Here is a 72,089-nt window from a genome sequence, read left to right as displayed (position 1 = left end):
ACAAGCACTGAAATTGAAACTGTGATTAAAAATCTTCCAACACACAAAAGCCCAGGACCAGATGGCTTCACAGGCGAATTCTATCAAACATTTAGAGAAGAGCTAACACCTATCCTTCTCAAACTCTTCCAAAATATTGCAGAGGGAGGAACACTCCCTAACTCATTCTACGAGGCCACCATCACCCTGATACCAAAACCAGACAAAGATGTCACAAAGAAAGAAAACTACAGGCCAATATCACTGATGAACATAGATGCAAAAATCCTCAACAAAATACTAGCAAACAGAATCCAACAGCACATTAAAAGGATCATACACCATGATCAAGTGGGGTTTATTCCAGGAATGCAAGGATTCTTCAATATACGCAAATCAATCAACGTGATACATCATATTAACAAATTGAAGGAGAAAAACCATATGATCATCTCAATAGATGCAGAGAAAGCTTTCGACAAAATTCAACACCCATTTATGATAAAAGTCCTGCAGAAAGTAGGCATAGAGGGAACTTTCCTCAACATAATAAAGGCCGTATATGACAAACCCACAGCCAACATTGTCCTCAATGGTGAAAAACTGAAACCATTTCCACTAAAATCAGGAACAAGACAAGGTTGCCCACTCTCACCACTATTATTCAACATAGTTTTGGAAGTGTTAGCCACAGCAATCAGAGACGAAAAAGAAATAAAAGGAATCCAAATCGGAAAAGAAGAAGTAAAGCTGTCACTGTTTGCAGATGACATGATACTATACATAGAGAATCCAAAAGATGCTACCAGAAAACTACTAGAGCTAATCAATGAATTTGATAAAGTAGCAGAATACAAAATTAATGCACAGAAATCTCTTGCATTCCTGTATACTAATGATGAAAAATCTGAAAGTGAAATTAAGAAAACACTCTTGTTTACCATTGCAACAAAAAGAATAAAATACCTAGGAATAAACCTACCTAAGGAGACAAAAGACCTGTATGCAGAAAATTATAGGACACTGATGAAAGAAATTAAAGATGATACAAATAGATGGAGAGATATACCATGTTCTTGGATTGGAAGAATAAACATTGTGAAAATGACTCTGCTACCCAAAGCAATCTACAGATTCAATGCAATCCCTATCAAACTACCACTTGGCATTTTTCACAGAACTAGAACAAAAAATTTCACAATTTGTATGGAAACACAAAAGACCCCGAATAGCCAAAGCAATCTTGAGAACGAAAAATGGAGCTGGAGGAATCAGGCTCCCTGACTTCAGACTATATTACAAAGCTACAGTAATCAAGACAGTTTGGTACTGGCACAAAAACAGAAATATAGATCAATGGAACAGGATAGAAAGCCCAGAGATAAGCCCATGCACATATGGTCACCTTATCTTTGATAAAGGAGGCAAGCATATACAGTGGAGAAAAGACAGCCTCTTCAATAAGTGGTGCTGGGAAAATTGGACAGGTACATGTAAAAGTATGAAATTAGAACACTCCCTAACACCATACACAAAAATAAACTCAAAATGGATTAAAGACCTAAGTGTAAGGCCAGACACTATCAAACTCTTAGAGGAAAACATAGGCAGAACACTGTATGACATAAGTCACAGCAAGATCCTTTTTGACCCTGATCCTAGAGAAATGGAAATAAAAACACAAATAAACAAATGGGACCTAATGAAACTTAAAAGCTTTTGCACAGCAAAGGAAACCATAAACAAGACCAAAAGACAACCCTCAGAATGGGAGAAAATATTTGCAAATGAAGCAACGGACAAAGGATTAATCTCCAAGATTTACAAGCAGCTCATGCAGCTCAATAACAAAAAAACAAACAACCCAATCCAAAAATGGGCAGAAGACCTAAATAGACATTTCTCCAAAGAAGAGATACAGATTGCCAACAGACACATGAAAGAATGCTCAACATCATTAATCATTAGAGAAATGCAAATCAAAACTACAATGAGGTATCGTCTGACACCGGTCAGAATGGCCATCATCAAAAAATCTAGAAACAATAAATGCTGGAGAGGGTGTGGAGAAAAGGGAACACTCTTGCACTGTTGGTGGGAATGTAAATTGATACAGCCACTATGGAGAACAGTATGGAGGTTCCTTAAAAAACTAAAAATAGAACTACCATATGACCCAGCAATCCCACTACTGGGCATATACCCTGAGAAAACCATAATTCAGAAAGAGTCATGTACCAAAATATTCATTGCAGCTCTGTTTACAATAACCAGGACATGGAAGCAACCTAGGTGTCCATCATCGGATGAATGGATAAAGAAGATGTGGCACATATATACAATGGAATATTACTCAGCCATAAAAAGAAATGAAATGGAGGTGTTTGTAATGAGGTGGATGGAGTTAGAGTCTGTCATACAGAATGAAGTAAGTCAGAAAGAGAAAAACAAATACAGTATGCTAACACATATATATGGAATCTAAGGGAAAAAAAAAAAAAAAAAAAAAAAGAGGTCATGAAGAACCTAGTGGCAAGATGGGAATAAAGACACAGACCTACTAGAGAATGGACTTGAGGATATGGGGAGGGGGAGGGGTGAGATGTGACAGGGTGAGAGAGTGTCATGGACATATATACACTACCAAATGTAAAATAGATAACTAGTGGGAAGCAGCCGCATAGCACAGGGAGGTCAACTCGGTGCTTTGTGACCACCTAGAGGGGTGGGATAGGGAGGGTGGGAGGGAGGGAGATGCAAGAGGGAAGAGATATGGGAACATATGTATATGTGTAACTGATTCACTTTGTTGTAAAGCAGAAGCTAGCACACCATTGTAAAGCAATTATACTTCAATAAAGATGTTTAAAAAAAAAAAAAAAAGACACCATTAAAAAAGTGAAAAAGCAAAAAAAAAAAAAAAATAGTGGACTTCTGTGGTGGTGCAGTGGTTAAAAATCCACCTGCCAATGCAGGGAACACAGGTTCGAGCCCTGGTCCGGGAAGATACCACATGCCGCGGAGCAACTAAGTCCGTGCCCCACAACTACTGAGCCTGTGCTCTAGAGCCCACGAGGCACAACTACTGAGCCTGTGTGCCACAACTACTGAAGCACATGAGCCAAGAGCCCGTGCTCTGCAGCAAGAGAAGCCACTGCAATGAGAAGCCAGTGCACCACAATGAAGAGTAACCCCCGCTTACCGCAACTAGAGAAAGCCCGCATGCAGCAACGAAGACCCAACGCAGCCAAAAATAAATATAAATAAATAAATAAATTTTAAAAAATGGCAACAAAACTCAGGCACTTAGGTGTAAATCTAACAAAAGATGTGGTAAATAATATTAAAAAATTAGGGAAAATTACAAATAATTTTGAAGAACATAGAGCAAGGTTTATATAACTAGAGATATATGAAAATTTCATAAATATATGCTGATTTAACTAAAGTTTCATATAAATTCAATACAATTACAAATAAAATCAAAGAACTTGACCCACAGAACATTTGAAAGGTTAAAATACAAGGAATACTCCAGAAGAAAAGGAAAGGAAGAGGTGGATTAAGGATTTGTCACATTATTTACCAGATTTATTAAAACACTTTGTAATCCTGGAGCAATGCAGATGTATTACACCAATGAAACAGAATGAAAAACCCAAATTAGATCCACTTATGTGTGAAAACTCGATGGGTGACAAAAGTGGTATTAAAAACCAATGGGAGACATTGTTACAAATATTGTTTGAAAAATAGCTGCTAACAGGGAAAATAAACATAGACCTCTAAATAATAAAGGAGAAAATCATTTTAGATGAAAAAGAGTCTATATGTAAAAAGATGAACTTAGGAAATTGTATAAATAAAATTACTTAAAAATACGCAAAAATATTCAAAATTATTTCTGTGGAGAAATAGACAAATAATAAAGCTATAATAACATGTGTGGAAATGACACACACCAAATTCAGAATAATGATTATATCTAGGCAAGGAGAAAGGGAAAGGACTGCAAGGTGAGGACTTAGTTCTTTTAGTCATGTTTCCTTGCATTAAAAGGAGAGAGAGAAATCTGAAACAAATACAGCAAAAGATTTCCATGTTTTAGTACCAGTTGTTCATTCAAGGAGGTAGGTTATATTACTTTTTGGTCATATTTCTGTTTGATTGAAATATTGCCCAATTCAAACTCTTATAAATAATAAAACACAATTAGCAATATTGGCATCATCAAAATTATCTTTAAAAATAATATCGACTAAAAAACCTACATAAAAAAATCACTTGTATGGTATAACTCCTGTTGTATAAAGTTGTTAAATACAGCACAATTCTATATGCTGCATGTGGATATAAGCATAAGTAATAAAAGAATAATAATACAAATATGAAGGTACTCATCAGATTAAAGAATACTGATTACCCTGGGGGAGGGAAAGAGCAAAATGGCTTAGGGAGCAGTAAAGGTCATTTCAATTAAATTTGCAACATTAGAGTCCTCAGAACAATTTCACTTCTGATAAATCTGGATAATAGAACACAGTTCTTCATGTTTTAAAATTTTCATGATACATAATAAAAAAAAATCATAAATCTATAGAGTATAAAAGAATGACCCTACTTCTCAAGTCAAAAACAGCAACACAAAAAGAAGACTCCCATCATGCATGGGAATTTGCTGGCACATTCCAAGAACTCTTTTTCCTAATAGCCTATGATATTACCTTAGATCACAGATTATTGATGATTATGATTATACTCATTGATTACATAAGATAATCCTTCTCTGCTTTGTGACCACTATATAATATATATCTTACATTGTCTTCCCAAATCATAAAGTTTAGAGTTCTTACTGTTTCTAGATACAGCCCTCTAATCAAACTGAGGGTCTACCTGAGTCATTCAGAACAGTTTTCAATCTGTCTTCTTTTGTTAAGGAGCTGAGATCACAAAGAACATCTAAGAAACTCCCTGGGGAAGCTGCATGTTGGAAACGACTCTTTAAGTTAGCCTCTTGTTTAAGAAAAGATCAAAAGCAGAAGATTTAAGGTGGCTGTAATTAAACTATTTCAGGTCCTTACCTGACTTTACCAGCTAAGAATGTCAACAGTGAAGTTGGGCTCCAGAGTGAGGTGAGCAATGAAGGAGATTCTGGAACCGTGTTAGGGTACCTGCTACCAGAAACTAGAGAAATACAAAGGGGCCCTGAACTAGTTATGAGAGAAGAGTGCCTAAAAGTCAGATTTCTATTTCTTTAAGATGGGGAAAATGGGGTAAGACTCCCCTCAATGTGGCCAAATGTTCAGTGGCTGAACTCAGGGCAACTGGGTACAGAGATATGAGAAAAAAGAGCCATCAAGGGACCATCAAAGGAGATGCCTACTCATTTCCTCTCTTTCTTTCCCTTCCACAATATATAATTTTTTCCTGGTGAAGGAGCACATTCGCAGCCATGACAAAGCCCGAATCCAAAACCATCTATCAATCTGAAGTGGTTTCTACTTTACAATCTCAAGCCACCCCACTTCTATCTCTTTAGAGGAAAAATACAATGGAAATGCAAAATACTAATAACATATACATCCTCAACCCTTTCACATGGGTATTTTAAAGACTAATGAGTTATTGTTTGAAAAGACCTTAGTGGCTTCTTAATGAAAGGTAGAATATACATAGTTTTGAAGGTTTTATTTTGTTGTAGTTGTTATAATTACAATAGTTATATAGTCTGTGAAGCATATAGCCAGCCAAGCATCTCCTCCTTTCTTCTTCCTTGTTTATACTTGAAAAGTAAGCCTGTCTTGGTTGTGTTAATCACTTTTTACTCTGTTGTCAGATACCATGGACCAAACTCTGGATTATTTAGTTAGATGAAAAGCCAAACACAACATTTCAGAAAATTCCCAGACCTTCATAACATTCCTTTTTCTCCTTTCCCACCCCTAAAAGGTATCCCCTCAAGACTGCTAGACTTTCTATTCTGATAGTTTGTCTAATCTGCTAATTTGGTTAGAGAGATCTGGGAAACAATATTAAGCAACAGAGGAAGGTTTATTCTGTCCCCTTACAAAATGGAAGCTAGTCTTCTTTGCACATCTCTAATAATGAATATATGAGCTCAAAAACATCACTGAAGGATAACTGTGCATAGGTCTTTGTTTATCTGCAAGCTGATTGCTCTAGGTCTTCTCTGACCCTGGGTTCTGAGGTCTCTTTTGCATTTGCTGAACAGTATACCTTTTCCCTGCTGCCCACCCCTCTCTTGTTATGTATGGGCTGTCTCTGTCTAAAATTGCTTATGCTGATTTTCCAGACACATTTATTTATGTTCACTCACTAATTGAAAATCTCATATTTGAAGTTATTATTCTGATTGATGTCTGTCATTTTGATCAAGCAGTAGCTCACAGATGCTTTGTTAGAACAATTTTACAGGTGAGTTTATCATTATGCCTTTCTCTCCTGACCTTCTCTATGGCTGGTAGCAAAAAAACTCAGTGGAGGCTCAGAAAGAGGAGATGTTTGGCAAGCCTTCCAAATTCATGTTTCGTTGTGTCTTCACTACTAAAAACAACTCTCTTTCAGACATTGTTGCTGGTAATGGAAGAGAAGCATAGCAAGCAGTCAGACTCAGTGCAGGGGAAGAAAAACAAATGGAAATGGGACCTCTCCCCACTGGCTGGAACTAACTCTCTGTCCCCAAGCCAAGCCCACCTTCTCACTCTCCTACACAGATAATCTTGTGGGGTGGGGTTGGGGGGGGGCAGTTTCAGCAGTATCATGTTTTCCATGATATGTGAAGCTCAGAGAAGCTTGTAAATCTGAGTTACTGTAGATGGAAGGGAATTGAAATGTGGAAAGGGACTCAGAAAAGAGAGGTCGGACAGAAAAAGCAAAGTTCCAAGCAGTTTACACATTTGCTAAGTCCTACTAACTTACTTGTTTTGTTAAAAAAAAAAAAAAGTGTTTCCTAAAGTATATAAGTTGCTCTGTAACCAAATATATTCACATTCAAATTAATCTGCTTAATACTGCAATGGATATTCCTGTTTTGAAGGTTAACAATGCCCATTCACATAGTTAAGTTCATTCTATTAAGAAGCTTATTTCAAATTATTTATTTCAAATTTCTCAAGTGTATTTGAATCACAACTTTTTATTTATCACAAAGGTTTAGACCAATAAATTATTACTTTTTGAAATAGTTTTTAAAACCCTGTATTCGATCATAGGCCTCCTGTGATTAGGTACTTTTGTCTATAGAATCATGAACCATTAGTGTTGGAAGAACATGGAGCACATTTAATCCAGTCTTGTGTCTAAGGCAAGGAATTTTTCTACAGGAGGAATTCCTCTTAACACATGAGCACTTAGGGTTTGCTTGAATATCTTTAAAAACCCTACCTTATGAGGCCAGAAGGCTAATGGAGGAAAGCTTCAATTTTTGGAAATAGATTCAGACTGAGTGAAAATTTCGGTTTCTGATCATTTTTAGACAATGACTACACTTTCCCTTAGGACTCCTCCCCATTCCTTTACTTATTTATTTAAAAAAAAATATATTTAAGGTCTTTTTTTTGACAGGCACTGTTGTAGACATTGGGGATATTTCAGGGAGCAAGAATGACAAAGTCCATGCCCTCACTGAACTTACATTCTTTGGTGAAATCAAACAGGAGGTAAGCAAGTATAGTAAGTCCCCTCTGTACGAACCTTCAATTTGCAAACTTTCAAAGATGCGAACATGCGTTCCCATGTCCAATCACATAAGTTAGTTCACATGTCTGGTGTACATTGTCACGTGTGCATCCTCTACAAGTGGTTGTGCTCTTGTGTATTGATACTTTACAGTACTGTATAGAGTACAGTAGTACAGTATCTTTATTTCAAGCTAGGTCTGCAAGAGGACAACATCACTGAACTCCTTGCTGTGCAACACAAGGAGCTAACTAATGAAGATGTGATGGAATTGGAGGCCCAGAGAAAGGACAAAGAGAGACAAGAGGAAGAAGAAGTAACTGCAGAACCGAAGGGATCCACGATGCAGGAAATGACAAGGGGATTTTCTTTATTTGAGGAGTCACTGTTAGTTTTTGAGGCACAGGAATGGTACACGAAGGTTGCAGCAGCTATTCAGAATGTGTTACCATGTCATCTATGATGAGAAAAAAAGAGCTACTACCCAGACCTCACTGTATAGTTTATTCAAGAGGTTGATAGAATTGAATCTAGCAAGGAACCAGAACCCGTGCCATCAACGTCAGGCATAAGTGAAATTGCAGCTTGCCCTCTGTCTCCTACTGCTGGTGATCCTTCAGCTCTACCATCTCCCACCTCCTCTCCCTCCTCCAGTCAGTAACTCTTCTTGCTTGTTCACTCAATGCCAGCCCCTCTATGCCAGCTGTTGTACCATACTACTGTACTTTTCAAGGTACTGTACTGTAAGATTAAAAATGTTTTCTTCATTTTTTGTATTTGTTTTTTATGTATTATTTGTGTGAAAAGTATTATAAACCTATTACAGTACAGTACCATATAGCCAATTGTGTTAATTGGGTACCTAGGCTAACTTTGTTGGACTTACGAACAAATTGGCCTTACGAATGTGCTCTCAGAACAGAGCTTGTTTGTATGTGGGAGACTTACTGTAAGTTACTAAGTAATATAACATCAGGAGATAGTAAATGATATGAAAATGTAATAAAACAATTTTAGAGATAGAGAAAGAAGAGAGGAAAGAAGGAGTCTGCCTTTAGTAGTCTGGTTAGGAAAGTCCTCTCTGAGCAGGAGACGTTTGAAGACGCTAAAAGGAACTAAGAGGAGAGGGGGTTTAACAGCAGGAATGAAGAGCAAGTTCCAAGGGTGTGAATGAGCTGGGTGAGGAAGAGAAGTAGCAGAAAGGCCCGGAGTGGAAAAGAGAGGAGATGGAGATGAGGCTGGACAGTTGTCAGAGGCCAGACTGCAGGCCTGTGGATAGGATACCAGGTAAGGCCTGTGGATTGTGTTCAAAATGGGATGGAAGCCACTGCAGGATCTGGAGACAATGAATGGTATTATTAGCCTTAAGTTTCCAAAGGGATCACCCTGTTTGGAGACTAGACCATAAGGGCAAGCAGGGAGCGAAGCACAGAGACCATTGCCACGGGTGGATACTCTCTCCAGACCCCTTGTCCTTTGTGGTCTGTTGCCCATGTTCTAGACCCATGTTCCTCTGCATGTCCTTGGACTATAGGTCCAGCAATTTTCAGTGGACTTGGTTGCTTACAAGCTCATCTCCACCACTGCTGATAAACCATCAACTCTGTAGAGGCAAGGACAATTAATTCTTCCTGTACCTAGAACCAAGTCCAGTGTTGGGCATATGGACACAAGTAAAGCCAGGCAGAATTTCGCTACTCCTTACAAGTGTCAGCACTTAAAGATCTGCATTTAAAGGCAATCATGTCAATGTCTTTACCTAAAAAGTCACTTTGAGTTCTGCCCCACCTGTCACATTTCCACATACAGGTAGAGCGTACCCTATCTTATGAGGCTATCCATAACTTTACCTGTATTACCTGTGTTAACAAAGATTTCCCTACTTTGCTTACAGTTTCTTGTGTCAGTAATCAGACTTTTTTCATTGTTCTTTTCCGGAGTTTGTGGCCATAGAAAATGTATATATGCATTGCTTTATCCCCAGACCCTCATGACTAACCCAAAAAGTGATTAAGCAATGCTTACCAAGAAAAGGAATTTGAGAAATTGAGCAGTATGTACAATATCATATTATTAGGATACTTTAATATAATAAAGAATTCTTCTATTTTTAGGAGTGGGAGTTAAATGATATTACACTGTTTTACAGTAGCTAAAAGGATTTGTATTATGAAAAAAATATGGGGGAGAATGGTCAATCTACCTAGATGAGAAGGCAAAAGTATAACATGAGTTTCTTAAAATAACTAAGGTTTCCTGAGGGAAATGAAGAGAGAAAACACATTAGAAAATATTTAATAAATCTGATATAGATTTGAAAATGCTCCTTCAAAATATAGTCATGTAGTCATATTGGACTGACTTAGTGGAGAGTAGTTCCAGAATCAGAGAATTATTTGACACAGATAAATGGAAGTGTGACAAGTGAGGTCCAAAGTAAATAAGAGGTTACAAATAGTATTTCACATTTTGAGAATTCTAAAGATTAGTAAAGATTAGTAAAAAAAAAAAAAAAAAGAAGAAAGAAAAAACCCAAAACTTCTAAAACATGGGTTCAAACATCACCACGATTTTTCATTCAGTAACTTAGCTTCATGAAATTCTTGACATTTAGCTCAAAAGCTAGAAGTTTTTGACAGGAAATTGATCATGTAAGGTAAAAAATAATATGGAATAATGTATCTATTAATAATATTTGTGGCTGCATTTAACTAGATTCCAAATCCACTGGCCGATTAACTCCAACCGTTTTTTTGATTTCTCAGGGTAGAAACCAGCTGAGCTTTTAAACCAGTCAAGGGAAAGTATATTATTTCCATCCTCTTTTTAAACACTCTACAAAGAACTCTTCCGTTCATAATAGCTTTGTTTACTGCATAGTACAGCATGTTCTAATTATCACCCCTGCCTCACTAACCACATGGCTTATGTTCCCACACTCATCAGTTATTTTTATGCCTTCTGCAGAAATGAAGAGAACATTAATAAGAATAATACGTAGGGGATAATATTTTTGATAAAACTGGAAAAAAATGTGCCTGATAGTACAGGAAATCAGAGCATTTCAGTTAAACTGAAAAGACCCATTACCAACAGCTTACTTTCTTTTCTGTTTTCATTTGTGATTTGCCTCAGTCCCTAATCTGATTCTTTCCCTCTTTTCTCTAAAAATTTATTTGGTTATTATTTGATTTTGCCATTTATTTTTCCCTGTCAGAGTGTGCTTCACTCTTTTCTCGTCTTTAACTTGAGTAGGTCTTCTATCTTTCCTGTACTTTCTGTATTTGGGAATTTTCTCTTACTTCCATTTTCTTTTACTTTATATTCTTCTCATTTTCTCCATTGCTCTTTTTATCTCCCTCTTTTCCCCCTCACCTTCTATCTTCTACTTATAATAACTTCTCTAAAATATGCACAAGAAGTATCTTTTTATACCCTTGACTGGCAAAAATGTATATATGTATATATTGATATGGGAATTAATACATTTTCAGCACAAGAAATGGGACCAGCGGGAATGTCAAATGGAACACTAAAACATTTTAAAATCACCACATAAGCTGAGTAAGGCTTAAATAATATTTGCATGACAAAGAGTCTAAATAAAGGAGCAGGAACAACTAAGTAATAGAAGGGAAAATGGATATAAAAAAGATTCTTTCAAAAAATAATAGATTCACACAGAATCGAAAAAATCTTTCCAATCTGTAAAATGTGGAGTCAATATGCTTTTTTCACACAATCTTTCCTAAAATATCTATGTGCTCAAATATTTCATACGAGACTGAAGGGGCAACAGGTTTCACCTCATTAAGAACCACATTTGCTGTGCTGTTGATTTCACCATTCAAATAGCGGTTACTGTTTGTAGGAATCTTTTCTAGGATAGAAACTTTAAATGGATGGAAAAGAAAACATACACACACATACACACACACACGCACAAGCGGAGAAGATTGCTAATTAAAAGGGAAAGGAACAGCAAGGCGAGAATCAGTCTGTAGATATAAACATTTTCAGTGATGACTCAGGAACACTTTTGGATAGATTACGTCAACTCTTCCCTCAATAGTTGAATATAATCATCCCTGTGAATTGATTGAAGTTTGAAAAAATAGCAACTAAGATGTCTTTCACATGCCTATAATCAGCCTTCGGAAATGTTCCATTTTAGATAAAATGGTTACCAGGAGAACATTGGTATGATGCAGAAATATCCCAGTTGACTACATATGGATTAATAATATTTAGGGCTGAACACCCCGAGAAGCCACTTATCCCTGTCCTTAAAGGGGGAACCAGTTTGCTAGGGTGGAAATCATAGCTTTGTATTGCCTCTGTCCTCTCCATCCACTGTCAGACACAGCACAAATTTTAGCCCTGTTTCCCAAGGCTCACAGTATTTCTAGCCATTTGTTTCTCCATCTTAAGTGAACCTCCTTTAAAAGGTTAGTGTGATACAAATAAAAGAAGGGAGCAGCATCTCCCTTGTTCCTGGTATCTCCCTGACTTAAGACAGCCATCATCCTTCTTTGCTTCCAGAGCACATGTCCCAGAGGAGATCTCCTGTGGAGCTGAAGGAGGTACAATGTAGATGGACAGAGCACAGACGGACAGTAGTCTCCCATCTCAATGCAAACAGTAGGTATGTTTAACGGATTTGGGACACAAAACTAACCAAAAACAATTTTGTGCTTTGTTTTACTTTCTGTGTTCTCTTAGGACAGGTGCATTATGGTGTCTCAGCCATGATGATGTAAAGAAATAAGAGGGAGCTGAGGTTATCAGAAAGCCCACTCACCATGTCACTAACCAGAGTTGACTTCCAGGAGAGGGCAGCTGCACCCACAGGACCCATGGAAAGTAAAACTCTCAGACCTTGCTCCCAATCACTCCATACACAGCAAAGCCCACACACAGCAAAGCCATGCAACAGTCAAGATTATCACCCTCTAGCTGCATTTATGCCTTGTCAGACATCTTTCAGTGGGGAGAGATGGAGAATCTGCCAGTGCTAGAGAGGGTCATGCTCAATTCTTAGTCAGGAGGGGTAGTTTGAGAAACTGGGGTGGGGATAGGAGAGTACGGACTAGAGCTAAACCAGCCCTATAGCTGAGGACAAAATTGAGTGAGGGGTTAATGACTGAGGTTATTATAAGTGTTCAGGGTTCCCGTGGAATCAGGACCTAATTGTCAGAAAGGAGAATTGGGATATGTTTGCTTGGGGAGAGGGACATTACAGAGATGGAGAGTGTGAAGGGGGAAGGGGCTGAGAATAGCAGCTCTGTCTGGGAACTTAGCTTTTGTACCTGTGAGTGTCATTCCAGTTCCAACAGATTTAAGTCAGTGTAGAAACATGGGGGGCCAGTGGATGGCAAAGACAAGGAGAAAAAATGCAGAAGTTGTCCAAGGTCCACCCTTCTAACATGTGGTACGAAAAGGACAAATTACATACCATAGCCATAGCTTCCCCTTCCCTTCCCATCTTGAAACAGGAGTTCCTATCAGGTCCCATGCTATTTTTCCTGCCCTCCCCCAAATTAAGACACTAGAGAAGAAGCTTGTTGTTGCCATGGTTATGTAAAAGCTAGTGCATCCACACAGTCACATGCCTTTGAAAACATCCTCAGCTGCAACGCATCAGATTGGTTTGCAGAGGAATCTATAGCACCTCAAAGACATTTATGGAGAAGAAAATGCCTGTGTGTTAAACTTGGTGATGAAGTGTTGCTTTGCTCTGCTTTGTTTTGGCAAAGAAAGTCATTTCCTTGTTGTATACATAGAAATGGAAGGTTTCTCTCGTTATAAAATCCAAGCATTTGTGCAGCAGAGCTCAGCACACGTCCCTTTGGCCAGTAGATGGCATATTGAAGGAAGTACATGATATCTAAACAAAATCTGCTTGTTCCTGCCCACCCCCAATGGTTGAGACCATTAATGACATCATTACTCTCTCTCCCTTATTTTCTACCCAATCAAAATCAATTTTTGACCTATAAGAGAGAATCTCTCACTCCACAGGAATGTTCTGGCAGGCAGTTCTCATGCTAAAAAGTCAAAGGATAATACATTCTGGTATTTTAAATTAAAGGGTTTATCAGGAAACATTTTCAGGGTTTATTTTTCAAAAGGAAATAAATGTATCCTCTGTAATTTCACATAATTTAAAAAATATAAAGAAAAACCTTCAGTTCACTCCATCCATATGCAAGAACAGTCATTTGTAAGAAAATGTTTTTTCTCCTCTATTAAATACAGTTCAGGTGCTTTAGGTATTTTTTCCCTTTCTGTCCTCAGGTTTTGCTGTCAGCTGTTACTATCAGCAATGATTAAACATAGCAAGCATTGCGATTCATCAAGAACTGATAGATTCATCACTGATATAAACATTCTTTAGTCCCAAGGTCAGATCAGGTAGGAAGCCAGGACAACTTCACACACAGATCTATGAAGCTGACTTTATATAAATTCATTTATTGCCATATCATCACTGAACAACGTGCAGGCACACACACACTTACATTGAAGCCATCATTTGATGAAATACAGAGTCTTGGAAAGGAATTATTCACTTAGGTATAAAATTGTTTGTATTCTAACCTCTTGAAACTTCAAACAAAGACACCAAGAAACTAACAGTTTACCGGAGTAATTCAGCCTTCTCTCTTACCAGCTTTCTGAAGCAGATACAGAAATCTTCCAGTGAGAGCACAACTATGTTATATACTGCCTCCAAATATGCATATGTAAAGCTTAAAGCCCAGCAAGATACATAGGAAAATATTTTCTCTTAAACGTCAGAGAACAGAAGAGAGCTGACCTCGGGACTATATATTGAAAACTTCTCTTTGGATCTGAGTAATGAATCCAAATCAGTTTAAAAATCCTTAGAGTTGACTCCCTTCACCCTTCTGCATCTTGAAATTGCAATCTGAGATGTAAAGAATTTCTGTCTAGTTTTCAATCCTGGACATTCTTTTGAAACTCCCTCCTCCCTTAATTTCTATGACTCAACACTTCGGATTCTTCTTACTCCTTCTCAATCTTGCCTTTCTTCTCCTTCTACCATAATATTTTATATGCCCTGTGTACTAGGTTCCTATTGCTGCTCTAAAATCTTACCACAAATTTAGTGGTTTAAAACAACAGGAATGAGGAGGAGTCAAGACGGTGGTGTGGGAAGATGTGGAGTTAGCCTCTCCCCACAACTAGGGTGCCTGCTGGCCACTGGTGGGGGACTCTGACTCCCAAGGAGATGGGAGGAACCCCAGAGTGAACCGGTAGGACGTAGGGGGACCAAGGGGGTTAGAGAAGTGGAGGCCAGACAAGATCGGCACCACTGACACTGGGAAGATCAGGAGAGGCAGGTGGGAGGGACTCTCCAGGAAGAGTGGGAGAGCAGCAGAGGGCGAGCGCCTGGCCCACTCAGGGTGGGGAGCGTGTTGAGCTCCCAAGCCGGTCCCCCCCCTCCCAAGCCTTATTCAGGCCACGTGGGTCCTGGAGGCATAGGAGGGAGACTGGGGAGATCAAGAGAGGAAGGAGGGAGGGGCCCTCCAGGAGGAGTGGAAGAGGAACAGAGGGTGATTGCCCTGCCCACTCAGGCCTGGAGAGCCTGCTGAGCTCTCAGGCCAATCCCCTGCCCTCCAAAGCCCCCTCCAGGTCGCAGGTCCTTGGGGGCATAGGAAGAAGGCCAAGGGGAGAACAGGACAGGCAGGTGGGAGGTGTCCTCTGGGAAGAGTGGGAGAGGAGCGGAAGACAACTGCCTCACCCACCTGGGCCCGGGGAGCCTGCTGAGCTCCCAGGCCGGTCTCCTGCCCTCCAAAGTTCCTCATTCCCCCAGGCTGCATTGGTCCTGAGGGCATAGGAGGGAAGCTGGGGAGATTAGGAGAGGCAGGTGGGAAGGACCCTCCCAGACCTCAGACCGGAGGCACAGGAGAGGAGACGAGGGCATTTGCCCTGCCCACTAGAGACAGGGAAGCCTGCTGGGCTCCCAGGTGAGGGCCCCTGCCCTCTGAGACCAGGCGTGGGGGGCACACCTGGGCCCCTTCTGTTCCTTGAGCCTAAGGCCCACCTCCCACAGCCCCCAGGACCTTTTCCAAACCTGTGAGTCCTGAACATTGGCCCCACCCACTGCCCAAACCTCGCCCTTTCTTAGGCCCCTCTCTCCACAGCCAGGGCTCCCCCCAACCTTTTTTGTTTTTTTTTCTTTTCCCTCCTCCTCTTTTTTACTATTGTGGTACTGATGTACCTTCCAGTTGTTGATTCATCTATATTTTTATTTTTACATTCTTTCTAAAATATCTGTTGGTTTCCTAGTCTAATTTTATTGTTTACTTTGTTATTGTCCTCTCTTTATTTATTTATTTATTTTTGCCACCCCATGCAGCCTGCGGGATCTTGATTTGCGAGCCCAGCGTTGGGCAGAAGCTCCTGCAGTGGGAGCTCTGAGTACAAACCACAGGACTAACAGGGAACCTCAGACCCCAGGGAATATTCATTAGAGTGAGGTCTCACAGAGTTCCTCATTTCAGCACCAAAACCCAGCTCTACCCAATAGTCTACAAACTACAGTGCTGGAAGCCTCAGGCCAAACCACCAGTAAAACAGGAATACAATCCCACTCATAAAAGAAAAAAAAAAAATTGAGATGGCAAAAAAATAAGTCACAGATGAAGGAGCAAGGTAGAAACCTACAAGACCAAATAAATGAAGAGGAAATAGGCAATCTACCTAAAAAAGAATTCAGAGTAATGATAGTAAAGATAATCCAGAATCTTGGAAATAGAATGGAAGCACTGATTGAGAAAATACAAGAAATGTTTAACAACGATCTAGAAGAACTAAAGAACAAACAAACAGAGATGAACAACACAATAACTGAAATGAAAAATACAGTAGAAGGACTCAATAACAGAATAATGGAGGCAGAAGAACGAATAAGTGAGCTGGAAGACAAAATGGTGGAAATAACTGCCAAGAGCAGAATAAAGAAAAAAGAATGAAAAGAATTGAAGACAATCTCAGAGACCTCTGGGATAACACTAAATGCACTAACATTCGAATTATAGGGGTCCCAGAAGAAGAGAAAAAGAAAGGGTTTGAGAAAATTTTTATAGAGATTTAAGAGATTACAGTGGAAAACTTCACTAACATGGGAAAGGAAATATAACCCAAGTCCAGGAAGCACAGAGAGTCCCATACAGGATAAACTCTAGGGAAAACACACCAAGACACATATTAATCAAACTAACAAAAATTAAATTCAAAGAAAAAATATTAAAAGCAGCAAGGGAAAAATAAAAAATAACATACAAAGAAATCCCCATAAGGTTATCAGCTGATTTTTCAGTGGAAACTCTGCAGGCCAGAAGGGAACGTCAGGATACACTTAAAGTGATGAAAGAGGAAAACCTACAACCAAGATTACTCTACCCAGCAAGGATCTCATTCAGATATGATGAAGTCAAAAGTTTCTCAGACAAACAAAAGCTAAGAGAATTCAGCACCACCAAACCAGCTTTACAACAAATGCTAAAGAAACTTCTCTAAGAGAGAAACACAAGAGAAGAAAAAGACCCACAAAAACAAACCCAAAACAATCAAGAAAATGGTAAAAGGAACAAACATATAGATAATAACCTTGAATGTAAATGGATTAAATGCCCCAACCAAAAGACACAGACTGCTGAATGAATACGAAAACAAGACCCATATATATGCTGTCTACAAGAGACCCACTTCAAACCTAAGGACACATATAGACTGAAAGTTAAGGGATGGAAATAGATATTCCATGCAAATGGAAGTCAAAGGAAAGCTGGGGTAACAATACTCATATCAGACAAAATAGACTTTAAAATAAAAACTGTTAGAAGAGACAGGAAATGACACTACATAATAATCAAGGGATCAATCCAAGAAGAAGAATAACAATTATAAATGTTTATGCACCCGACATAGAAGCACCTCAATACATAAGGCAAATGCTAACAACCATGAAAGGAGAAATTGACAATAACACAATAATAGTAGGGGAATTTAACAATCCATTTACATCAATGAACAGTTCATCCAAACAGAAAATAAATAAGGAAACACAAGCTTTAAATGACACAATAGACCAGATACATCTAATTGATATTTATAGAACATTCCATCCAAAAGTGGCAGAATACACTTTCTTCTCAAGTGCACATGGAACATTCTCCAGGATAGATCACATTTTGGGTCACAAATCAAGCCTCAGTAAATTTAAGAAAATTGAAATCATATCAAGCATCTTTTCTGACCACAACATTATGGGATTGGAAATCAACTACAGGAAAAAAAAAACTGTAAAAAACACAAATACATGGAGGTTAAACAGTGCGCTACTAAATAACCAAGAGATCATTGAAGAAATCAAAGAAGAAATTTAAAAATACATAGAAACAAAGACAACAAAAACACGATGACCCAAAACCTATGGGATGCAGCAAAAGCAGTTCTAAGAGGGAAGTTTATAGCAATAAAATCTCACCTCAAGAAACAAGAAAAATCTCAGATAAACAACCTAACCCTACACTTAAAACAACTAGAGGAAAAACAAAGAAAACCCAAAGTCAGTAGAAGGAAAGAAATCATAAAGATCAGAGCAGAAATAAATGAAATAGAAATGAAGAAAATAGTAGCAAAGATCAATCAAACTAAAAGCTGGCTCTTTGAGAAGATAAACAAAATTGATAAACCCTTAGACAGACTCATCAAGAAAAAAGGAAGAGGATACAAATCAATAAAATTAGAAATGAAAAAGGAGAAATCACAACTGACACCACAGAAATGCAAAGGTTTATAAGAGACTACTAAAAACAACTATATGTCAATAAAATGGACAACCACAAAGAAATGGACAAATCTTGGAATGGTACAATTTTCCAAGACTGAACCAGGAAGAACTAGAAAATATAAACAGACCTATCACATGTAATGAAATTGAAACCATAATTAAAAATCTTCCAACAAACAGAAGTCCAGGCCCAGATGGCTTCACAGGTGAATTCTATCAAACATTTAGAGAAGAGCTAACATCCATCCTTCTCAAATTCTTCCAAAATATTGCAGAGGGAGAAGCACTCCCAAATTCATTGTACAAAGCCACCATCACCCTGACACCAAAACCAGAAAAAGCTAACACATAAAAAGAAAATTATAGACCAATATCACTGATGAACATAGATGCAAAAATCCTCAACAAAATACTAGCAAACAGAATCCAACAGCACATTAAAATGATCATACACCATGATCAAGTGGGATTTATCCCAGGGATGAAAGGATTCTTCAATATATGCAAATCAATCAGTGTGATACACCACATTAACAAAGGAATAAAAACCATATGATCATCTCAATAGATGCAGAAAAAGCTTTTGACAAAATTCAACACTCATTTATGATAAAAACTCTCTAGAAATTGGGCATAGAGGGAACCTACCTCAACATAATAAAGGCCATATATGACAAAACCACAGCCAACGTTGTTATCAATGGTGAAAAACTGAAAGCATTTTGACTAGGATCAGGAACAAGACAAGGATGTCCACTCTCACCACTATTATTCAACACAGTTTTGGAAGTCCTAGCCACAGCAATCAGAGAAGAAAAAGAAATAAAAGGAATACAAATTGGAAAAGAAGAAGAAAAACTGTCACTATTTGCCAATGACATGATACTCTACATAGAAAATCTTAAAATGTCACCAGAAAACTAATAGAACTAATCAATGAATTTGATAAAGTTTAAGGATACAAAATTAATGCACGGACATCTCTGGCATTCCTATACAACAACAATGAAAAATCAGAGAGAGAGTTAAGGAAACACTCCCGTTTACCATTGCAACAAAAAGAATAAAACACCTAGGAATAAACCTGCATAAGGAGGCAAAAGACTTGTACTCAAAAAACTATAAAACACTGATGAAAGAAATCAAAGATGATGTAAACAGATGGAGAAATATACCATGTTCTTGGATTGGAAGAATCAATATTGTGAAAAGGACTATACTACCCAAAGCAATCTACAGATTCAATGCAATCCCTATCAAACTATCAATGGCATTCTTCACAGAATTAGAACAAAAAAGTCTTATAATTCATATGGAAACACAAAAGACCCCAAATAGCCAAAGCAATCTTTAGAAAGAAAAACGGAGTTGGAGGAATCAGGCTCTCCGACATCAAACTATACCACAAAGCTACAATAATCAAGACAGTATTGTACTGGTACAAAAACAGAAATATAGGTCAATGGCACAAGATAGAAAGCCCAGAGATAAACCCACGCACATATGGTCACCTTATCTTTGATAAAGGAGGCAAGCATATACAGTGGAGAAAAGACAGCCTCTTCAATAAGTGGTGCTGGGAAAACTGGACAGCTACATGTAAAAGAATGAAATTAGAACACTACCTAACATCATACACAAAAATAAACTCCAAATGGATTAAAGACTTTAATGTTAGACCAGACACTATAAAACTTTTAGAGTAAAACATAGGAAAAATACTCTTTGACATAAACCACAGCAAGATCTTTTTTAACCCACCTCCTAGAGTAACAAAAATAAAAACAAAAATAAACAAGTGAGACTTAAACTTAAAAGCTTTTTCACAGCAAAGGAAACCATAAACAAGGCAAAAAGACAACCCTCAGAATAGGAGAAAATATTTGCAAATGAAAAAACAGACAAAGGATTCATCTCCAAAATATACAAACAGCTTATGGAGCTCAATATCAAAAAAACATACAATCCAGTTAAAAAATGGGCAGAAGACCTAAATAGACATTTCACCAAGGAAGACATGCAGATAGCCAAGAGGCACATGAAAAGATGCTCAACATCACTAATTATTAGAGAAATGCAAATCAAAACTACAATGAGGGATCACCTCATGCAGGTCAGAATGGCCATTATCAAAAAAGCTAGATCCAATAAATGCTGGAAAGGATGTGGTAAAAGGGAACCCTCCTACACTGTTGGTGAGAATGTAAATTGATACGACCACTATGGAAAACAATATGGAGGTTCCTTAAAAAACTAAAAGTAGAACTACCATATGACCTGGCAATTCCACTACTGGGCATATACACTGAGAAAACCATAATTCAAAAAGAGACATGCACCACATTGTTCATTGCAGCACTATTTACAATAACCAAGACATAGAACCAATTTAAATATCCATTGGCAGATGAATGGATAAAGAAGATGTAGCACATATATAAAATGGAATATTACTCAGCCATAAAAAGAAACAAAATTGAGGGCTTCCCTGGTGGCGCAGTGGTTGAGAATCTGCCTGCTAATGCAGGGGACACGGGTTCAAGCCCTGCTCTGGGAAGATCCCACATGCCGCGGAGCAACTGGGCCCGTGAGCCACAACTGCTGAGCTTGCGCGTCTGGAGCCTGTGCCCCGCAATGGGAGGGGCCGTGATAGTGAGAGGCCCGCGCACCGCGATGAAGAGTGGCCCCCCGCACCACAATGAAGAGTGGCCCCCGCTTGCCGCAACTAAAGAAAGCCCTCGCACGAAACGAAGACCCAACACAGCTAAAAATAAATAAATAAATAAGGTAGCTATTAATTAAAAAAAAAAAAAGAAACAAAATTGAGTTATTTGTAGTGAAGTGGAAGGACCTAGAGTCTGTCATACAGAGTGAAGTATGTCAGAATGAAAAAAACAAGTACCATATGTTAACGCATATACATGGAATCTAAAAAAAAAAAAAAAAGTGGTACTGATGAACCTAGTTGCAAGGCAGGAATAAAGAGGTAGACATAGAGAATGGACTTGATGACATGGGGTGTGAGGGTGAAGCTGGGGCGAAGTAAGAGTAGTATCGACATATATACACTACTGAATGTAAAATAGTTGGCTGGTGGGAAGAAGCAGCATAGCACAGGGAGATCGACTTGGTGCTTTGTGAAGACCTAGAGGGGTGGGATAGGGAGGATGAGAGGGAGGCTCAAGAGGTAGGGGATATGGGGGCATGTGTATGCATATGGTTGATTCCTTTGTTGTGCAACAGAAACTAACATGGTATTGTGAAGCAATTATACTCCAATAAAATTCTATTAAAAAAAATAATAAAACAAGAGGAATTTACTGTCCTGTAGATCTGGAGGCCAGAATTTGGAAATCAGTTACCACTGGTTTAAATTCAAGGTGTCAGCAGGACTGATTCTTTCCAGAGGTTTTGGGAAATATTTTGTTCTTTGATTCTTCCATGTTCTAGAGGCTGTGGGCATTCCCCAGCTTGTGGCTGCATCACTCCAATCTTTGCTTTCATTGTTACACTGCCATCTCTTCTGTAGCCAAATCTTCTTCTGCCTCTCTCTGAGAAGAACAGTCATGATTACATTTACAGTACACCAAGATAATCTCCCATTTGCAAGAACCTTAACTTAATCAAATTTGCAAAGGCTTTTTGCCATAGAAAGTAACATTTGTGGGTTCCAAGCATCAGAATATGGATATCACTGGGGGCCTTTATTCAGCCTACTACACCCTGCTTTCTCTGCTTTTTTGTTTCCTACCTTCTTGTGGTAATATTTGCTCTACCTGATTGCCTTCTTTATTCAGGGAACTTCTATTCTAAATGTGTGGTGGAGAGCTTTGTTTTACCACCCAAACTTGACACTCCAAGTAGCTGTTATACATTTCCAAGCAGAGGTGTGCTTAAAACAAACAGAAAATACCTAGAATTTAACTCAGAGTCCTTCCTCTCTTCTCCACAGAGATAAATAAGTATCTATCATTGTCATTATTAACTATATTTGAATGTAGAATAATATTGACTTAGACCTTTCTTTTCTCCCCGTATAACTTCTCTCTCCTATAGTCTAGTCTTCCTTTGATGTACTCTTATGTTCTCTGTCTTGTCTTTCCAATGTCTATCACGCTTGAAAGCTCTCTTGTGTTAAAACTTACATTATTTTAACAATATTTTAATGAATTTTCCTGCCCCAGTCTCTCCCCATTCCGGTTTATCAATGCATTTTGCTTCCAAGAGTTGTCCTTCCAAACTACTTTGATTGGTGTCATTCTCTTCCTCAAAGTATTCAGTGGGCTTTTCAATGACCTGAGTCCAAATTGTTAAGTCTTCATCCAGCTAAAGTGGACCCAACCATTTTCAGATGCACATGAGTTTCTCCTAATGATCATCTCTATGTATGAGAATCAAGTCTCCTAGTTTCCTATTTTGTGGATTTACTGATGTCATTCTTTCACCTTGACATGCCCTCTTACAGCCCCTTCCTTTGGAGAGCACCTCAAATGCCTCCTCATCCATTATGCCATGCTTGATCACTCAAGTCAGTTACCTCTTTCTTAAAGTCAAAATTATTTTATGACACACTCTCCTATGCCCATTTATATGAATGTTAGGTATTCAGAACATACTTGTTATGTAGATTAACCAGCTTTTCATAGAGAAGGAAAATACATAAGATATGATTCACAAAACCTTTACTATTGCAAAAGTGTGTAATGTGTATTTTTTGAAGAAGTCAGGTATAATTTTCTTACAGGAATATTTAAAAATTCTCTCACATGACTTTTTAAAATTATATCTTAACTTTCTTGGGCAACGGTTTCTCAACTTACCTTCATCCTGCATTTCAGAAGCAGGACAGAAACTTCAAAAAAAATTAAACTTCTTTCTTTTCTTTTGCACATTATTTGAGTTTGATGGATACCAAGAGACATATATCAGATCCTGAACAGGATCCCATTGAGAGTTCCCATGGCACTTCAGTCACTTAGTCATGATCTATGCTCTCAAGAGTTGAAGATAATGACTTCAGGAACAATCTTTCATGGGTTTCATATTAAATGAGATGAAAGTGCAGGCACGGCATTAAAGCACCTTGTTATTTGCAGAGTAACCTTAAATATGGAGTTGATCAAATTTCATGACCTTTAGTTTTAATTCTTCCATCGTATCTTCTTGTGCAATTCCTATTTTTAATAAAGATGTGTGTGTGTATGTGTGTGTGCATGTGTGTGTGTGTTTCTGCCTAAATTAATCCAGACACTTAATACAACATTAACACTTTAGAGTTAAATACAGAGCCAGGGGATTAAAATATAAATATGCTTATTTTTATGGTAAGCTTATCTATATTACCTTCAGGACTGTATACTTTAAAGAGACTATTATTTTTAAAGTGTGCTAGGGGCACATTATAATGCTAAGAGCCTCCATCTTTGATTTTCTTTCTACTGATTTGCATATTTCAATTTAGAATAAAATGCAGAGCTCATTAAGTTCTATTTTTGACAAGATGTTTTCTTTTAACATTAGTCCTAATAGAAAGCTCTCCTTTCCAACAATGAAAGAACTTTCTCCAGAGTATAAAATAGTCCCCAGAAGATGGTGGAAGAATTTGAAAAGAATAGAGCCTAGGGGAATGAATATATGCATATTTGTCCAGAAAGAACCATAAATCCTTGTTAAAATTCATAAACATGAAGCAAATAACCACAGATAACTTCTGATAAACTAATATTCATAGGTGCACTTAGAATCACCAGGAGAAAGTATCATGTCATGCACCTGAGGAAACTAATATTCCTCAAGCTCTATTCCAGTGAAATCTGGGAAATGTGCATTTCCCCAAGAAAATACTGGAATAAATAACATCTTGTGTTTGAAGACCTCTCTGACTAACTCAACCTAATTTCATAGAACTTACATGCTGCCTGCTGCAAGTGGGTCCTACAACAGCACTTTAGTTTGCAGAAAGTGTCAGTGAATTAAAAAGAGACAGACAGAGAAAGAGACAGCAGTAAACCTGAATTGACCTAAATAATAAATAATTTCTTAATCCACCCAAAGTGGAAACTAGTTTGGCTGCCTTCTTAGCTTTTCAATTAAGATTCAAGAAAAGGTCAAATGTCTCATGATTTTTGTAAATCTGGCTCATTGTTTTCCCTTCATTTGTGCTGCTTCCAAAGATAACCTGCTGTAGTTGCTTTATCACCAGGCTTCCTCTAAGTAGATGAATGGTAGGAAAGCGTAGGCTGTGGGTACTCACTTATGAAGCAGCTGTGGTCTGAGAGACATTCAAATCTGTTCAGCTCTATATGGACCCTTTATTAATGCCCCTCAGCAGTTTGCTCTTGATTTTTTCACACTTATTTATATATTTATCTCAGTGTTTTTATGTCCTTTTCATATTTGTTTTCTTATCTTTCTATTAAAAATGTAAGTTCCTTGAGGGAAATCATTGTTTCCCACATTCCTTTTGTTATTTTGGGCTTTATCAATAGAGGGTAGGACAAATATATCATTTGCATGCAGTGAATGTTGCTGACTGACTGGCAAGCATTTATTTCCTGAATAAAAATGTCACATTCAGAAACAAATTTTGAAAGATTCTGAAGATTACTCCCGAAACTTGGCAACTCCTCCAAGCGAGTACAGTCACATCTATAGAACTACAGGTACACAGCTAATAAACTGCCAGGCTCCTGTGCTTCAATTTAAAGATCTTCCAAAGACTGGTTCTCTTTGGGTCACCACACTTGCCAGTTTGGACTTTTGAAACCTACTAATATGGGCTGACATAACAAATTAGCAACAAGAAAAGTTCACGGAAGGACAAGTGTGAGAAAGTGTGCCAAATATATTAGCATTCATTTTGCAACCTTGTCTCCAGTTTGTGAGAAGTTGATGGTTGGAGGTTACGCTTTCATTAAAAATTGACAACATTTTAAATGCTAATCAAAACTGCTTGTCCTTTCTACTTCTATTTATCTTGGAAGGGGAAAGATAGAGAGAGAGAGAAAGGGAAAAAAAGGACAGCTTGCTTTGAACTGCAACAAATATTCTCCCATTGCCCCCAGACCTCTTTGCTTACTCCTGTGTAGGGCAGATAAGAGCTATGCAGATTGAGTGTCAGGACCTCTGCCAGAAGTGTGAAGGGACCACCATATAAGTTAGAGATGTGCATTCAGGAGGAGGACAGAGAAGATGTGTGTGTGTGCCTGTGTGTGTGTGTGTGTGTGTGTGTGTGTTTAGGGGTGGCCTTTCATGCGAGTTGTTTTAATGAATGTTAGGAAAGAATTGTGGAGGTGTTGATTTGACAGTGGGTAAAAGAGAAAAGATATATTTTCAGAAAAAAAGGAGCCATTTGGTAAAGAAATAACCATAAGAAACTATAAAATTAAAAAGAAAAAAAAAACTGTTTTAAGCATGGCTAGCAAAACATGACTGGCTATGAACCTTCAGAGACACTACACTTCATTTTAGACCATTCTTAGGAAGAGCTGAAGAGGGTGGAGGAAAATGCTTAGCTCAAACTCCTTTTTGTTCCAACTTTATTAAGATGTAATTGATGCATAACACTGTGTAAGTTTAAGCTGTACAATATCTTGATTTGATACATTTATATATTGCAAAGTGATTACCACCATAGCATTAGCTAACACTTCCATCCCATCACAAAATTATCATTTATTTTTCTGTGGTAAGAACATTTGAGATCTATTATTTTAGTAACATTCAAGTATATGACACAGTATTATTAGTTAAAATAACCAGTTTGTCCATTAGATCCCTATAACTTCTTATCTTATTAGAAGTTTGTACCCTTTAATCAATATGTCCCCATTTCTGCCATGCCCCAGTCCCTGGTAACCATCACTCTACTTTCCCTCTGATTTTGGCTTTTTTAAGATTCCACATATAAGTGATATCATACAGTGTTTTTCTTTTTGTGTCTGACATTTCACTTAGTGTCCTAAAGTGTCATCAAGTTGTTGTAAATGGCAGGACCTCTTTCTTTGTCATAGCTGAATATTTCATTATATACCTTCTTTATCCTTTCATCAGTTACAGATACTTATGTTGTTTCCATATTATGGCTATTGAGAATAGTGCTGCAGTGAACATGGGAGTACAGATATAAGCTGAGTGTACGCAGAGATGTGTTTTCCAATGTTTGATATGGAATTACTTTCTTTCTACTCATTGTTTTCTGGCTTTTCAGGAAGAGGGTAAAAACATGAGCCAAAGAAGAAAATAGCTCAGATTTTAGTATATACTAAAAGATAGCCTGTATTTATAAACAAAATTACTCAATCAGTTCAGCTGTTGCCTGGTCAAATCAACTTACCAATCTATACATTTAATTTCTCACCAAATTGAAGACTCATTGGACCAAGAGCTGAAGTGTGTTTGTGTGGGTTGTCCATATGTGTCTATGTATAAATGCATGCATTTCTTTGTGTGTGTATGTCAGTAGAGCTCAGTAACCTATAATTGAGAGGATTATGTATGGAATAGTTTTCTTTGATTCAGATCTATGGTCTAAATCTGTGTTTCTCAAATGAGGCCCCATTGCATTCTTTTTTTATTTATTTTTTTAACATCTTTATTGGAGTATAATTGCTTTACAATGGTGTGTTAATTTCTGCTTTATAACAAAGTGAATATACATATACATATATCCCCATATCTCTTCCCTCTTATGTCTCCCTCCCATCCTCCCTGTCCCACCCCTCTAGGTGGTCACAAAGCACCGAGCTGATCTCCCTGTGTTATGTGGCTTCTTCCCACTAGCTATCTATTTTACATTTGGTAGTGTATATATGTCCATGCCACTCTCTCGCTTTGTTCCAGCTTACCCTTCCCCCTCCCTGTGTCCTCAAGTCCATTCTCTATGTCTGTGTCTTTATTCCTATCCTGCCCCTAGGTTTATCAGAACCTTTTTTTTTTTTAGATTCCATATATATGTGTTAGCATACAGTATTTGTTTTTCTCTTTCTGACTTACTTCACTCTGTATGACAGACTCTAAGAGTGTAATTCATTGTTGAGTAGACTGTCCTGCAAATGTCAGAAATATTCTGTTTAAGATTCAGCTGAAAATGGCAAACTGGAAAGATTTTATCATCCTTCTTCTTCTTGTTCTTCTTAGTCTTCATATGCATTTGTCTCATTCATTTTCTTCTTTGTCTTCATCTTTGTCTCCTTCAGCTCCTTCATCTTCGTGATCATCACATGCTACCATGAAGTTAACATTCATCATCTCATTTAATCATTCCAAAAGCCCTAAAATGTAAATATTATTATTATTTCTATGACAAAATGCAAAGAGGGGCTTTGAAAGTTAAGTTGTCTTTCCAATAAGGGCTGTGCTGGAATTTGAAATCAGGTATGGATGACAATAATGGAAAGGCTCCCAACCATTAAACTAAACCTGAACCTTCCTCAGGAACCCATCACTGATCTATATTCAGAAATGAATCTTTGTCTGAATCTATTTATATTTTTAATGAATAGTGAAATTTGGGATAATGAGTTCTGTAAGTTTATCCCCCACTGTGTTAAAAAAATGGTTCTCTCTATTTATCTTAAATCCTCCTTTTTCAAGCTTCAGAGGGGGCCCTTTGTTCTGGAATTTGATGAATAAGCCCATCTCAAGCCTCTCTATTCTTTTCAATTTTATAGACTTGTAGATTTTTAGTCAATTCAGATCTGGTTTATACAGTCTGAAGAACCTGATTATATGATGTCCCTAAAGAAAATACTTCCCTTCATTTGATCATGGCTATAGTCTCTAAACTTTCTCTAACTATCTTTGAAACAAAACACAGTTGAAACTTAACACAACCGAGCAAAACATGGCTAATTCCTGAGGTGAAGCCTGGCCAAGTGGACTTGGCTGAGCTTCCATCTAACCTTTCCAATGATGCAATAGGGTAGCTGACCTAACACACGAGGCTCAATTCATGACAGCACATGGAGAATGGTTTTAAATGAATGGGAATTATCCAGTGTTCCATTCTTTTCCTCCAGGTTTTGAAATCTGGTTTAAAAGATCTATTTATTTCAATAGATCCTTTGTAATGACCCATGAGAAGGACAATGTATCATGGTTTGGTTTTATTTTCATTATTAAAACCTCAACATGATTTCAGATTCCTGGAACTAGAGTCCTGAGTTGTATTATAGTCTGGAGAGAGGGCAATATATTAGGAACTCTTGGCCTTGCCTGGGAAAACTGAATGTGAGAAAAGACTTCTCTGGTTCTTTTGGAAATGAGATAGTGGCTCAAAGTCATTAAATCTAACAGGCAATGGAAGGTGTGCCAGGCCTAGGGTAAGAGCCAGTAAAGGTAAACGTAAAGGTAGAGTCCACTTGAGGCTAACATTATCTTTCCCTCTAAGGCAGCTGAAGGTGTAAACATTCCTTGTAGATTTGCTTCTATCTTTTTATGCTGCTGTTCACTGTGCTAGGCTTGAAATCCCCTATGCTTGAGTTTTCTTAGCTCAAAGACCATCTGATACTTGGATTTGTGTGAGGAAAACAGCTTGGAAAAATTACTGGGAGGTGCTTTGCATCAATAAATGCAAATTATATGCTAAATAATCACATCAAATAGATAAAGCCTCTTTCCAGTTTCTCAATTCTATTATAGCATTTAAATTTCAGAACCAAAATATAGTGAAATATATTTTTTAGCAGTTGGTAAAAAGGGGGCCTTAGAAGCATTACATGGATTCTATCCTAACATGATAATTGCAACAACAAGCTTGTGCTGTTATAATCACCTTTGACCCTTCTCAATGACATAGGATGTGCTATCATTTCATTAATATAATTTTATAGATAGAGAAACTCAGGATACTGAGAGGTGAAGTCATTTCCCCAGGGTCACACTGTCAGTGCTGGGAGTAGAGCTAAGCAAAGACAACTAATTCTTAATTCAAAGAATACTATTTAAGCTGATGGGTTATTCCTGTGATCAATAAAATGGGGGCCCACGCTAAATGTGGATAGTCGGAGTGTCACACCAAGATATAAGTGAGAGACACAGTGGCAGGAATATCCTGCAGCTTATGAAAATAATGGAGGTCAACATCAGCATATTCTGTAACTGGAAACTGTTCAATTAAGTATTCATTTCATTTCACAGTCATTTTTGAAAAATAAATCTGTGTTTCTTTATACCTTTAAGGCCAGTAGTTTTATGCATTAAGTTGACGTGCATAACAAAATGTGGACTATTCTTTAAATTTCCAGATAAGAGCTACTATTTATATATTGAAATTGTAACAATCACATGCTTTTAATTCATTTCACCTTCGAATATCCGAATGTTTCCACTTTGTAATATACTGCAGGATGTATTAGGTGCACTGAGTCCGTCTGATTCAAAGCTTTCTAATCTCTATTTAGAGTTCACACCAAGCAGAAAATCAATGTATTCAAAATGTAGTAGCTCTGTTGTTAACTCTAGTCATTTTCTTAAAGAGTAATGTCAAGCTGATAATTGAAATATGGCTTAAAACCATGCATTTCAATTCAAAATAAAAAAATGTTTGAAATATTACTCATTTGATCTTTCCCTACTCCACACCCAAAGGGCAGATTTTGCTTACCTAGCTCAGCAGTTGCACTCAGGGATAGCTAGGGCTTGCAGAAATATCTGCTGATGGCAGGGTCTGGATTTCACCCCTGTCTCAGGGATGATTTGGCCTTACTGAAAAGCTGTGGGGCTTCCAGAAAACCTTGTGATTTGTCTCTCAGTAAGCTCTGGTTTATATTCTCCTCATGGGTGGGAAGTAGCTGTGCTGATTTTATAGACGTGGGTTCCACCCTCTGCAACTATGCTTTGTTGCCTTGCTGTATTAAGGAACACAGAGACATTTGCCGTCAGATGAGAACTGCGGTCTTGTGATCTAATTTAAACACCCTGCATTCAGAAACTTAACATGATCTTTGAATTATGACCTCTATGTAGGGCACTGAGTCATGTCATTCGACAAACAGTTGGCGTCAGGAAAGATTTTAACTTATAAATATGTTTAGGGTATGACAACCACAACAACTGTGTTCCAATTTGTTTAAAGTTTTTACTTATATGAGGGATTTGGCTTATTTTATGAGGTACAATATAAATAAAGTTTGAAAATTTTGCAGAGAGAACTGTCATACAAGAAAGAAAGAACTTTCTAACAACTAAAATGATATGAAAGATGAAATGGGATACCTAAGAGATAATACTTTCCTTGAGGTAATGTTTTCCTTAATAAAATGGATGCCCAGTGTGTTACCAAAAGCAAGCTCCTGAGCCCTATGCACAATGAGGCCAAACAAACCAAAACATCAGAATATGGAGCAGAAAAGGTTTATTGCAGGGCCATAGAAGGAGACTAGTGGCTCGTGCCCAAAAAACACAAACTCCTGGAAGGGTTTTAGCAAAACACTTTTAAAGGCAAGTTAAGGGAGGGGTGTATTTAGTTGTTGAAAACTTCTTGGTGTTGGTTGGAATCCTTGTCAGGTCAAGATGTTCCTGTAAACCTCCAATGAGACAAATGTTATTCTCTGTTATGCAGGTTTTTTATCTCTACATGAATGTACTCTTAAAGGTCAGAGCCTTGAAAATAGACTATCCTTTATATTTCAGGCTATAGGCAACGTTCTTTTACAAAAGGTGAAGACCCAGCATGACTAAGAACAGGTGACAAAGCACAAGGGTTACAGATCTACTATGCAGTCAGATTTGTTCTTCGCTTTTGCAAGGGGTTGTTTCAAAGACTTGATCCAAATGCAGTATGATGAAGCACAGAGGACGGCTGATATTCAATATCTCTTCTAATCTTTAGAATAGGGAAGGTGGGGCCTGTGCCCTCTACTCTCCCACTGTCTTGTGCTTGTTCTGAACCTGTCCCTTACCATCATTTACTGAAATTTTTGGTGCCTAGTGTAGTGCTTTGTATACAGGAGGCACACAATAAATGTTTATTGACCTGATGATTGGAATAGAGTGGGTGGAAAGGCAGATGCCATTGATAACCAGAAAAAGAATAAAGTCCTGGAGAGACTATGTGCTACTTCATAACTCATCTTTAGGTAAGTGATTGCTGCTGTTATAGCACACAAATCTAAGCAAAATTGGTTATTGCTAGACTCTGCCCGGATTTGTGTCAGTTCTTTCAAATGTTGAATCCCAGCTATCTCTATAATCAAACAGGAAGCTACTTAATGTGTTAAAAATATGTGTTCGTTGCTGAGAAGCAAAGGAAAAAAAATGTATCCTGTTGAATTTTCAGGAAGAAAGCCAAAGATGATAGAACATAATTATCACATATGGAATATGGTCAAAATGTTAAAATGAAAATTTCCACTCTTGTTCAGAGGGTCACCAGATACCTGTAACAGTGAAAAGGAAGCCACATCCCTGGCTTTCTCTCAGCTTTAAGTATATTTCTTCCAAAATCCTACCTTTCTTTTAGGAGAGAGAAAGGACATAACAAAGAAGCAATGTGAGCCAATCAAGAAAAGAGCTTTTCTTGCAGGCCTGATTTACAATTGTTCTCAACAAGGGCTGATTTTGCCTTCAGGAGCTATTTGTCAATATCTGAACATACCATTGATTGTTAAGGCTGAGGGTGGGCATGGTATTGGAATCTAGTGCACAGAAAACAGGAATGTTGTTTAACATCCTACAATGCACAGGACAGCTCCTTTCAACATGAAATTATCCACCATAAAATCTCAGCAGTACTGAGGGTGAAAATTCCTGGATTATAACTATGAATAACTATGAATGTATTTTATAAAATGAAGAAGCAGACAAGACACAATCAAGATAATTCAAGTCACCAAATTACTTTTTTTTGGAAAATAAAAAGCATATAGTAAGTTAACTAAAGACTTTTAGTTTATAGTACCTGGGTGTGTGTCCTATTTTGATTTTTACTTATCTTTGGTGCTGAAAATAAACTAAAGTGAAATAGAAGAGAAGAAATGGGTAATAAATCATAGGAGAGAAGTGGACAAAGAGAGAGTGTGGGGGGAGTATATAAGGGAGGAATGGAGAAGCAAAAGGAGTAGAAAAAGGAGAAAAAAGAGTGAAAGAAAGAAGTGGAGGAGATGGGCTGACAGTGTAAATCAGAATTATACTTTTATTATAATGAACTTTATGTATAATCTTTAATTATTAAGAGAGTACTCTAATTCTCCTTTTCTCTCACTTCTATGAATCCCTCAGAGGAGCCAATTACCACACCTGTAAAGAGGAATGAGAAGAGATCTTCCTATACTCAAAGTTATAAGAGTGCAGTGCCAACATATACTGATAATACGGACTCATTCAATGTAAACTCATAAAAGCAAGTCATCCCCATGCCCTGTATCTAGAATGGCAGCCCATCCCCATCAACACCTCTGCTTAAAACTCAACCCTGTCTGACATGTTCCTTATGTGTTGACTTTAAAAGCAAAGCAGTTTCATTGAGATATAATTCACATACCATACAATTCATTCATTTAAAGTATGAAATTCAATAGCTTTTAGTATATTCACAGTATGTACAAACATTACCACAATAAATTTTATAACACTTTCTACATCTCAAGAAAAACAAAAACCAAAAAACCCTCTAGCCTTCAGCTATCACACTTCTATTTCCCCAATCTCCCCTTTCCAGTCATAAGCAACCAGTAAACCACTTTGTCTAGATAGAATTGCCTATTTTGGACCTATGTTATCTTCTGAAAGTTTTATAGTTTAGTACTTACACTTAGGTCTTTGATCTATTTTGAGTTAATTTTTTGCATATGGTGTGAAGGTTTCAACTTCATTCTTTCACATGTGGGTATTCAGTTGTCCTGGCAACATTTATTGAAAAGACTATTTTTTCTGTTGTTTTTTCTATTCTATATTTTATTAATATCCATTCAAATTGTTACTATTTCCTTCCATCTTCTTCTTTAGGCTTATTTTGTTATTTCCACATCTTAGGGTGCAAAGATAGGTTATTTTTTTGAGGTCTTTCTTCTTTGTTTTAATATTGACATTTACAGCTATAAATTTTCTTTGGTGCACTGCTTTGGCTGCAGCCCACAAGTTTGGTATTTTGTGTCTTCATTTTTATTCATTTAAAAATATTTTCTAATATATTTGTTTTTTCCTTTGACCATTAGTTATTTAGGAATGCATTGTTTAATTTCCACATATTTTTTAATTTTCCCAAATGTTTCTGTTACAGATTTCTAATTTTATTCCATTGTGGCCAGAGAACAAACTTGTTTCCATACTTAAAAATATATTGAGGTTTACTTTGTGACTTAGCATATAGCCCAGCTTGACAGAAGTTTCATGTGCACTTAAGAAGGGTATAGTGTATTGCACTGTCATTGGGCAGTGCCCTGTAGAAGTCTGTCAAGTATAGTTGGCTATAGGGTTGCTCAAATCTTCTATTTCTTTTTTGACTTTCTATGCACTTGTTCTATCCACTATTGAAAGCCATAACTATCAAATTGTCTATTTCTCCATTTATTTCTGTCAGTTTTTGTTTGGGTATTTTTACTTTCGTTTTGTCTGTCTTCTCTATGAGGTGAATAATGTATTTGTTTTATTCAATGCTATAATTTTAACACCTAGAACAATGTATGTCATAGAGTAGGTTATCATTAAATAATTAGCACATTAATATTTTTCTAATTGTATTTTAGGCTTTATAAATAAAGGAAGGGATAATGGCAAATTTGAGTTCAGTTTTGAAACTTACATCAGCCTTTACCCAGAAGCTTACACATCAAACTTTGGCCATCCATCTACTCAGTGAATGTTATTGACCATAAAGAGGCCAAGCACAAGAGAGTGGAAAGCTCCACACCACCAGTCCACTACTCATTGGAGTGACAGAAGCAGGAAAACGATGGGGCGAGTATTGGGATTGTCTGTGGTTGTAAAGACAATGTGGATTTCAGTGTCAACCTTGAATGTTTAAGATCCTTGGGAATGCTGAGAAGAAGACAATCAAGAATCAGGAGTCTGTTTTTGAAGATGGATGATAATAAATGTTCTAAAATAAGGCATAAACCTCCAAATTTGCTTAGTTGTACAATATTATACCAGGAGGGGAGTTTTCTTTCTGACCTCAGCTGGTGATCATTTTATGCCCTGATATACACGATTTAATGATGTGTATCATTTTTTATCATGTCACTGCAGATGTTATTCTTACTCCTACGAATGCCTAATCCTCTTGTTGACTGCTTATCCCTGCTAATTATTTCTGCTGAGTCTGAAGCAAGCCACTCACAGCCAAGGCTTAAGAATGGGAGCGTCTCCTCCATGGAGCCAGAACAGAAAAAAAACAAACAAAAAAAAAAAACCTTCAAAGTTTATGGTAAAATATACTTTACTGTATAGAAACTAAAGATAGCATTTTGGTAAAGGTGTTGTAGTTTTATTTAAAAAGGATACTTTCCTTGTTTATTTTTCTATCACTTTGCTTATACTATCTCAAGAGAGAGAGAAACCACAATTTAATTTCTCAAAAAACTGAAATCAAATGAGAAAAACTTTGACCATAAAAAAAAGAAAAAAAAAGCAAAGAAAGATACCGAAATGTCACTTCCCAGGAAGGTCAACAGACCTATTTAATGCCCTCTCATACACATAGACTCTGTGAACCCTCACATAACAGAGGCAAAGAATGGAGCACTGAGGACTGGATAAGACTAAGCTAAACAAAAATAGAGATTTACATATTTGACACGCACCTCTAGAGCCAATGGATAACCCAACATTGTGCTTGCCCTTTACATACAAGCATGAAGTGATGGTTCCATGTTCTGCCGGCAAGTTTGTAAGAAAAGTCCCTCCACCTCTCTAGGGCTCAGAGGTCCCTCAGTTATAAAAGAAGAAGATTTTCTTCCATCTCAGGACCAATGTGTCTGGCATGACTATAGTCATGGGAAATACAGTGAATAATACACCCTTCAGTTCTCAAGGAGATTTAACTTAGTGGGTCAGACCAAACCTTAATCAAAGTTCCCCTCTAGGTGTCAAGGAAACATTACCATAGAATCTCAGATATGAAGGGAAGTTAGAACTCATCTATTTCAAAGTTTTCACTTATTTATGAGTCTCTATTCTAATATTATCAGAAGTGGGTGAGATCATCCTGAGAACCTCCTCAGAGGTGGGCAATATTCAGTCTCACTAGGCAGCTCTTTCCAATATGTCAAAACACTGCCCGTAGAACTCAGTCTTAAGAATGTCATTTAGGAACAAATAATAAACCTAGGACAAAGTCTCAGGTAAATGAGGAGCAACAGCTGAGATCTAGTGGGAAGCAGATAGGACCACAAATTGAAAAATGTAGTTTTTAGTGGAAAGTGAGGAAATTAACACATTTTGAGGGTTTTTTTTTTTTTTTTTTTGGGTGCCAGACACTGTAGTAAGTCTTTTGCTGACAGCAGGTCAGTGAGCCAGATAGGTCTTGCCCACTCTACATATAAGAAAACTAAGCCCCAGAGGTGAGGCAGCTTGACCATTATCAGAGGATTGTAGGCAGCAGAAGCAAGGTGAGTTCCTTGTCTCTCTGAATCTCCTGAGCACAGTACATAATGCTGCCTCCCTCTGCTTATTTTGTCCCTATCTGCTTGCCTAATTTTGCTGAGTAATTTGGGGCCACTCATTTAACCTCATGGGGACTCATTTTCCTCTAGTTCCAAACTGTTGACATTCTCCCAGCATAAAATTATAATGTATACAGTAAAATTCAAGTCTATTAGCTGTACAGTTGTTACCACCTCAAGAGTCCATTTCTCAGAAGAGGTGCTGACCATGTATAATGCCATGCCCTGATGCAATTCCCATTCTGGGCAAGGATGATTTACCACAGCCTAATAATGTGAGGCCAAGATATAACCACAGATAACCACACATGATGTATTGGCACAACAGATACAAAATGGATGATGCCTATCATTTATTCAATACCAGTGGCCAGTTTATTATGCTTTAAGACTAATGCTAGATAAAGTAAAATTTAAAAAAAGTGGTAATTACAAATTTGAGACCATTTATCACACAGTATAGTAATTTACACTCTGGCATGTATAAACAATCTTCATGCATTGTGAGGTCTGCTTCTATGGTTTTTAAACCATATAACACAACTAATAAAACTGCTTTATAAAAATAAGCTTTACTACCTAACTTCCATAATTAAATATGTTTATTATAATAGGGATACAATTTACTGGAGCTCTGAATGCTCATCTATATAATTAATAATGAAACATGTTTTACTGAACATTTATTAGCAGTATGAAATACAAATATCTGGTAGATCAGCTACCATTTGGTAAAACTTCATTTACTCCCTGAGATTAAAAAAACCTGCATTACCAGTATCAGTGTTTTGGTCTTGACAGCTCAACAATCTTCTCTGTAAAACTCATCAATTTGAATCCACACCGATATGGACACTGTGATAATTCAGAAGGTGGTGGGACTGAAGTTTGCCTTTGTACCATCAATGAAAAACAGTTTGCTAAATAAATTCATTGTGTAAATAAATTATATAAAGGTCTATTTAGCCACTTAAAAGAATTGTCTTTCCAATATCTTAGCACCGAGCATTTGCATATGCACAATTAATATGCCAGTTACAAATGAGTCTTATTTATTAATTCAAAGGAATTCAGTCCCTTGCTTACCAAAAAAATGACTGAATAAATATTGAAAATCTACTAAATATAAGGTGATGTATTAAGAACTTGAACAGATACAAAGATATTTAGGAAATGAACAATTCTCCCAAGAATCTTATATTCTAATCCAGTGATTCCTAACACTGGCTCCATATCAGAAACATCTGGGGAAAGTTTTTAAAACATTAATGCATAGGCTCCACACCTAAGAGTTCTGGTTTAATGAATCTGAGTTGAGGCCCAGGCAAACATTAGAAAATGATTATTTGGAATTAAGCATTACAGTTCTTCAAATAGAGTCTTTTAAAATGCAAAAGCTCCTGTGAGTATTAATGTATGAAGTTGTTGTCAGTCTTCTTGTCTTCCTGAGCAGCATTGTCAAGACTGCTTTCTTCTAGTCTCCAAGTTCTGGGGCTGGCAAGGACCTATAAGTATGACCTGTACTATCCTAAGGTGAGCATATGTTCTTGGTGGCCCAGGACAGTCCTGGTTTATACCTGTCATTCTGGCATGATTATTAGTGGTAGAGATTCCATGGGTTCTCAAAAGTGTCTTGGTTTGGATGTTAAATTATATGTTACCCAAACTCTCCTATCAATCCCTAAGCCCCTCTTAATCATCTCTAGGGCCCACCTCTTCCTGTCTATACCCACAAACACCCTTCTATCTCAGCACCGTTTTAACTCTTGCATCCAGCCTCATCAATTCTCAGTATCTCACCACGGAATCCTCACCTTCCAACTGGTCAAGTTGTCACCACTGCCATTAAAATAAATCTCACACTACTTAGCATGACAGGCCTCGTCCTCCATGACTTGTTCCCTGCCCATTTTCAGACCTTGTCTCTAGCTCCTCTGCCCTTCTGCAGTCCTATGGACTCCTTTATTTGTTCCTCTGTGGATCCAGGCATGCTGTTCTCTTTGTCCAGATTCACTCTACCCACATCTTCAGCTAGCAACCCCATACACCCTGCAGCACTAAACACATAAATCACACTCTTAATGAAGCATTCTCTCACTTTCCAGGGAACAATCATCGTGGGGTGGCTTCTTTGTACACAGTTCTCTTATGGCTGTGATCACGTTGCTCTATATTTGTTCATTTGTTTTTTTCTTTTATTTTTATATGCCTATATTGACAGTCTGTATTGAAGAGTAGAACTCGCATTTTTGTTTCTTCAACCTCTATCTCAGGGTCTTCATTTAGTAAATATACTCTTCAATTGGAGATAAATTCAAAATACTTATCTAACACAAAGGAATGTGCTGAGATAACCACTATGCTTCTCTGGATCCTCTGGGTCTGACTGTGCATGAAGTTCCTAACATTATACAGTGACCTGAAATAAATAACTTGCCCAGCATCCAGGTTTAAATAACTAAACCTGAAACTTTACTGTGGCTCATGTTCTTCCATAATGCAGTAGGGGTATATTCATTATAGACTGTTTTGAAGATGATTAATTCTATAGATATAATAGTTATCATAAATATTGTAAGGAATATAACCATTATTTCTAGTTCCCATAAGATCCTAAGTAAAATAGGACTAATGAGATAAAAGATACACGTGTTCACAGGCATATGTGAATGAATCATAGCTCTCATTTCAAAATACACACTGATTAGTGATAATGAGATATGTCTTTCAGGCAATAAATTTAAACTTTCATTCTGACTGATGGCCTGTCCTAAGATTTGTGAAAAATATCTTTATTGAAATAGTTATAAAATCAATTCTGTTAAAACCAGAACTAACCTTGGCTTCAAGGCAAGAAATTCCAAGCTCAAATGTTGAGGTCTGTTGAGAAAATTAAAATTTAATTGACTTTATTTGACTGGTCTTATCAGAAGCCTTTTTCATTCAGGTTTACTGTGTCTACTTAAACCAAGTTTTAAATGAAGAGTGACTTCCAAAAAATAAATAAATAAATAAAAGTAGATTATGGTAATTATTTAAATTTAGTTAAGTGTTGTATTTACTTTTATAAAAGGTGTATATACTTGTGAGTGTGTGTGTGTGAGAGAGAGAGAGCGAGAAAGAGATTAAGAAATAATGAAAATCTGGTTTTTCTAATACAAGATACCCTATGTAACATTGTAGACTGCAAAATTTACAATGAAAAACCATTTTCATAAAGCCCAAGGTGGTTCTTTAAGCATTCACTTATTTAAATATTATTAGGATATTAAAAACTGAAACCTTTGATAATCACTAATGTTTGAAGCACAGATTTTGCTATGAGACTATAAATGCCTATAAGAAGAATCTGGAATTTAGCAAGAAATAGAGAAAGCAGTGAGTTAATAATTATGGTACTTGGAAAAAAACAAAAGCTAATGATTGAGTTAACTCTGTATGCCTAAGAGGAGACAAGTAGGTGATTTCATTGGGAATACAGACCACAATGAGATAGAATCTTCAGTTTCTGTCTATAATTTGGACCCAAAATATACAGATCATCATAAAATTTCAAATTAAACTCTTGGTCTAGGTCTCGAGGAAATTGGCAGGAGGTTGCTAATTTTTGCGACAATCATCTTGAGGGCTCATATTTCCCAATCTTCATACTGTGAGGTAAATTTACTTCCTTGGCTGAGGATTAACAGAATGCATCAATAATGAGACAGGAGATAAAAGTTATGAACCAAAAGCAGGTAAACACCCTGAAGTGAAGAAGTTAATTTTATGCAAAGTTTATTAACTACACTAGAATGTGATTTCAGGGGCATTGAGAATATCTCTCCTGAATCACTCTCCTCTTTCCTAAGCCTGGACATCCTCTCCTTTAAAATGTGAACTCAGCAGGACAGATGTGCTGCTTGATGTTTTATCAGTCCCAGAAATTGTGGGCAAATAAATAATGAGAGAAAAGATGGCCAAGGGTGGGAATGAGCTGGAGAGAGTAAAATGTCACACAACTACTGAAATAGGAATGATCTGAGAGCTAGCGAAAGGACACACATTGGTGAGTGGAATGGAAAGACAACTTTGCCAACTTCAAAATTTTGATGTGTTAATAAACTCATAGAAGGATAATGCCTGTAACCAGAGGCTTTGTTTAAAATAAATAAACACCCTACTTCAAACTCTATCAAATTGCCAAGCTTAATAAATTGGGACACCTACCCTTTTGCTCTACATGTGACCTTATAAATAGCAAACATCCTGTGGTTTATTCCTGTCTGGAAAGATGATGGTGTGACTGAGATTGTGAAAGGCAAGCATTATCTATTTCCTGAACCACTCCCTCCCTCCCTCCCCTCAAGCTAACCATGCACTTAAGGACTTTCAGACAAACCACACTTTAGCTTCCACATATGGACAGTTCCATTTTGAGTGAAGGAGAGAAGTGGAAGCCCGAACGGTTGACATCCTTCAAAATATAGGACTTAGGAATTTTCCATCAACAAGGCATTGAATTAGGGAACCTGGCCCTTGTCTACATCCAGTTAACAACAGTAGAGTATTAACTCCAAAGCCTGCCTAGATGATTCTTTACCTTGAGGTATAGTCCAAAACTAAAATTTCTTGTGTTAAACAATGTAAGCTGTGGACCACACAGACATAGATATAGTGTCTATTCAGTGTCATAATGAAATTGCCTGTCTCCATATGACTTCATCCATAACAAGTCCATTTGTTTTGTGAGTTTAAAAGAAGCTTTTGAGGGACTGGACACATATTTTAAAGCTAGTAAGCTGCCGATCCATTTATGCAGAAATTATCTATAGCATAGCCACACTTGCAATCATCAAAAGTAACATTGCAGGAAGTAATTTAAGTTAACAGAAAGAAAATCAACCCATATTACAGATGGCAACAGAATGCAACAGGAAACTGTGGTCTTGGGCAAATCATAAACTCTAGAGTGAGAAGGAGGAGCCCTTCTCTGCCCGTATCTGAGATACCTCAGCCATGTCCTTCGCTACATGTCCTGCTTCCTGTGTGGCTCTGTCAATGTATCTCCTGCTAATTTCTTCACTAATACTCTGGTGAAAGGTAACTTAAATCCTTCTTGAAAAAACAGATACTCCTTGCCCTCAGTCCCCTCACTGGAACTTCTCTAGTAGGTTCACCTCTAACATTCTGGATCATGTTTCTCAGTTCCTGTGCCCGGAAGAATGGAGTTGGAGGCTGCCTTGTCATACTTGCAAATCCAATAATGGCAGGTAACTTTTATTATTCTTGCACGAAAGCCGATAGAAGAAAGGAGGGATAAAATCCTGCCTCCTGCAGCAACTCACTTCACAAATTTAATAGCATTTTCTCTATTAAAGTATTTACTAATTTGAGAAACATTACACCTTTGAGCTGTCAAGTGCTTATAATTCTGCCACTATCTTCAGTTGGTAGTTGTGTGCTGTTATCATTCAAAAGGTACGAAGAGAACACAACTTAAGGTATAAGTAGGCAATCATTCCAAATTTATACCCAGTTTCCAAATTATTTCTGACCTCGGAGTTCCTTTTATTCTTAGATAAAATTTTTTCACTGTGGTTCTGAAATTGGTCTTGCTACCGCAAGATCTAGACCTGTCATAGACTTATAATTAACATCCATAAAATTCTCTCCAGAATCCAGAAAGTTGACTTCCATACATATCTCCTGGGCCAGAATTTTAGTCCATGTCAGGATCAAACTAATAAGGTCAGCTTCACCCATCCAGCCTCCCCTAGAGGTGAAGATGAGCATTCCCTCTAAGTGAGGAAGAAGGGAGATGCAGGCTGCTAGGTGGGTGTGCAGTGGTACCTGTTACAGACAGTTGGACATACAATGAGGTATGCTTTGGTTTGGCTTTTACAATACAAGGTTGTCATACAGATCTTTATTTTATCAGGTAGGGCCCTGAACTTATTACCCTCAAAAGGCACTAAATATCTATCCCGACTCTACATTCACTTCCACCCCTACCCAACTTAAGAGGAAGGTAGCACTGGGATTTTCTCAAATGAAAGAATTTGAGTGAGCCTAAACCAAGAAAGGTATTCTGCAGGAAATGGGAACTTAAAAGATATTTCTTCTATCCACAACCTATATCAATTCTATGAATTTAATCATATTTCAGACCCAAAGAATTTTGGTCATGTAAGAAAATAGTCACGGATCCAGTCATTAAGTTATCTATTGCCCAAGTACTGCACTCAGCTAGTTAGCAGGCCTTCAGTCCCCTGCTTTTCCTGAGAGCTTTTGCAGGAGACCCAGCTGTCTCTTTCTTTGCTGTAAACTAGTCAGTTTAAAAGCAGTCCTAGGAATGAGACCTGTTCAAGAAAGAATGGATTTTATGCCCTGCTTATTGCCTTCCAAATGCCAGGAGCTTTTCAGAGTAATAGCAACTGGTGTAAAAAAAGAATTTGAAATAAAAGAAGCTTTTACTGCCCCAGAAAGAGGCTGCACATAAACTTTCCACCTGCCTTAACCACTGGGGAATGTGTATGTGTGTGTATATATATCAAAAATTTCTGGCCAATAAGAATTTACCTTTCCTGTTAGCCTCATATCCTCCAGAATAATGTACATGATAAAAACAGAGCAGGAAAACAGGATCAAACCTCTTTAATTGCAGTTGTCAAATTTATTCTAGCCTAACACTTCATGCATTCTGTCATCAAGAAGACATTTTACTGCTGGCGCTGATGCTTTACCCTTGTGCAAAACCTTTCATCTTGGAATATCAAAGATTTCTGCAAATACTAATTCATTAATTAAGCCTCTTGATGACGGTTCAGAGAAAGAGAGAAGAAAAATGTATTTCAAAAAGAAAGATATTTAAAATTTGGGTTGTTTGTGTGGCAGCATCAGTGAACAAAGAATGCCATTTCACTCCTGCCATCGTGACCCCCCCACAAATCAGTCACTGAATCCAGAATAGACCTTTCTATGAGAATGTAAACATTTCTCAGGTGAATGTTTCTTAGGTTTGTCTTTAGTTTCTAATGAACTTTCTTCATGGCATTGGGTCATATCTTTTGTCTCTGATTCTGTTGTTCTTTGTTCTCCTTTTCTAATAGAATGTGAACCCTTGTGAACTTGCTGAGATTTATCGGTTTACTTCAGAGTTGCAATAGAAAACTGTGGTGTTAAAACTCCACCCCTAGGGAGAGGGAAACCTATCTTGGATTTAAGCCAGGTTTTCAAGAAACTGTCCTCAAATGCAAAGCCAATGAAAATGTTTGACTCTTTTGGTCTTAATTAGTTGAAATGCTGAAACTCAAAATAAATCAAAATAAAACATTATCACCCCAAGTCAATATATAAATAAAAGAGACTAGAGAATATTTCTACTCTTTCTACCACCCAACGGGTGTAATTTAAGTAACTCATAGCCAATCCAGAGCAAGTATTTTGCTGTTTCTTAGGCTGTTTGAAGTGTAGTTTATTTTAATACAGGTCCTTATCTGCTTTGAAAGAAAGGATTAGGAAGTGGTATATAGAAAATGTTAGGAATGTGTGCCCAGAATCACATGGCCACCTTCCTACACAGAATCACTTATATAAGGCTAATCATGACATTTTCTTAATCCATCCAAATGCATCTGAGGGTTACCAGTATAATCACTGGTAGTGTCAGGAAGAATCTAATTAATTGGCCATTACTCCAGGAAGTAGTTTGTTAACCCACACTTAGAGCCACCAAACAATATTTAGTAAGTTGTACAGGCACCGTGTTGGTATCACATTTGATACTTTCAAGGTTCTTAGAAATTAAAACCTGTATCTACAAAACACATACTACTTCTATTAATAAATTGATAATTTAACTCTCTCTACCTCTCAGCTCTCTCCTAACAATGACCAATGAATTTTGTGGAAAATCAGAGGAGGTTCTGCTAGGCGGGATGGATAAGCAAAACACATTTTGGTTCCTTTAAACTTTACATCAAGTAAAGCAATCACATTCTGTTGAAGAGATTTGCAAAATTTGCATGAGATAATTAGGAAAATAATAAAAAACAGTTTGACTGCAAGATAATATGAGCCAATGATGAGGTATGTGATTATTTGGAGACTAACAAAATTTGAGTTACATTAATAGAAGTATGGTGTCGTGAAAGCAAGAGAGTAATAGACCATGGTTAAAGAACTGCACTTAATTCTAGATATCACATTTTAGTTATAAACCAAATCCATCAGAAATGAATCCAGGCAAGATATTGAACTAGAAACTAGTTTAATAAGCAACTAGAAACTCTGTCTTATGAGGAATGGTTGAGATGTTTACGTGAAAACAGATGTCTCAAAATATTTTGACTTTTGCGTGTGGAAGAGGAGTATATAGAGTGAGCACTCTCAAGGAGAGTAGAAGGAGGTCACTGCAGGAATCTATTAGACTTCCATTCTCAATACAAAAGAATTTCTATTACATAGAGCCACATAAAGTGAGAGGCGATGATGATGTCTTCGCTAGAAATATTACAGCTGAATTAAATGACCATATTTTTCTGTGCCATACAAGGACTTCATATTAGCTGGGAAATTGCACTCTATGAACCCAAAGGTCTTTCCAACAATACAATTTTATTAATATTTTAATCTATTCATCAAACTATGCTCAGACAAATGATACTCCTCTGCACAATATATCAATCAGATGCTAAATTGTGGGGATGATTTCCACAAGTGACACATGGTACAGGAATATTAGGGATCTCTCCATTAGAAAACTTCTATTTGTATTGGAAGACATTTTTCATGTTTCTCCACTTAGAAAAGACAATTTCTGAATTTGAACCCAAATCAAGACAAAGTTTTCAATCATGCTGCCTAGTACGTGTTTTCAAAGAAGGTAGAAGTTTGTAAAATATAATTACTTCTCTGTCTATGCACCTTTATGACAATGAGATTACACAATGTAGTTTTATGTCAACTATTTATAAATAAAATATTTCTTTTTTTGCCATTCATAAGACTTCCTAATCATTTTTGAACTTGTTAGCTTAACTCTAACATCTTCAAATTCAAATGGTTTTATTATCATTATTAAAAATAAAAACACCTATTTGTGAATTGGATAATCATAATGGCTATATGTGGTTTTGAAGTTATTGAATTAATATAAAGTAATTAATGCAAAAGCAAATGACCCAAGGCTTCTAGTCTGAGTTTAATAAAGGAGTAAAATAAACCCATCCAGTCTGCGGATGTTTAAATTGTCACCTACGCACAGATTGAAATTTCCATCCACCAATTCGTTTCTGGTACACAATTCTGCATCTTTTACATGCCACTTTACAGGTAAAATTTCCCTGCTTCTATTTCCTCCACCTTTATCTTCCTTATGAAGGAGTTGGCTTATGTTTCTATGAATTAAGTTGTGCTGGTTTTCTTCCAGCTCATATGGTGACCTATAGAAAGAAAATAGTTGAGTTATTTGCATGACCTTTTATATTCATTTTGCATGAAATGAAATCATGTGCTTTCCTTGTAAAGATACTAATGCCACTCAGCAGTGTATAGGGTTAATTGTTATTTTAATGAGAGTGACATGCAGCACTGGGTAAGAATATGATTTTAAAAGCTACAAGCTATAAAGGTCACATATCAGTGGAGTGGCAAGTTTGTATGGCATATTGCTAGGAACCTGGTCCATTCTATGCTCACAATCATGTTATTCGTTGCCTAGTGCAAGCCATATGCTTTGATAGCATACTAGAATTTTTTATTGGAAAACATTGTGTTTTAAAATCTCTCCAAATAACTCAATGTTCTCCCATGGGATTATGTGATTAGAACAACCTTAGATGTAGATGGAATATCAAAGATTAATAGTTAAACTAATAAAGTTATAATCCAATGATAGAAAGTCAAATCAGATTTCATTAAATATCTACAGAGATAATGCCATTGGGTAATCCCCATTGTCTGTGTACTCACAATTCCAAATAGCATGAGTGCTATAATGACACAGTCTATACAATTATGTCACAGGTAGAGTGACACTTAAATGGGTGATCAGAGAAGGCTTCCCTGAAGAGACAGCATTTGAACTAAAACTTCCATGGTACCAAGGAGCCAGAAAGGTTAAGTTCAGGCAGAAAGAATAGCAAGTGCAAGGCTCAAGCATGGAACTAAAGCGTTGTATTGAAAAAAATATAAACAAGGCCAGGGAGAGTAGAATCATAGAAAAGGCAGGGAGTTGCTCATCTGAGACCTGAGAGGCCACCAACATGGATATGGAGTTGGATTTCATTCTAAGGGAAATAGGAAGTCATTGGTGAGGTTCAGGCATGAATGTGACATAATTTTAAGTAACTGCTGCTATAGAGGAAGGATAGTATTCAAGAGGGGGACCTGTGGGAAGGGTCTTGGTGCTGTCCAGCTGAGAGGTGATGGAGGCTACATTGAGCATCAGCAGAGGTAAAGAGAAGTAGACAGATCTGGAGAAAATTCTGTAGATAGAGCAGAAAAGACAGTGGCTGCATTGCCCAAATAAATGCACCCCTTGCAAAATGAAATTCAGTGTCTTTTCCTTGCATTTATCTTTTTCTTCATTGTTAGTCTCTCAGCTACTTTGACCTCTTGGACAAACTTCTTAGAGATAAGAAGGTATGACTTAGAATCAACATATTTCCCTCTGTCTTCAAACAAAATACAAACAAAATCACTCCAGAAAGATAGATGCTCTATTTTATTCCAAGAATGAGTTTGCTTTGGGAATCTTTTCCACAGGAACTGTTGTTTTAAATGTCTCACTTTCATAAATTTTAAATTAACAATTGGTGAGCTTACTTATCACTGGAATTTATACTTGAAAATCTTTGGGGAGATGAGTTTTGCAGAAACACACCTAGGAATTGGCATATATTCTACAGGAACTAATAGAATATAAAAATACGAGGTAGTTTAGTCACTGCTGATGGGATGAAAAAGGGGCCTTTATTGAGGGTGTGGTCCTTCATTTGTTAAAGTCCAGGGGTTCAGAGGAGTCACTTGGCTTTTCTCAGGAATCAAAAGAGATTTAGACTGGAAATCAGACTAAAAGGTACCACAACCATGAGAAAAGACTGATTGGGGCTCAGGCAACTGGTACAGAATTCCTGGCTGCTTGTTATGTAAGGATAATTTCATCTGCCTTTAGGCTATAAAGGAGAAAACCAGTCTCTGCTTCATGACTGGCCAGTCTTTCTTCTGCACTTTGAGCTTGGTCATTGTCTAGTCATAGGAGTCTGGAGCATGTGTGAAAAATCAGCCATTGCTGGTCCTTTCTGGATAGTGACATTATCTTTTCCACACAGGGACTGCCACAGGCTTCTAACAGAGCTCAGTGGATGCTGGAGATAGGAGACTATTGGGCCAAGGACCTTGTTTCTTTTAATTCTTTTCTTTCACAAATGGTTAAAGATAAGTTTCCTTTTTCCTTAAGAAATAGAACCCAGAGAATTTCTAATACATACATCTGACATTTTCCCTCTTGTTTTCCCATATTTTCCCTGAATCCTTAACATCTTGTGTTATACTTCTCCTGTACATCTCCTTCCAATACTACTATTAATAATACCATTCTCAGATCATGGATTACCAAACCTTTTCAAGAGCTTACAAATATGAAATGATGAGACTGGTTAGGTGAACACTGGAATTTCCATTCTCAAAGACTATATACAATATTTAGGGGAAAGAATAATGTCTATGTGTCTGTACTAGTTTTTGTTTCTTACCTAAAATTCAGAGAAAGAGAAAACCTCCTCCAGTGTAAAAGTCAGAACTGAATGTGTCAAGGAGCTCAACTAATGCTGCTTGCAAGAACCTGCTATCATAAATAGCCTTGCTGGACCAGCCACTGAGGCTTTCCTCTTATCACCATTGTCACTCAGACATACACCTAAATCCTCTAACAATGTCTCTTCAGGAGTTGAGTAAGGAGTTGTCATTAGGAACAAGAGATGTGGTCAAACACACAATCTCCACCTCATTAGTAGGGCAGTTGACAATACTATCCTCATCCACATGGTTAGGGAGTCCATGGGCTGAGGGATCATATGAGAACTTAAGCTAAAAAGTAAAGGAATAGCACTAGACTATCAATAGCACTAGACTGGATAAAATTGGTCAACTGCTAACAGTACTGGAAAGAATAGTTTTTTTTTTCCCAAGTATGGGAGGGCTGGTCCCCTGCTCAGAACTGGAATGCATGGCCTCAGTCCTTTTGGATGCTCATATCCTCAACCTCATAGAGATATTTTCGCCTGCTGTTTCTAAGATCATTCTTCACTGAGCAGGCTTGACACAAGCTACTTTATCTGACCTTTGAAGTGCCAAAATCTGAAGCAGAGTAAGTGCAGTGACTTCTGGAGTGAGACTTGCTTAGACATTCAAGGCACATGTTGGAGCCAAATGGTCATGTGCAAAGATCTGGAGCATATGCCTACACACACACATACCCATGTGTGTGCACATTCACATGCACATGCATACAAACATAACATGTGCAAATGCAGATACATAGCCACATAGACATGCAAAAGGCTGTCAGCATCTGGGGCCCTTACTGAGAGCTGGATGTCTAAGGTAAGGGCACACATAGGAAATAGAAATAGGGGAGCATTATTGATTCCAACATATTCAAGTTGACTTCCCAGAATTCAACTGGATGATTGTAATAATATCTGAGACCTGTAAAGGCTTCTTAAGCAGTTTATTTTTCCTGTGGGAATTTGCCCAAAGCATGTGTTTATAATGGATAGTTCTAGCCTCTACAAGCATTATAACATCCAAGTGTGTATTTCTGATTCCTCACCTTCAGTGTGACAGTCCTTGTCTCAATCCATAGGCCTTCAAGTGCCTGTTTCTAGAAATAAAGCTCTGTTTAGGGAGTAAGGAGGGGCCTGGGATGAAGGAAGACTTTCCTGACCCCAGGGTTTGGTTAGACTTCCCTTCTGTTTTCCAGGAGTACCTGTGTCTTCCCTCATCAGAGCACTGACCTCAAGTCATTGTGATGTGTGTCTCTTCCACTGGTCTGGAGGCTCCTGGAAAGCAGGGGTTTTCTTACCTTTGCTACCTAATAAGGCCTTGCACAGTGCCTGGCATGTAGTAGGTTCTCAATAATTGCTACAATTCACTGCTTTAATTAAACCTGAATTCTTATTCTTAAAGACAGATCTATTTATTCACCAAAACTTATTAGCACTTGCCATTTATGCTTGGACGTTCGGAGGGAAAAGAAAAAGAAGAGAAAAAAACAAACACTTGGTCTTGAAAGGTTTATTTACAAAGACTGTGTGTGTGTGTGTGTGTGTGTGTGTGTGCGCGTGCGCATGTGCGCTTGTGCATGCAAAAAGCATTTGGAGACTAGGTCTAGATGGATCTTACCTAATTGCTAAGATTTTATGCATTTCTCACTGTAATAGAATTTATAATATACTTTAATCTATGTTAATTTGAACAATAAGGTGTGTTTTCTAGACTCTGATTTTGATCATCACCCCCAAAAGGAAGTTCTTACAACATTTTTGTTTCTAATAACATAAATTCATTATCTCATGATTGGGTGGAAGACAGGTAGAATATATTGAAAACTGACTTAGACCTTTTTAAAAGAAAGCTGCATGGTTATAGATGCTGCTTGTTTGTGTTTTCCCATTTTATGCATCTTGCTCATCCCTGGTCCCTGCGGGCAGCTGGAATGAAAGGTCAGGTTACTGTCAACTGTGAGAAAGGCTGTTTCAGAAATGTTTCCAGCTGAGATCTCTCAGAAGGTGTCACACCTTGACGTGTGGAATAAGGTTTTAGGGAGATGCCTTTGAAATTCATATGTAAATATTATTCCATGTGATTATATGCATGTGTGTGTTATGTTTGTATGAGTATATGAAAGTATGCATATGTTATGTATGTGGGAGCATATAAATGTGTGCATGTTGTATACGTGTATATTTTGTGTATGACCATGTTTGTTGTGTATAGTGTGCATGCTTGTGTGTGTTGCATTGTAAGTGTGTGTTGCATGTGTGTGCATTGTATGTATGTGTTTAGTTGTACATTTGTTGTATATATAGGGAAGTATATATGTGCTGTGTGTGTGCCTCTGTGTGGCAGTTTTGCATTTTTTTCCATATATACTCATGAAGTGAAAGAGAAAATGTGTCATTATCTGTGGAGAATACAGCCTCAAATTAAACAGATTAAAAACAACCTTTCCTAAGCTGTCAGGGAAAATGTTGAAGGGTTTTCAAAAAAGGAAGGAAATCTCTCGGGCAACCATATCTATATTTGCATTGCTTGTTTCAGAATAAAGACAAAAAACCCCAAACACATCCACACCGCACGCTCCTGACACAGAGTCATATTTTGAAAAGTGCTGGTTGGTAGCACCTCCGTGATGTGCCTGCCTGTGACATTTTAAGATCACAAATTGCTGCTAGGAAACACTCCCTCTTTTCATATTTACACTTAAAAAACCTTTTCTTCTTAATGGTTAATTAGGTCACTAATCAAAAGAAGCTCTTAAGAGGAAAATGAAATGTTGACATTTTGCAATTATTTGCTACTGTGAATAATACATAAACATACTACTTATGTAGAAAGTGGCTTTCAACCTCTTTTTCTGTCATAAAATCTCCTGTTGACAGCAGAATTCCTGTGCCTTGGGTCACAGACTACCACACTGCTTTCTTCCCTCCTTCCATTCACTTTGGCTCAGATATGTGTCATTATACTGTGCTTTTCTCAAATGCAGAATCACTGGCTAAGTGTGTATGAGTGTGTGTGTGTGTGCATGTGTGTGTGTAAAGAACAGTGTTCTTGTCTATTTCCAATTACATCATGAGTGTTAATACACTGGCACACCATGAACTAATTTTAGTGGAAACTCCTTTAGAAATCATTTTAATCAGAAATAGATGGTATTCTAATAATTATAATAATTTAGTCCTGCAGCACTTCCTGAGTTCTTCAGCACCAGGATTGTGACAAGCACTAGGAACATGAAGATGGCTGGGACATGGTGTCTGCCCTTACGGTGCTGAGGAGGAAGTGACATACAGCCCCCAGCCACACGCAGGGACTATCTTAGAAGCATATAAAAAATGTTTGGCTTCTCATTTTGTGTTTCCTGCATTTCAAATGATCTTTCTTTCACCTTGCCACAAGCATCTAATCCATTGTCAAAACCACCACCAATGACTTCACCCCCACAAAGTCTCCATCACTAGTGTCCCTCTCTCTAAATCCAGCCTTCTATGATTGCAGCTTACTCATCACCAGGATTATCACCAGCATGTTGTGAAAACCAGCGTCCCACACTTCTTGCCACCTCCACCACTACCCAGCTGGATCCATCCGCCATCATCTTCTTCCTGGATTACTATGTAGTCTTCTCTCTGGTTCTCTGGTCTCCAGCTTTGTTCTCTTGTTGTTGTATGACCTTTTGAAAAATGTAAATTAGGTCACATCAATTACCTCCACAAGTGGTTGTGGAAAGAAAAAAATAAATTCTTTAAGTCCATTCACTTGAGTTGTCTCGATTGCTCCCACGTTAGTCTAGGCGTATGTCATCAGAAAACGTGGGCAAAGACCCCTGCCTCTTAGTAGTTGTATTAATTTCCTTTTGTTGCTGTCACAAAATACCATAAGCTGAGTGGCTTCAACCAACAGAACTTTATTCTCTCAGTGCTCTGGAGGCCAGAAGTCTGAAATCAAGGAGTCAGCAGGGCATGCCCTCTCTGAAGTCTTCTAGGAAAGGATCCTTCCTTGCCTCTTCCTACCTTCTGATGGAAGCTGGAAATCCAAGAGTTCCTTAGCTTGTAGCTGCATGACTCCAATCTCTGCCTCTGTCATCACATGGTCTTCTTCCCTGTGTGTCTGTGCATCTGTGTGTTCTTTCCTCTTCTTATAAGGTAGTAGTTATTAGATTTAGAAGCCCACCCTTACCCAGTGTGACCTCTTTTTTACTGAAATAATTACACCTGCAAAAACTCTATTTCCAAATTAGGTCACATTGTGAACTTCTAAATAGGTGTGAATTTTTTGTGAGGACACTATTCAACCCATTACAGTAATGACTGAGTCCTGAGGAAGACAAATGCATTCACAAACATGAGCTCATTCAAACTCTCAAGCATTATGTGTTCTCATCTTCAAAAGGGACATTGTACACACCTACCTTCCTCCTTGAGTGGCTGTGAACATCTGAATGAAACATTGATGGAGAACGGTTGCACACTACAAGGGTCTACACACATATGTCAAATTATTTTATTATAAAGAAAGCATATTGAGATATATAAGTTTTGGAATATATTCCTATATGCAGAAGTCCAAAGTGAAATGAAATACTCCTGCATGTAAAATTCTGAATGCAATTGATTATCCTAAATTGCGTATTCAATTTCTAGTATATTTTCAAATATATATTAATTACCAGTGTTTTATAAAATTGGAAGGATTTTGATGATTATCTCTTATACTGCCACATTTTAAAGATGGGGCGAATGAGCACAGAAAAATTGTTATATGTCCAAGTTTGTCCAGCTCATTGGTTGCAGAATGAGAACCCATTTTTTTCTTACCTCTGAGTGAAATGAGCAGCTCATTTAAGAAGTCAAATGATCTGATTGGCTCATGGCCCTCAGTCTCTCCTTCTTGCAAACATTCTCCTGGGAATGATGTCTTTAATACAGGAGGAAGTAGGTAGACATTGAAATTTAAAAGACTGATTTGACATAGAGAACAGACTTGTGGTTGCCAAGGTGGAGAGGGGTGAGAGAGGGATGGAGTGGGAGTTTGGAGTTAATAGATGCAAACTATTATATATAGAATGGATAAACAACAAAGTCCTACTGTATAGCACAGGGAACTATATTCAATACCCTATGATAAAACATAATGGACAAGAATATTAAAAAAAGAATGTATATATGTATAACTGAATTATTTTGCTGTACAGCAGAAATTAACACAACATTGTAAATGAACTATACTTCAATAAAAAAATAAACTAAAATTAAAAAAAAAGGCTAATTGACTTCAACTGAGATATTGACTCATCACTTAATACTGCTTTTGTTTCTCAATCTCTCTCACATTTGGTTTCCTAAACTGTAAAATGAGAAGAACAATATTTACTGATAGAATTAATGTAAATATTATTTGTTTAAAGTTATGAATCACATTTATTAACTATGCATACATAAAGGAGATTAACTATACATACACACGTTTATGTACATTTTTTATACATACACATACATGCACACATGAGACAGTGTAGCAAAAGTCATACTCGACAAAGGAGGGATGAAGGTGATGATGATATGACCAAAATAACAGAGAGAAGCACGTGGTTTGGGGAAGCAAATATTATTTTTTTCTCAAGGGACTAACAGAATGCACTTAATTTGACCCTGCAAAGTCTTTTGCTTATGTCATTTTATAAAATTTTCTCAATAACCTAGATAACAAAGATCACAATTTTACAGATGAGAAAATTAAGGATCAAAACATTTAAGTAAGTTGCCCAAAGACACCAACTTAATTATGTGCTAAAGACGGATTTCAAATAGATATCTGTCTAAGGGCAAAAGTTAGGATCTGTCTCGGAGCTGTTATATGCAGACTGTGAAATATTTAGGGATGCAGCAACTAGAATTGTAGTATTAGCTAGAGCAGTTATTTACAAAACACTGTTGATACCCAGGCATTGATGGACGAGTCAGTAAATGCGTGCCTCTGTAACTGGCAGTTTCCGGAACCCTTCCAAGCTCAGATTCTGCCTTCGCTCTGCCTCTCCGGATGATGGCTTGATTAACGAGCTTCCATTCATAAAGTCTTCTGATGAGGAATGTGCACGGCTGTAAGTGATAAGTCATATCATTGTTTGGATTGGCATTGAGACATGTCGGCAAAATCTCTCCCCTTGTGGCTAGGGAAATGGAGAGATGATACAATCAAATCTGTGGATTCACACTCAGCAAGTCTGTAGGCTTATCATAGGGGCTACTTTGAGTAGAAGTCAGTTGAATTCCTGGCTAGATGTTATGTGTTCAAATTCTCTATGTTTATTAAGTATTTTCAAGATTATATCTTAACCTAATCCTTTCTGAGACTTTGGAATTCATTCTAGTTTAGCTCACAGATGAATAAAATACAGCAGAAGTTTTTTAAAAAATGCCCATACATTGGTTTTCTCTGAATATTTTTGATTTGGGGCAGAATCTAAGAACCAAGAATAAATTTAAAATATCTTTGAGAGATATAGAGAAAACTATAGAAAAATTTAGGCATAACCACTAGGGTTTGAGCTTCAGTGAAGAACATACAAAGGAATATTGTATATTTGTTAGGTTTTCAGCATCTCAGGGTATATATCTGAGGGGACACATAGTTTTTATTTGCCTGCCAATCTGGCTGAAATCTCTGAATGTGTCTACACAACTGGAAAAAAATAATTTTTTTTAAGTTTTAGTCAATTTGTTTTTTGTAGAGTGCTAAACAATTTCTTTGATTTTTGTTTTTTTGAAATAAACTTTTGTTTTATAGTGCAGTAAACACAGTCCAAATGAAAGCTGGCTATTGGTCCCTTCCAGGTTTATATTTCTCTGGGTCAATATTTTTAATTATTCAGGAACTTTTCAATAACCCTCAAACGACACACAACTCATAGTTTCCAAAGAAAGAGTCAGAAGTATTTTTCAAAGTAAGATATGTTAGCTTACAAGGCCAGTTGTAAAATTTGCCCATTCATTCAAAAATATTTATGGAGCAGCTATCATATGTGAGAGGTGGTGGTAAGACCAGTGGGATTGCAAGAAGTAAAAATCCACGGACGATTCAGCTTTGACTATAGGAGTTTCTTTAGAGACAAACATGCAGGCACATTCTTATTTCATTTTCTGATAGGCTGAATATAACAGGTGCCATGTGATTAGGACTCACAAAATATACACTTAAAAAAGGTAAAGGATTCACTAAATGATGTCATGGTTTGATATTTTAGTCCTCATGTTTCTTGCATACCACCTGTCTCGGTGTGTAAAATGCCACCGTAAGCAAATTGTTACTATTTTAATCTTAAAGAAGGTCTAGCCTATAAGATAATATAAAGTTAAAGTGAAGATACCTTCTTCACAAAGTAGAATAAACAAGGACTAAGCTCCCTTCACCACACTAAACCCTGGTGATACACACATAAAATGCACACTTCCTGAGAATGTATTTATGAAGTTGTCAAAAATACACAATACTTGGTAAATACGGAGGGAAGAAAAGCAATATCACAGTACAGCAGCTTGTCGGGCCTCACATTAATCAAGTGATCAAAGTGAGCATTATCAGTAATGGGACAAAACCTTGGCACGCACATGTGGGAGGATGTAACAAGAAGCACTGTGTTCATCCTTGAGGGTCCTGCCAAAGATGGATAACCTGAATCTAATCACAAGGAAACATCAGAAAGATCCAAATTCGTGGTCATTCTACCAATATCTGGCCTATAATCTTCAAAAGTATCAAGGTCATGAAAGTCAAGGGATGGCTTTCAGAAAGCCATTTCAGATTGAATGTGAGTCAAGAGATGTGGCAACTGAATAGAACACGGTATTCCGAACTGAAACCTTAAAGGAGATTTCTGGGGCAATTGTAAACTTGACTGAGGTCTGAGATTACATGGTAGTAATATAGCAATGCTAATCTCCTGTTTTGATGGTAATATTATGATTATATAGGACAAGGACTGGCAAACTTTTCCCATAAAGATCAGGAAAGGGCATGGTTTGGGCTTTATGACCCAAAACACCCAATTACGACATTATAGGAGGAAAGCAATCTTACACAATATGTAAATAAGTAAGTGTGGCCGTGTCCCAATAAAACTTTAATTACAAAAACAGGCAACAGATGGGATATGGCCCATGAACAATAGTTTGCTGACTCCTGATTTCTTCATAGGGAATACACAAGAAAGTTTCCAGTGGTGTGGGGGCATTGAATCAACAAATTACTATGAAGTGATTCAGGAAAAGAAAAATTTTACACTGTGCTTGCAACAATTTGAGATTTTCTCAAAATGAAAATATGTATATACAGAAAAACACTATTTTTCAAACATATCAGACATCCATAAAGATGATTAGCCTTAAAAAGTTTAGGTATCCAATGATTTAATATGTAGCTGTAATGAAGATGTTAATGTTAATGTCAAAGTTAACCAGGAGTAGTTTAAATTAAAATGTTTCATATAATTTGAGAATACAAAACTGCAATTTTTTCCAAATATTGCACACACACTTTAAAGTATGTAGCATTAGATACACATGTGATACTGTTTAAATCAATTAAACAGTTTTAATTAGACATTTAAATATTTCAGCTACTGCCCTAAATGTTACATTTAATGATTGAAGCTGGGCAAAATGTTTTATTTGGCTTTTTTTCATTGAGAAAACAAGGAATTATGATCATATTCAGGTTTGTCTACTATCACTGTGCATGCTGTCTCCCACTCTGCTTTCTGTAGAGTTCTTGCCCTTAAACTGAAACAATCTGGTGGAGCAGAAAAGTCAAGCTTTGTAACTCTGAGCAGCTTATAACTCTGAGTTCCAGTTTCATCAGCAACAAAATTAAATTATGACATGTATGTAAATAAATGGTCACTTTTTTCCTGACATATAGTATATGCTCAACTAATATTAGCTTCCTTCTACCTCTGTTTCTTACATAATTTAAACTTAATTGAATGCTCTCTATCAGTATCAATACAATAAAAATGCTATAGATTTTTGAAGGTAGAAACTTTTTATATTTCTTCCTAGCAACCCACTTGATATGAACTACAGATGTAAATGTCAAAGTGGGCAACTGGTAAATATTTGGTGATAGATTGACCCAATGAGTTTTCTCAATTTTTTTTCATTATCCTTTTCAATATGTTTCAATATGTCCCTTTTTATGTTGTCATTATCCCATCCTGCATATTTGACCACTTCAGGAAAGAACTAGGTAGGCAGATTAATTTTATTTTAATAAACTAACTTTATTTCCTTTAAGTCCTAGGCCTTGGGGTACAGTACAATAATAAAATCACAACCTCTTCTTAGGTATGTGCCTTTACCAAAATCCATGCTGGCCTGCTCACAGCAACATATATAATACCTCTTACTATAAAGCTATTTCAAATTAAAATAAAACACAGTTCAATGTTATAACCACAGACATACACACACACACACACACACACACACACACACACAGTAGAAAAGTCATGCTCATTGAAACACAACAATTCTATAAATTATGTAGCCTACTACTTCATAGTTATAGTGCAATTGGGCTCTTAATTCTGTTCCTTACTCCAGAACACTGTCTATTGCTTCTATTGAAGTAACTGAGACATTTCTGCTGGGAAGATTTTCTTAAAGGAGAACATCTGATCATTCAAATTCATTTCATTAAGATACAGTAGCAATGGCCTTCAGTAGTCATAAAAATTAATTGATTGACATTTTCATTAAAACTAGTAGCTTTTAAAGGAGCTATATGAAGCACTGATCACATTTTGCAGTATGAGTGTCCAAAAAACAAAGTATTTCAAAAATTAATTTAGCAAATCCTTTAGCTAATTGTACATCTATTATGTGGTCAAGTATGGAGGTCCAATGAGTTCTGTTTAGAAATTATAGCTATCTCAAGGAGCACAATTAACAAACACAAAAGCAGCTACAACACAAAGTAATCCATGATTAAGGTCTTGTGAATGGCACAACGTACTCAAGGACTTCAGAGGATGAAGATAATCTTGTTCAATGGGGGCGACTGCAAAAGCCTCAAGGAGGAGGTGGCCTCTGAGTAGGAATAAGAAGCAAAGGTAGGATTTCAAAAGAGGAACATCAAGAACAATGAGCTCTGTGAGTCTGTAGGTCTGTATTTATTCTGGTTTCCTGCCAATAATTTGATTTCCTTCAGACATGGGGAATTTACAAGGGGTTTGCCCACATTCTTGAAAGTGTAGACTTGTGTTTTGGGAAATGTCTCTTATCAAAGCAAAGAGGTTAACTTTTCACTCTCCAATAACGTGTTAGAAATAATCCTGTGTGAGTGATTCTAAGTGTCTACATTCAAGTCTACATAGTTTCAGGCAACGATGCTTTGGATAAAATTTTAACTTTTTTTCAAGAAACATATAGATGATAGATAGATAGATAGGTAGATAGATAGATAGATAGATAGATAGATTATTTCCTTTTGTCTTTTCTGGAGAGATTTGGGAGTAATTCAAGTAACACCAATCAGTGCATGCTTTCACAATTTTGCTCTCTCTCTCTCTCTTGCTCTCTCTCTTTTCTCTTTCTCGTTTAGTCTCTGTTGCCACTTGAAATGATCAGCTTTCCCCACTGACTTCCCCTCCTAGTGGAGGGCACAGCAAACTGTCCTTTACATGAGTCAGAAACATAAACCTCACCCCAGTTGCCCACCTTGACAGCACTTCTGACATCCAGTCGGTCAGGAACTCCTCCCAGTTCTACTTTCTCAATTATCTCCAAATACTGTTCACTTTTCTCCCTTCTCGGCTACCACCATTCTGGTCAGACCATCCCCATGTATTTTTCTGATTATGAATTATTTCCTCCAACTGGCCTCTTTACTTCTAGGCTTGCCTACTTCTAAATCAGCTCATATACCTTGGTGAGGACAATATTTCTACAGCGGTAAAGTATTTCTGAAGCTTGTAATAGACCATAGACTTTGGCATAACTTTCATGTTTGATATGATATAGGCTGCTCTTCACTGTCTAGTCCTACCTAATGGACACGACTCTCCTCCCTGCATGTTGTAATCTGGCCTTGCTGAAATACCTTTTGTTTTCTAAGTGTCTGTCTCTTCCCTTTAGTCTTTGCCCATGATGTTTCCTCTGCTGGAATAAGCAGCAGTCCTGCACACCTTTGAGTATAGGTCTTCTTTTCCAGAAATCCTCCTCCAGCTTTCCTCCCTGGTTGGGGTCTATATCCTTTCTTCGGGTTCTTTTGGAGCACCCTCTATATTTCTATCAGATCATTAACTGCAATGCACTGTAATTGTCTATTTGTATCTCTGTTTGCTTAAAAGAGTTTAGGATCTTTAAGGGAAGCAATTAGACTTTTTATTTTTTTAATGTGAATAGATGGGCCAGTACAGAAATTCTCTGAGGCTCCACAAAAACTTCATAGAGCTTGACACGTAGAGGAATTCAAGAAATGTTTAGAGGAGATGCAAGTATTTTAATCAATGTTCTCAATTCAGAGAGACTCTAATGGTACACTTTATGATAATATGAATTCTGATTTTAAAAGAGAAGAGTAAAGAATATTCAAAACTAAACTTCATCTGAGCATATTTTATTATAGTTTTGCATGCATGAATTCTTAATTATTCCCAAATACACTGTCTCCTCCCAGAGTAAGGCTTCTATCATACCAGGACAGTTGACATTCATTAAATGTATTAAATGAGTAACCACTAAGTGTGGAATGCAAAAACAGAATTCTATTAATCTTTATCTCATTTTTTTCTGCTGATTTATGTTGTCTTTTTGGCTCTCACCAGATGGGAAAAAAAAAAAAAACTTGCTAGCTAGTTGTGCAAACTTAACCTACAATGTTAAATTCACAGACCAATTTAGGATAAGGTAAACACTGAGTTAATGCAAACTACAGTTTGAAATGAAGTCAAGAACTGATGCAACCTCACATAATCGTTTAAAAATCCTGGATGCACAGTCTAGCTGCAAAGTCCAAAGATCACTCATCTCTACTTCCTCAGGGGAAAGAATATGGACATAGACCTCCCAAGGATATGAATGAATGTGAGCAGGCCTCTGTTCACCAGAGGGAACTGGGGAAATCTAGGACTCTGGGTATCTCTCCTAGAGAAAGGGGTAAAAAGCTAATAACAAAAGGTGTTGGGTTTGAGTCTCAGATTCACTACTTATTAACTCTTTCATCCTTATGACTTTCAGTTGGGAATATGAAAAGACAAAAATTTCATGGGCTTATTTATCATGATAAACAAAAGAATGTATATGAAAACACATTTATAAAAATTAAAATGCTATACATGTATTAAAATTGTATTCTATAATGTAATAATATACCATTCTAAACCATCTCCAGTAGAGTAGCTCTTGGAGTTGCTTATTTGTTTTTCTAATACATAAGACATATTTATAGTTCCTGTTTACTTGAGGGCAGAACTAACAGCTCTTAATCACTGGAAAATTCATTGGACCACAATTTAGGGATTTTGAATTCTCTTGTAATCAATGGTAGACAGCTAGGTGACTTTGGACATGTCACTCAACCTACACGAAAGCACTCACCAACAGAATGGTTGCAACAGCTAGGCAGTAGCAGCTGTTCTGAAAAAACAAACAAATAAGCAAACCAACAAACACCAAAAAAACTAGAGAAATGCTTCTTTCTTAATTATTTTTGCTAATAAATTATTAATTTCAAAATATAGCTAGACAGAGCTGGGTGAAGAAATTTTCCCTTAATTGGAAGGTTTTCAGGGGCCTAGAAAAAGGGACACTTGGACTTCCACAAATACCAGTTAATTAAAAACAAAACAGGGCTTCCTTGGTGGCGCAGCAGTTGAGAATCTGCCTGCTAATGCAGGGGACACGGGTTCGAGCCCTGGTCTGGGAAGATCCCACATGCCGCGGAGCAACTGGGCCCGTGAGCCACAACTACTGAGCCTGCGCGTCTGGAGCCTGTGCTCCGCAGCAAGAGGCCGCGATAGTGAGAGGCCCGCGCACTGCGATGAAGAGTGGCCCCCGCTTGCCGCAACTAGAGAAAGCCCTTGCACAGAAACGAAGACCCAACACAGCCAAAAATAAATAAATAAAAATAAATTAAAAAAAACCCAAAAAACCAAAAAAACAAAAAAACAAAACAAAACAAAACAAGTTCTTATCTAATGTTAAAAGCTAGTTAGTGAACAACAACAAAAGTCACAAAATTCAAAAATAGTTACTAAACAAAATTTATATATTGAATGCCCCAGAAATACAAGGTGCTGGGGGTAACATAAAGAGCTCTGAGATAACATGTCCTCCAAACAAGTTTATAATGTAGGTGAGAAGAAAGAGATACATATAGATATTCTGAACTAGATTGGAGGACCATGACCTCTTTCATTCTTCCTTGGCTGGATTTTGTAAGCTGCCAGATCTTTGACCAAGATATGGTAGACGCAGAACTGGCAGATCTTGATTATCCCAGAGTTGCCTCACTCCTTTACTTCTGTGTGTGTGTTTTCAGTCAAACGGAGTTCACCCAGACACAAAGCAGCCCCCGTGGGAGTCTCTATTCTTTTCAGCTTGGGTCTGAATGTGCCTTATTTTCATACACTCTTAGGACTCCTTCTTTGGGGCCAGAGGCGGGGTTGAGAGAGGAAGGAAGAGTTGGAGGAAAAAAGAGAAATGGGTCCTGATTATCCACGTGTTGCCCTTTTCATTGACATTATCTTGTTTCCCTGATCACAGCCTTGTTCTGCCAGATATGTTTCATTTTCTGCATAACTTCATCTGGGTGGACATTTCAAGCTGTGATTTCCAAGTTTGATCTCCTATTGTAGATCCTGTTATCACTGAAAAAGAAGCTTTAAAGTTCAAAGTGACTTAAAATGAGCAATGTCTTAAAAGTTGGTATCTTTCTGATCCTCTCTACTGTTGGCTACTTCAAAGAATGTCAAATTATTGTACATTGTATTGCAATTATCTCCAATTGGCATTCTTTAAAAGTACACTCAGGAAATCAGTCTTCCAGCTCAGAGGTTTGATGGTGTAACCTCTTGTTGTTGATGTGAAAAACTGGCTCTGTGAGAGGAACTTCAGCCTCATACATTTCTCCCTTATGGCTCCCAGCTCATTGTTCTTGTCCTCAAATAGTGACTGAGGTGATCTGATTGTTTCCAGATTATTTGAGGAAACAATTGGGCTCTTCTATCCACACACAGTGTATTCCCCACCACCCTGAGATACCAAAATGCCCCAAAGATGCTTTTGTATGACCTCCTTATTCAATCCTAGGCATGTCTTTAAAGCAAATGAAACAATTAAATCTTCTTTAACAAAGCATACATATTAACCAGCTCTTACTCTTCCAGAATTCTAACCATAAGCCATTCTTGAGGGAACAGTCAGTTTCGTTGGATCTGAGCTAAATAGATAAGTGCTAAATTCCCAGATAAATATTTTTATATAATTTGGTGAACAATTGCTTTCTACCTTTTTAGGACTCTAAAAACTGCACTTCAGAGAGTTTGAAAATACATGCAAAAAGGAAAGTGTTTGGTTATATGATTAAAAAACTCTTTTTTTTTTATAACTTGCATTGTATTAAGTATTTAAATAAAGTGTGCTGCACTGAATGTAATTTATCACCAACTTCAACATTCAATATCATATTATGATTTGCATAAAAAGTTAAGTTTCCTAATTGGAAACAATGTTGAAATTAGAAACCGATATAAGCAAAAGCAAACAAACAAGAAAGAAGAAATAAAAATATGCCTAAAGTAGATGGGTAGAGAAACCTCACTACTGTGTACCTAACATATGTTAAACATATGATTGCATAGACTGACTAGGCTGAAATCAGTCATTGTAATACCTATAGATAAAACCGTGTATTTTTCAATGCAGTTAAATAATATGGCTAAAGTGAAGGGAAAATGGCTACCTCCTAAAAAGAAAATTGTTTCAGGTATTTAGAAAATCATTGATACTTTTATTTTTGAATGTTGGCACAAGTAAAGTGCTTGTTATAAATATTTCTTTTCTATCCTTATAGTAGGCTCTTCAAGGACTGCTTGGCAAATACGAAAGCAAACTGACTCATGGAAAAATGAGTACAATGTTCTATAGTGCTCTGAGCTAAGTAAATTATTTAGTTATTTTGATTTAGTCCCAACTATATAAAATCATTAAACAGTAGTTGAGAACACTAAGTATTCCTCAATTATTCTGGAAGAATTAACTTAGCTTTTGTTTATTTGTTTTGTTTTCTAGAATGTTTTATTGTTGCATTAATAGTACATTGTTCAGAGTCCCACCAGTATTTTTTCCCCCAGACTAAACTGCACCCATGCAGCAACTTTTGTAAATCACAGGTAAACTTTACAACTCCATTTCAATGTTTGTGCTGAGAAAATGCACTCTCATTTTAGTATTTTCTTTAATTTAATATATTACTCATTTCCCTTTCTTGCTGTTAACTTATTTGCAAATGAATGAAAAAGGCCCTCCTTCCTTCTAGGGTATATAAAAATGTACAAAATTCCCCTTCCTTTTCCCAGGTCCAATTATGTTTAGGGTTCTTTTATCCCAGGAAAATATTCACACTTTTTTGCATTTCTCAATATTATTAAAAAAGTGTAAATGCAGGCATGAAAATCCTCAAAATTACACTGATTATAGGTATGATTGAAATAATACTGTTGGATTATCTGCAGGGTAATGGAGCTGGTGCTTCTAGGAGAAGATGATGATACCAGCTAGGGATAAAGTTGGGTTTTCAGAGCCTGAAAGGACAAAGAGGTGGTGGGTTCTGTGATTGGCCACGATGCTCATGAAGGATAGAAAAGGTGCCCAGTCATAGCAGGGTCCAGGCATAGATGCTTGGGCAACAGGCATTAAGCATCACAACCTTGGAATCTTCAGTGAAAGAGGTGGATGCTTCCACTTTCTAACAGACCCTGGGGGCTAGAAGAAAAGAACATAGATAAATGCACACATACATACATACATAAAACCTTATGCTTCTAAAAGAGGTCTCAGATCTGGATATGTTTCCATTCCAAAAAGTAAATAAATGTGACATTTCTTTCATTCTGCACATAGTGAAGAAAAATATACCTGTTATAAAAAATATAATAAAATAAGAATCTGAAATATAAAAGTTCTCTTCCTTAGAAAATACACACCAGTATTTGGGAAAGATTCTTAGTTTATTATAACAAGGTTCTATTGATTTATTAAGGATAGGATTAGTGCATGGAAAGTATTACAGTTTGGGGATTAGTGCCTGGAGAGTATTACAGTTTTGCGATATAGTTTTTAAAATGCTGTCCTGACCCAGTTTTGAGACCTTGGTTAGGACAGGTTGTTCCCCTCTTTGAGTATCCCATTAAATCCACACCCCCAAATCACCTCCTATGTTGGGATCTCACACACTGGGCCACTATATATCCAACTTAATCATCCCAAGGTGAGGTATCAGACAAACAGAGATAACTTTATGCCCCAGAGCCTACTGAAATCATAAAAATTGCCAAGCCTAAACCTGCTTAGCCTGCCTTACCCATTCCTTCCCATGGAAACCACAAAGAAGATGCTTACCCACAGTCCCCATTTTCCCTCTGCCTTATGACCAACTCCAGTGCTTCCCCTGAGTGGCCCTTGGTGGCTATAGTCTCCCCAAGGAACTCTGAGTAATGAAACTGTAAAACACTTTCTGTATTTCTCTCTAGATGTGCATCTGGCTTCACCATCCCTCACCCAAGGTAATATGTTTAAAACAGTTTCTCAAGTACATTCACATTCATTACCAGAGCCCATGTGCACCTGAGGTTGGGAAGTAGAGTCAGTGGCCTTTTTGCTGGGTCCCAGTACGGCTTCCAAATGATGGTTTCTTCTCATAAATGAAGTCCTTCTCTTTTGATGCTCTTGCCATTAGAGTTGACTATTCTCTATCTTACCTTAGTTAAGACACTGCAACCAGGTGTGTTCTTGGTTCATTCCTTCACATCCTGCCATTATTCTGGGTGAATTCAACACATATTTGTCCATTTATTCCACACTATAGCATGTTGCTTCATATATGTTGTTTGACCTGTTTGTCTACTGATCTTGACCTTTGTTCATCTTCAGCTTCTTGGTCCCCCAGCCACACTTGGATGTGCTTCACTTCTAAAATCATTTCTGGTCAGAAGTCCAAAATCAGTCTCATAGAGCTAAAATCAAGGTATCACAGGCCTGGTTTCTTCTAGAAAAAAATCTATTTCCTTGCCTTTGCCAGCTTTTAGAGACCAACTTATTCTTTGGCCATGGTCTCTTCCTTAATCTTCAAAGCCAACAGTATAGAATTGTCACATTCTGCCACTGACTCTACTTCTGTCATCATACTGCTTTCTCTCTACCTTGCCTTTAAAATAATTTAATTTGGGGGTTCTAGTTCTGGGGAAATTGAAGTAGACAGACCACCCATGCTGTCTCTCCTACTGAGTACAACTATCAATCCTAGATCAATTTCATGAAGCAGTTATCTGAGGACTTACAAAGTAAATAATAACACTCCAGATGGAGAAGGAAACTGAAATTCAAATTTCCACTGAACTGGTGGTGAGCGTCTGATATCACTCCACATGATCTCAAAAACAGCCTGAAACCGAGAAGTGTGCAATAGGTGTGGACAGAGAGAATTTCAAAATAAGCACTTACTTTTGGCCTGAGGAGTTGGAAAACAGTTCCAACTGGTAAAGAAAGTTAAAAAGTGTTCGGGGGAGGAAGGGAGAAATCATTTGTTTAGCACTATTTTTTTGTTATTATTGTTCTTATTTTTCTTAATAATGGCAGCAGTGGACTTCCCTGGTGGCGCAGGGGACACAGGTTCAATCCCTGGTCCGGGAAGATCCCACGGGTGGAGCAACTAAGCCCGTGTGCCACAACTACTGAGCCCGCATGTCACAACTACTGAAGCCCGCATGCCTAGAGCCTGTGCAACAAGACAAGCCACTGTAATGAGAAGCCTGCACACCACAATGAAGAGTAGCCCCTGCTCGCCCCAGCTAGAGAAAGCCTGCACGCAGCAATGAAGACCAAACACAGCCAAAAATAAATAAATAAAAATAAATTAATTAAAAAAAAATAATGGCAGCAGCAGCCAGTGGGGCATCTTAAACTCAGAGGAAAGAGAAATGTTATTTCTGTTGAGAGGAACTGTGCTCCTCCAGAGCGCAGATCAAAGTTCCCATTTAGTTTTCTTCCTCTGTCTATTTGTCACTTGGACCTGGATTCAGATACAGTCTCAGGAAATACAGGACAGAACAAGGAAACTAAGCCCCTGATTTCTGGCTGGAAAACTGGGAAGAAAATATGCAGGAAGCCAGAAAATTTCAGGAAGGGTACAGTGAAGAGGAAAATCAAAAAAATGATCACAAAATGTTTTACATGAATACATGGATTAATCTCTGAGTTGTTCATGCAAGAATTTGACTATAAATAGCCTACCACAGGCACTGAGATTTGAAGTACAGAGTAGATCTCCATCCATGTGCACATGTGAGTTTGATTAAACTAACAATGCAAATGCTTAAAAAAACTGAAATGACATGGGAACCAAGCCCATAGAAGTTACATCAGAACTTGCATCTTGACTGTAACATGGCCAAATGCATGCTAAAACAAAACAAAGCAAATCAAAAGAACAACATTCATCATAGGATTAAGACCCAGACTTTTGCATTGTAATTGCCAAAAAGTTTAGTAAGCAATTATATTGCTTGGCATACAAAGGATGATGAAAATCTCAACTCAAAAATGAAAAGACAAATGAGAGATACCAATCCAGCAATGACACAGATGCAGAAATTATCAGAAAAAACTTTTAAAGCAGCTTCTATAACCATACTCCAGCAAGTAAAGACAGACATTCTTTAAATAAACAGAAAGACAGGCTCAGCAAAGAAATAGATGACATAAAGAAGAACTAAATTGAAATTCTAAAACTGAAAAATAAAACAAAGAAAAGAAAATTCCCGAGATGAGCCCAATAACATAGTGGGAATGACAGAGTAAAGAGTCAATTATCTTGAAGATACATCAATAAAAAGTATCCAATCTAACAACAGAGAAAAAAATTGAAAAAAGTAAACAGAGCCTCAGTGACTTGTTGGACAATACCAAAAGGTCTAACATTTATGTCACTGAAGTCCCAGAAGAGAGGGAAAAGAGTATGAAGAATAAAACACATTTAAAGAAATAATGACTAAGAATTTCCCAAATTTGATGAGAGAAATAAACAGAGTCAAAATGCTCATCAACTCCAAGCAGGATAAACTCTAAGAAATCCATTCCTAGACACATTGGAATCAAATTCCTGAAAAGTAAAGAAAAATAAAAGTACTGAAGGCAACCAGAGAAAAATAACATTTCATGTAGGGGAGCAATGATTCAAATAACTGTGGACTTTTCATCAGAAACCATGGATGTCATAAGAAATGGAATAAAATTTATAAACTATAGAAATAAAAGAATTATCAACTAGTTTTCTAGATCCAGGGGAAATATACTTTAGAACTGAAGGTAAAATAAAAATACTTTGAGATAAAAGAGAACTAAGAAAACTAATTATCTAGCAGATACACTCTAAAAGATATGCTAAAGGCTTTTTATATAAAGGTAAATGACCTAGAGGGAAATTTAGGACATTAGGAATAAAGGAAGCATAGTATAAATTAGAGCTGCTTGGATAAATATATTGGAGTATTCTTCACCTCTTAAGTTCTTTAATATAATGACTGAAAGAAAAATATGTAACATTACCTGAAGATTTTTCAGTGTAAGTAGATGTAATACAAACAACAATTACTACATGGAAGGTCGGGGGTGGGGATAAAGAGGAATAGATGGTGGCAAGTTCTCTACATTTTACTTGAAGTGGTTAAATATCAATCTTAAGTAGACTCTAAACACTAAGTATACATATTTTAATCCTGAGCAATCACTAAAATATTATACAGAGATGTGGGAAGAAATCAATAAATTCATTTAAAAACGGTATTAAAAATATTCAAAATTAAATATGCAAGAAAAGGGAAATAAAATAATTAACAAAAAAGGGGGAAAGAAACAGAAAACACATAATAAAATGATAGTCCTGAATTCACACAAATCAATAATAATATTAATATAAATTGATCTAGGCACATAAATTTAAAAACTGAGATCATCAGAATAGAATTTTAAAAAGACGCAAGTATCTGCTGTCTACATTTAACCACTTTAAATAAAATTATATAAGTAGATTGAAAGTAAAAGGATGGAAATTAACACAACATGCAAACTCTCATCAAAAGAAAATTTGAAGGAAACTATTTATAAGACAAATTAGACTCCAGAGCAGAGGAAATAACAGGGATAAAGAGGGGTGTTACGTAAAATATAACAATCTACCAAGAAGTTATAGCAATCCAATATATGTATGCACCAAAGTAGAGAGCTTCAAAATGCATAAAGGAAAAACTGATAGAACTGAAAGGAGAAATAGAATAATCCACAATTATATTTTGAGACTTCAGTACCCTTCTCTCAACAACTGTTAAAACTACTAGTGAAAAAAATCAGCAAGGATATAGAAGAACTATATCCAACAAATTGGATTCAATTGACATTTATAGGACATTCTACACAACAACAGCATAATATATGCCCTTTCTAAGTGCCCACAGAACATTAACCAAAATAGACAATATCTTAAAGTCATAAAATAAACCTCAACAAAATTAAAATAGTTGAAATCATCAGTGTGTTCTCTGATTATAATGGAATTAAATTAGACTTTGATAATATAAAGATAATTGGAAAATCTCCAACACTTGGAAACTAAACAACACACTTCAAAATAATTCCTCTTTTGAAAAAGAAATCTCAAGAGAAATTAGAAAATATTTCAAATTGATTGAAAATGAAAATACAACATAAAAATTTATATGGTAGAGTCAAATAGTGTTTAGAGAAAAATTTACAGCATTAAATATTTATACTAGTAAGAAGAAATACTTCAAATAAACTATTTAAGCTTCTACCTAAAGAAATAAACAAATTTAAAAAATCATGATAAACCTAAAGGAAGTAGAAGGAAGGAAATAATAAAGAGCAGAAATCAATAAAACTGAAATAAAATGAACCAAAGACCACTTTTTAGAAGATCAATACAATTAATAAACATTTAACCACACTAAAAATTTAAAAAAAGACATAAATCATTAATATCAAAAACTAAAGAGGCATATCACTAGAGATTGCGCAGACATTAAAATGATAATAAAGGAAAATGGCATGTAACTCAGTGCAAATAAATACAATTTAGATGAACTATACCAATTCTTTGAAAATCATAAATTGCCAAAATTCACCCAAGAAGAAATAGATAACATGAATAGTTCAATTTTATTAAAGAAATTGAATTTATTATTAAAAGACTTTGGAAAAAAGAAATCTCCAGACCTAGAAAGTTTCACTGATTAATTCTACCAAACTTTTAAAGAGTAAATAACAACAAGCCCACAAAATTTCTTCCAAGAAATATAGGAGGGAACACTTCCCAAATCATTTTATAAGGCTAGAATTACTCTGACACGAAGGCCAGGCACAAACAGTACAAAAACAAAAGTAAAAAAACCTATAGATCAAGTTCTCTCATGAACATACGCAAAAATATGTTTAATAAAATTCTAGTAAGTCAAACCCAGCAATACATAAAAGCACAATACACCATGAACAAGTTATATTTATTCTGGGAATGCAAGGGTAGTTCAAAATTTAGAAATTAAGCAATGTAATCTACTATATTACAGACTAAGGATGAAAAAACACATGATCATATCAACTGATGCTCAGAGAAGTATTTGACAAAATTCAAACTACATATATGATAAACAGCACTCAGCAAATGAGGAATTGAAGCAAACTTCCTTCACATGGTAGAGATCATCTACAGGAAAACTACAGTTGACAATATTTCAAATGACAAAAAGAAAAAGAAAATGAATTACTTCTTCCAAAGATCAGGAATAATGTCAAAATGCCCACTGTTACCACTTCTATGCATCATACTGAATTTCCTAGTCAGTGTAATAAGTCAAGAAAAATGAATCTCTAAGACATACAGTTTGCAAAGGAAAAATAAAACTCTCCATTTGTAAATTATGCCATTGTCTATATAGAAAATTTCATAAGATCTACTAAAAAGGAAACTGGAAGCCCAAATTAGAAAATGATACCATTTACAAAAGCTTCAAACGAATGAAATACTTAGGTATAAATCTGAAATAACAGGTGCAGGTTTTGTATTCTGAAAATTATAAACATTGATTAAAGATATTGAAGAAGCCCTAAATAAATGGAGATACATATTATGTTTATTATTTGGAAGATTTCATATAGTTAACAAGTTAATATTCTCCAAATTGATCCAAATATCTAACACAATTCTCCATAAAATCCCAGAATTTTTTCTATATACACAGACAAACTGATTCTAAAATGTATACATAAAAGCAAAAGACTTGCAACAGCCAAAACAATTTTGAAAAACAAGAACAAAAATAGAGGACTCACACTATTTAATTTTAACAATTAATATAAAATGGCAGAAATCAAGATAGTGTGATTTTGGTGAAGGTACAGTCACATTAATCAATGGAACAGAACAGAGTCAAAGAACAGACAGCCTCCGCAAATATGGCAAATTGATTTTTGACAAAGATAAAAGCAATTCAATTGACAAAGGATTGTCTTCTTAAAAATAGTATCAGATTAATTATACCCCCATATGTTAGTAAATAAACAAACAGACAAACTAGACTACTTTAATTTAAACCTCACATCTTACATGGGTCATGGATTTAAACATAAGACTGAAACCCAGCAGGACCCTGTGGGGCTCCTGGGCACAAAAGCCTTTCTGTGTCCTGCTTCTTGTTTGTAGGAAATAGGCTTCATTCAGCCTCCATGACCTTCCCTTAGTTCCAAAGGGCATGTTCAAACTGTTGCTAATTAAGGAAGGAAGGGGATGAAGAGACAAGGGAGGAACAGTCAAGAAACAATAGTGCAGCTGTGAGGCAGAGTCCTGGTTCCTCTTCAAGGGATACACATAACAATATCTTTGAACTCTTCTTAAGAAGTAAAACCCCCAACAGATGGAAGATGTTAACTACTTGATGAAACATTCTTCATTCCAGAGAGAAAGTCACAGTTCAATAACCTCAAGAACCATGAGACCACCTGACGCCACAGGATATTTGGATTGAAGGAATGCAGGCCCTGCAGCCACCCTGATCCTTATCAGGAACCCCACCCCTTGACTATAAGACTCCTCACAAACCCCCTGGGTTGGGACACACAGTTTTGAGGGCATTAGCCTGCTTTTGCCCCCTTTGCCTGGCAAAGAAATAAGGTTATTATTTTCTACTTCACCCAAAACTCTCTCTCCAAGATTCAATTCAGTACCAGTGTACAGAGGCTGAATTTCAGCTACAAGACATGAAACTATAAAACTTCTAAAAGAAAATTTTCTAGGAGAAAAATTTTGTGACCTTGGGTTAGGTTCTTAAATAAGATATCAAAAACACAGTCTATAAAATTTAAAAATTATTACCTTTATCAAAAATTTTTAAATCTCCTTTGTAAAAGACATTGTAAGAAGAATGAAAATACAAATTATAGACAGGGAGAAAATATTTACAAATACGTATTTGACAAACAATATGTATCCAGAATAAATTAAAAAGTATTCACATATACCTAAACTTTGTGTAGCAATATACTGGATAGAAATACATAAAATTATTAACAACAATGACAAAATGATCAAATTTCAATAGCAAAGAAACAAACAACCCTGTCAAAAATAGACAAAATATTTAAACAGACACTTGCGAAGAGGATATACGGAAGACAAACAAGTACGCGAAAAGATGTACAATATCCTTAGGCATTAGGGAAATGCTAATTATAACCATGGTAGGATACTGTTACACATCTACTAGGACAGTTATAAACAAAATCAAAAAACAAAACAAAACAAAAAAACTGGCAGTGGTGCTAGTGCTGGCTAGAATGAGAAATCTAGAACTCTCATATATTTCTGATGAGATTTAATTATTACAACCATTCTGGAAAACTGTTTGGCAGTTAGTCATAAAGTGAAAC

The sequence above is a fragment of the Eubalaena glacialis genome, chromosome 15 (genome assembly GCF_028564815.1).
Source record: "Eubalaena glacialis isolate mEubGla1 chromosome 15, mEubGla1.1.hap2.+ XY, whole genome shotgun sequence".
Lineage (NCBI taxonomy): Eukaryota > Metazoa > Chordata > Mammalia > Artiodactyla > Balaenidae > Eubalaena > Eubalaena glacialis.
This window is presented reverse-complemented; position numbering follows the sequence as displayed.